The sequence below is a fragment of the Rhinichthys klamathensis genome, unplaced genomic scaffold (assembly GCF_029890125.1).
Source record: "Rhinichthys klamathensis goyatoka isolate OS25496 unplaced genomic scaffold, OSU_Roscu_1.1 h1tg000072l_1, whole genome shotgun sequence".
In the NCBI taxonomy this organism is placed as follows: Eukaryota; Metazoa; Chordata; class Actinopteri; order Cypriniformes; family Leuciscidae; genus Rhinichthys; species Rhinichthys klamathensis.
Genome location: NW_026606615.1, coordinates 1,372,569 through 1,444,657, shown reverse-complemented (window position 1 = coordinate 1,444,657; position 72,089 = coordinate 1,372,569). Strand labels below are relative to the sequence as shown.

General features: G+C 37.7%; 3 protein-coding genes and 2 long non-coding RNA genes across 5 annotated transcripts; 3 read left to right on the top strand and 2 right to left on the bottom strand.

The window, feature by feature from the left end:
* Positions 1-6,388: 6,388 nt before the first annotated feature.
* On the bottom strand, positions 6,389-7,279 carry LOC130085074 (uncharacterized). Its single transcript, XR_008807100.1, has 2 exons — positions 7,201-7,279; positions 6,389-6,605 (listed from the first exon to the last, which is right to left on the bottom strand). It is a non-coding gene; the product is annotated as an uncharacterized LOC130085074 (long non-coding RNA).
* A 6,524-nt stretch (positions 7,280-13,803) lies between these two features.
* Positions 13,804-21,933, top strand: LOC130085038 (E3 ubiquitin-protein ligase TRIM47-like). Its single transcript, XM_056250590.1, has 6 exons — positions 13,804-14,435; positions 14,686-14,781; positions 21,214-21,447; positions 21,536-21,686; positions 21,765-21,809; positions 21,902-21,933. The coding sequence occupies exons 1-6, from the start codon at positions 13,875-13,877 to the stop codon at positions 21,931-21,933; spliced, it is 1,119 nt and encodes a 372-aa protein (XP_056106565.1). The 5' UTR covers positions 13,804-13,874.
* Positions 21,934-27,541: 5,608 nt separating this feature from the next.
* Positions 27,542-30,105, top strand: LOC130085072 (E3 ubiquitin/ISG15 ligase TRIM25-like). Its single transcript, XM_056250634.1, has 5 exons — positions 27,542-28,297; positions 28,564-28,659; positions 29,006-29,239; positions 29,337-29,493; positions 29,888-30,105. The coding sequence occupies exons 1-5, from the start codon at positions 27,737-27,739 to the stop codon at positions 30,067-30,069; spliced, it is 1,230 nt and encodes a 409-aa protein (XP_056106609.1). The 5' UTR covers positions 27,542-27,736; the 3' UTR covers positions 30,070-30,105.
* Positions 30,106-32,836: 2,731 nt separating this feature from the next.
* Positions 32,837-35,964, bottom strand: marcksl1a (MARCKS-like 1a). Its single transcript, XM_056250632.1, has 2 exons — positions 35,674-35,964; positions 32,837-34,222 (listed from the first exon to the last, which is right to left on the bottom strand). Exons 1-2 carry the CDS (start codon positions 35,743-35,745, stop codon positions 33,626-33,628), a joined length of 669 nt encoding a protein of 222 aa, XP_056106607.1. The 5' UTR covers positions 35,746-35,964; the 3' UTR covers positions 32,837-33,625.
* A 6,322-nt stretch (positions 35,965-42,286) lies between these two features.
* LOC130085034 (uncharacterized) lies at positions 42,287-54,892 on the top strand. The gene is made up of 3 exons (XR_008807095.1): positions 42,287-42,367; positions 49,432-49,554; positions 54,803-54,892. It is a non-coding gene; the product is annotated as an uncharacterized LOC130085034 (long non-coding RNA).
* The last annotated feature ends 17,197 nt before the right edge of the window (positions 54,893-72,089 follow it).

Below are 72,089 nucleotides of genomic sequence, written 5' to 3'. Positions count from 1 at the left end.
TGCATAACTGAACATAATTATTTGACTTTTTTTTATTTTTTTATTAAAAACACTTCTTTTATTGGTCGGATGAAATATGCTAATTTTTGGAGACAGGAATTTTGGGTTTTCATGAGCTGTATGCCAAAATCATCAGTATTAAAACAATAAAAGACCTGAAATATTTCAGTTGGTGTGCAATGAATCTAAAATAACTGAAAGTTAAATTTTTATCATTACATTATGGAAAATAATAAACTTTATCACAATATGCTAATTTTTTGAGAAGGACCTGTATATGTCACATAATTTCCATTTTTGCCTTTGGAAAATTAAAAATATCTCCATAACAATTGGACTGTTTAGCTGTTTTTTCTTGCATATTTGGGTAAATCACGTTCAATAATTCCACTCAGACGTTCAAAACCCATAAAAATGCAGTAACTAACCTGACCCAGCAGAAGCTCAACACTCTCTCTGAGGACACACTAGTGAAGGCCAGTGTGATCACTAAACCATTTGAAGGGTAAAACACTTTTAGGTACTTTCATCCTAACAGATCTTAAACTGATAGTTCAACCAAAAATTAAAACTCTGTCATCATTTAGGCTACTCAGCCTCATGTTGTTCCAAACCTGAATGAGTTTCTTTCTTCTGCTGATGAAATGTGGAAGATATTTTAAAGAATGTTGGTAGCCAGAGGGTTGAAGGGTGGAACAACTTGAGGGTGAGTAAATTATGACAAAATTTTCATTTTTGGGTGAACTATCCCAAAGTGGACTTCCACTTAATTACCAGGAATATCAACGTTCAATTAATTTTAACAGTCATTACGAAATAAAACTCCACAATACTAGCATTACATCTGCAGGAGGCATCAGGTGTAGAAAAGACTAGTTATTAACTTGTACACCTTCTAGCAGTGTTGTGTAGGCCTACTCGAGACTCGGTCTCGAGACCATATTTTAATGCCAAAGACGCGAATAGGCGCATCATTCGCGCCGGGCGTTGCGAATGATGCGAATTGGGCGACGCGTTTGCCGCGAATGTCTTCCGCTCAAGTTGAAAAATTTGAACTCGACCGAATGTTCAAGCGTCTAACTAGACGCGATAGACGCGTATTTGACGCTCTATTCACGTTCGGTGTGAACACACCGTAACCATAGACTGTAAAAAAAGATGGACGACGCCCCTTCGCTCTTTTCCATTGGAGAGAACTGAAGCCGCCAGTGTCCCCAAATGGCGCTGACATATTGGAATTTGAGTTTGCGCAGTAGCGTTTTCGGGACCAGTCATGCGCAGTCGTGAGCAGGAAGTAAAGCCGCGAAATCAAGGCCCCGCCCTCACTCTCGCTGAATCAATCGCAAGCACACGCCCTGCACTTTTCTTAAGTGGCCTTGTCTGCTCCGTTCCTCTCCAATGATGTCTGCTGATTGCAGTACCTCGGTAAAATAAGGTAAATACAACTACTAACCACCTTGTCAACATTATGAAAAAAAGTCCGTTGGTGCTTCAGTGACTACTTCGCACAGAGAAACCTGTCAATCACAGCTATCAATCATGATGTCACAGCACCGTTTTTATAGCATCAAATAACTAACTAAAAACAAACTTATTTTAAAAACAAACACTTGAAATTACATCAACGTGATAGAAACTACAGTAAATGACAGAAACTATCTTTAGAAAAAAGATATGTGAAGTGTAATGGACCGGCCTCTGGGGGGCGATCGAGACGTTTTGGCTTCACTTTTGAGGGCTTGTGCGGCACGCTTGACCGTAACGTTCGCGGCGCGCAAATGCAGCAGGACCCAGGTCAGATGTGATGTGGCCTCTAGCTCAACTATGTATTGAAAATGTCTGCCTTATCATCCATAATTCAGTTTGCATATAAGAGCCACACAGAATTCGTGTGCAGTAATGTTATGTGTAAGAGCACTAACTGATTGTAATAATTGTAAGTCATAATTTTAATAAAACTACCTTTACACCGCTATGTGGCCTTTTTACCATTACAGTAGTGTTGTCACGGTACCAAAATTTCAGTATTCGGTACCAATACCAGTGAAAATCCACGGTTCTCGGTACCAATTTCGGTACCAAAAGCTTAATTTAGATAAAATTTACATATATTAAAGTGTATATCACAGTTACAAAGATGGAAACTGTAGTATTAAAAACCCTTTACAATAAGATTATATTTGTTAGATAACATTAGATAAAATTACCTAACAATAAACCATAGTTATATACTGTAGCAATTATTCTCCTTGGGGTTAATTTAAAAATATACTAATACATTTTTAAAATCAAAAGTTTTATCTGTTAACATTATTTAATGCACAATGAATGAAGTGAACAAACATGAACAATCAAGTGTTTGTATTAAATAACATTCACAAACATTAATTAATGTTGCAGAAATATATTGTTCACTCAATGTGTTGATGTTAACACATTAAGTAATGTTAATGAATGGTATCTTATTGTAGTGTTACCAAACTGTACTGTAACTGTAGCCTACTTTTATTTAATCCAAAACTGCCAAAAATGTCACTCTTGCCTGTCTTCAAAACTTGATAACCCTGTAGCTGATTTCTAATGCAAGGGCTAGAAATCAATTAATTATTTGCTGATACTTCCTCGTCATCACGGGGAGCGCAGTTTGCACAGCTTTCTCCTTCTCTCCACAAGCGCTCGCTCTCGCGTGTCTCCGCTATGCAACCATAAACAGTGACGCGCATGGAAAAACAAGCTCGCACGTCGCTTTATGAGCGCGCTTCCCGCGCGCCTACATTTGAAATTTGCACGCGCAAAAAACGTGCTATGTGAACGGCCCTTTATGGCAACGTGACATTAGCCTAATTCAACATATTTCCATATGTGGCTCTTTCCTCCTTTCTTGTCAACAAGTGGATTCAGAGCCAACGCATTAGCAGCGCCGCCGGTCGCCATGTCTCAGTGTTTTTATGAAGAGGACGCAACTCTGCACCTTTCGGACAGCGCATCAAGAACCGGATTAACCCGGTACTCGGTACCTAGAAAAGCTGGTACCGTAACCGTTAATTTTTTTTAGTACCGACTTGGTACCGAAGTACCGAGTTTTTTGACAACACTACATTACAGTGTATGATTCCACAGTATATTTGATTTACTGTTTGAGTATGGTGCCAATTTTATTGTTACCACCAAATATTTTACATATTCTTGAAGATATCTTTAGGTCTGGTTTCAGACCCAACCTTAGGTTATCCAACCTCTCTGGTCTCGGACTCGACTCTCTTTGGTCTCGACTCGGACTCGACCCTCTCTGGTCTCGATCTCGACTTGGACTCGACTCTCTTTGGTCTCGGTCTCAACTCGGACTCGACCCTCTATGGTCTCGGTCTCGACTCGGACTCGACCCTCTATGGTCTCGGTCTCGAATCGGACTCGACTCTCTTTGGTCTCGGTCTCAACTCGGACTCGACCCTCTATGGTCTCGGCCTCGACTCGGCCTCGACTCTCTTTGGTCTCAACACGGACTCGACCCTCTATGGTCTCGGACTCGACTCTCTTTGGTCTCGGTCTCGACTCGGACTCGACTCTCTTTGGTCTCGACACGGACTCGACCCTCTATGGTCTCGGACTCGACTCTCTTTGGTCTCGGTCTCGACTCGGACTCGACTCTCTTTGGTCTCGACACGGACTCGACCCTCTATGGTCTCGGACTCGACTCTCTTTGGTCTCGGCCTCGACTCTCTTTGGTCTCGACACGGACTCGACCCTCTATGGTCTCGGACTCGACTCTCTTTGGTCTCGGCCTCGACTCGGCCTCGACTCTCTTTGGTCTCGACACGGACTCGACCCTCTATGGTCTCGGACTCGACTATCTTTGGTCTCGGACTCGACTCTCTTTGGTCTCGGCCTCGACTCTCTTTGGTCTCGACACGGACTCGACCCTCTATGGTCTCGGACTCGACTCTCTTTGGTCTCGGCCTCGACTCGGCCTCGACTCTCTTTGGTCTCGACACGGACTCGACCCTCTATGGTCTCGGACTCGACTATCTTTGGTCTCGGTCTCGACTCGGACTCGACTCTCTTTGGTCTCGGTCTCGACTCAGACTCGACCCTCTATGGTCTCGGTCTCGAATCGGACTCGACTCTCTTTGGTCTCGGTCTCAACTCGGACTCGACCCTCTATGGTCTCGGCCTCGACTCTCTTTGGTCTCGACACGGACTCGACCCTCTATGGTCTCGGACTCGACTCTCTTTGGTCTCGGTCTCGACTCGGACTCGACTCTCTTTGGTCTCGGTCTCGACTCGGACTCGACCCTCTATGGTCTCGGTCTCGAATCGGACTCGACTCTCTTTGGTCTCGGTCTCAACTCGGACTCGACCCTCTATGGTCTCGGCCTCGACTCGGCCTCGACTCTCTTTGGTCTCGACACGGACTCGACCCTCTATGGTCTCGGACTCGACTCTCTTTGGTCTCGGTCTCGACTCGAACTCGACCCTCTATGGTCTCGGACTCGACTCTCTTTGGTCTCGGTCTCGACTCGGACTCGACCCTCTATGGTCTCGGACTCGACTCTCTTTGGTCTCGGTCTCGACTCGGACTCGACCCTCTATGGTCTCGGTCTCGACTCGGACTTGACTCTCTTTGGTCTCGGTGTCGACTCGGACTCGACCCTCTATGGTCTCGGGCTCGACTCGGACTCGAGTGAGCTGGTCTCGACCACAACACTGCCTTCTAGAAGTTCCAGCATCAGAAGTTTGTACCTGCTGCTTTTGGACTCTTTATGGAGTGTTTATTTGACTTACCCGAGCAGCTAACTGATAAAGAGAAGAAATCCTCATGGAATGAGCCATGGAGAAAATGCACCAATCTTGATCAAAACACTGATGAAAGCTTGGAAAAGATATGCTATCGTCATTTATAGTCAATTCTAACATTCTCATGTCATTCCAGACTTGTATGACTTGCGTTCTTCTGGAACTCAAGAGCTGATATTCTGAAGAATGCTGACAGAAAAAAGACATTATACACTAAAAAAAATAAAAGTTGCAACTTGGATGTTTGTCATTTAAACTTAAATTACATTAAACTAACTTAAAAAATGAGTTAATCTTGTATAACTTATTAAAAAAGTTCAAAATTGCTTGACTTATTTTAATATAAAAACATGTTGTCATAACACATTGATCATATATCTTTTTTGTTCCGTTCCCACTCGTCCTGGAAAACCTGGATAATTGATGACAAACTTTCCAGTCATGGAAAACAAATGGAAAATTAGAGAAAGTGTAAAATGTCCTGGAAAATCTTGTTGTTGTCCTGGAAAATTATTTTTTAAAAAGTTATTCGTTTTTTATTTAGGTGAGAACAAAGAGTTTTTCACTGGACAAAAACAATTACCGTTAGTTGCAGAAAGTACAATGTTCTAATAATTAATAATTTTGATGTGATTATAAGGTCAATAATATATTAATTGTGCACTGTATCCAGCTTCATTGAGTATAACAGGAGTTTTCACAACAGTGCTGAACTCTGTGAGCTAGCGCTGAAGTGATTGACAGCTGTAGTGATTAAAAAAGGAACGCTCTTTGTTTGCTATCTGCATATAACCCATTTGCAGTTTGAATAAAATTTTATTTTTCATTCTGCTATGTATATACACACTGCGAAGTTTTAGGAATGACTAACTTATTTAAATGCGGGATTGAATCCAAAATTTATTGATTGACATGGTGATAACCAGCATTGGATGGGACAAAAAATTCTGATGTCAAGAATAGATGTGTGCATTAAGTGTAAATGCTCGTCCACACGAAGATGCGTTTATACGTAAAAACTTTGTATCATCAGCGTTTCGATACAAACAGATCCGGAGTTACACTAATAGAAAGGCACTCTGCATCTGCTAGACTGTAGTGGATGGGTCTACAGTTAAAGGCTTGTTGTACTACTTTAATTTAGAGTGTGTGCTGTAGACTATTGAGAATATTGAGCTGAAGCTTGACTTCACAAAAATGTAATCGCAAATCAAATCGCAATCGTCATAGTAAAATTGAAAATGTCCTGAAAAAGACCTAGAAAATGGTCGCTGAAAAAGAGTGGGAACCCTTACAGAAGTATAAATGCATACAATATGAGGGAAATAATTTAATTCACCCAAAAATTAGTACACTATACCTTTAATAATGTGATGGCATGTAATACTTTGACATTTTTGTCTTTCAGTTTCTTCATGTGAACTAACATTCTTAACCCAGTAACATTCTTTTTTTTTTCGTCTGAAAGATCTTGAATGTCAGTCAGCTAAATGTGCATCACAATTCTTTGTTCAATTCAAAACATATTATTTGTGATAAGGTGTTTGATATTGTTTTTAATATAACATTTTTTAAAAATCAGAAAAACAACAAACACAAGGGGGGTCAAACTTTTATTTGGCCTAATCGTACAACATCTTATTAACACTTGGAAATGTTAGCAAAATAAAGAGTCAGAAAATGTATGTACAGAGACTTAACAGAACAAAAATATATATTTGATAAAAGCACTGGTTTAATTCCCCTTTGTCGTAAACTTTGAAATGTGTAGCTAGATCTGATTAAAACTGTAAAACATCATTAAAAACAGACTAAAGGGGGTCGCACACCGGACGAGAAGCGCAGCGCCGCGTCGCGCAGCGCCAGGTCTTTAAAATTCGAACACATTATTCTCTATGAGTGTACACACACCGGCGGCGCCATTCGGCGTCTGTCCGCGGCGCCCAGCTATGGCTCAGGACCTTGTTCAAAACCCTGCCGCGCCACAGAGCGCCATTTGCATAGTTTTATATTAAATTTACATTTATTTGTCTCAAATCGTCGTTAATGTACATGGCTTCACCCCGTGCTGTTTTCACTCGGGTTAGCTAAACGCTAGCTAAATAAATACTATTGTATTATGTGACATAGTTGCCTAGACAACGGATAACGTTACAACAAAATAACAGACTCAACGTGATAGACACTTTTACTTGATTAACGTTCAAACATCAGCTATTATTCAATGAACATAAAAAAATAAATAATTAATCAAGATAAAACACACATCGTGCAGCTCTTCTACCAGGAGTTGATTCAAAATTGTGCTCGCGCCATTAGAATGTGCGCGTCCGGTGTGCGATACCTGGAGTTGTCCTAGACGTGGCGCGGCGCGGCGCTGCGCTTCTCGTCCGGTGTGCGACCCACTTAAGACTAAAACCTATATTCACTCGCCCAGATCTTCCGACACCCTACAGTTTCAGGGCCAAAAATTGGAATGTATAGCTATTTAAACACTTTAAAAAGATTATTTTGTTTGTTTGTTTTTCTTCGTAGTTTTACATTGTCCTTTAACCTAGCCTGGATGCCAGCCCGAACCCCGCCCACAACATTTTTTGATCGGGAAGTTCGGTCTGGACTCGCTCCATTGAGGAGTAATTATGATCGGTTCAGAAATCGTCGGGCCAATCAAATTGCCAGGGCGGGCTTTATACGATGATGGACAGATGATCTGCAGGGACGTAATCATCACGTTATCAAAGAGCGCATGGGTTGAACTGGTTTCCCTCACAGATGACTGCCGCGGGAGAACTGAGATGTAAAGATTCCGCTATCGCGTCTGTTGTAAAAGAAATCGACAGCGCATACATTTTAAAAGACGAACATAGAACTGCAATCAAGGCATTTGTCGATCGGAAAGATGTGTTTGCCGTCCTTCCTATGGGATTCGGCAAAAGTTTAATTTATCAGCTGGCTCCGATGGTAACTAAGAAGATGGGACGCAATAAAAACCCTGTGGTCGTTGTGGTTTCTCCTTTGGTCGCACTCATAGAGGGCCAAGTAAAAGAAGCAACACTCGTTATTTTACTTCTTCCAGCGTGCGTGCATTTGAGTTTTGTAGTTGACAACTGTGCTATGCAAAGTAGTTGACTTACTGCGTTGCTCTGATTGGTTGTAGGTCTATCCAATTGAGTGCAGAGTTTTTTTTTTCCTGGTTCGGTTAAGACACGCCTCATAATCAAAGCCCTATGGAGCAGTATCAGACTCACATTTCTGACTAGAATATGAGTATGACGAAGTCAGGCTACCTTTAACCAACTCCTAAGAGGACAATTTGTCATTTCACTCATCAGCCCTGAAGAATCAAGGATCGGATGAAGTTTAAAAGAGAAAAATGACTGAAAAGTTTGTGAACAGGGAGCCACGCTCTTCCATCGGCTGCTTTTCCTCTGAGGCGGAAAATCCATCAGTCATCAATCCATCCACAGAGCATTACAGGCCCAATTCCCAACAACGCTCTTGACGTGCGGCACCATGGACTGACACGGGTCAGGAACACACCTGAATAGTGACTGTTATCAGCAAAGGTGGTAAAAGAACTTGGATTCTCTGTAGTATTGCTGTAACTATAAGATTGTGGCTGAAGTCTCATATATTCATGTATATTTATATATATATTTCAATCTCAAAGGGGGCGGGGTGCAACCATAGAAACCGAAAATTCTTGGGACAGCAGCATGTGTCAAAATTTTAATCTTAACCGTTATATTTCATCAGAAACGATCTTGAAACAGGGCTTTAAGTGTAAAATACCGAACTTGTCCTTTAAATAAAGAAGCCTAAAATAAATGACCAAATGAATGAAGCTTTGGTGAACGTAGGCTAATAATAATTATTTATATATATCGGCCTATATATATACATGCACATAAACACAAATTTTTTACATTTTTATTTTATGTAAGCTTGTATGACCCTTCAAAACATCTGGACATCATCATTCTTTCCTAAAGAAAAATAAAATGTCACATCACCAAAGTTCGAGATGGTCTTCTTCCAGGTCCTTGTAAGACTAGATTGTTACATTACATATTACATAGTATAATTCGTAACATGTCTTTAAATACTATTACTCAGGTGGGATTTGCAAACAAACCTTTACAATTTATTTTTCAGTCAGCAAGTTAAATGTATTTCTATAGCACATTTAAACCAACAAATGTTGCCTCAAAGCACTGAACAATAAATCCAAACATGTTTCAGATTACACACATTCACAAGGACAGTTCAAATTTACACTGTTGCCCATACAATACATGCTGCAGAGAAAAGGACTGTCTTCAGAAAAGACTTTTAGCCATTTAGTCCCTTACAAACAAATAATGAAACTTTTTCACTGCTTCCTATTCGATACAAAATGTAGTTAGAGAGACCAGGGGCCTAAACCATGTGGCTGGTTTCAGTAGTTTGTGCTGACTCTGGGTTTTAGACCCCATGAAAGTGGCTCTTCTTTTATTGGTGTTCATAGCCATAATAACTTGCGCTCCATGGCTAACCTACTCTAGGTTAGGTTATGTTCTGAGTAAAAGATCTCAAAGGGAAATTAGATCAATCAGTTTTGAGCACCATTTGTAGTTTCACTTCGAAAGTGGTGAGTTTTTATCTTCGAGTGACACTGTCACTCACATGAGATCCACCAATAGCAAACCACTACCATCCAATCAATTGCCCATGGACAAAATCAAGTTCCACAAAAAAAAAAAAAAAAATTGTTCTAGGCTATAATTATTTTTTCAAACTAAAACTCACTGGCGTTTGGTCATTAACTTTTACATGCATCATTTTGCAAACACATGAGGATAGTCTGCATGACAGACCCCCAAAATGTACTTTTCCTTTATAAAATCAGTAAATAGGCTACTTTTAGGGCATATAAGTAGATTGCACGGAGCTTCGTGACGCACTTCTGTTTTGAAATAGTTTGACATTTATTTTCGGTTATGTATTTTTTCAATAGGCTGTATCACCTTGTTGACTAAACGCCACCTAAAATGAGTGTTCGCAAGAAGATTTAAAACTCTGGAATTTTTTTTATTAGAGAGGCAGGAGAAGAGATATTCTTTCTGAGCCGATGTGAGAAAGCAGCGCCGGTTAAACATACGCGATTAATTCACCGCAATGGTTAAGTGTGTGAGACCTGATTCATATTCAAAGTAGTTGACTGTCATTCTCCTCTATGCTTCTCAACACGGTTTAGGATTGATTAATTATGGTTAAATTTTAAACACATAGGCCTACCGCACATTCATTCATTCAAATATTTTAAAAGACTGGAATTCCAGTCTGGAATACAAGTGCAGCGCACACAAGCAATCTCAAATGACAGGTATGAAATATGATCAGAAGGAGAAAAACACTTAATGAGAAGACGAGACTGATGCAGGTTAGTAGCCTAGTAAAAATAGTTTGGAAAGTTGGAAAGAAAATGTATTTATAGGAACATTTCAGCAGGTTCAAGATAATTCATGGTAACGCGCAGAGAACATGATTCGCTCTTTTAATCAATTGACAGCCATAGAATAATAATGTAATAAGAAACAGCTGAAAGCTGTTACCGGAACTGCCGAGTTGTTTCAAGTAGAAAGCGGCAGTAGTTGTGCAAGTAGTCCATGTTCGGGTTGTAAACTCATTCAAGTTTGAGCACTTCCTTCTTTTGCGAAAAACACGAATCACGCACTTATAATTCTGTTTAATTTCTGTTGCTCATTTGCGCTATTTTATTATCTCCAGTAACACGGTTGACAGTGGAATGACTGATACTGGGCCAAGAAAGAGGTAATAAAAGTGTGTTTGTTCTGATCCACGCACATGACATGCAAGGAAATAAAAGTAAATCGTGCGCACAATGCATGTCATGTGCAGGGCTACATTTTATATAGATTGAAAAAAAATCATGGTATTTTTCCACACTCTAGCGTTACCGCAGGAAGTTATGGCTGTATAGGTATGGAGTTAATATTGTGCCATAATTAAACAAACAAATCCAGCATTTTGCAAACAAACTCGATCTGCTTTTCACCTGTTCGCCGCTCATTTTCCACAGCTGTATAGGCAAAGGCAAGCACGCGTTTCAAATTAGTGCTAGTGATGTGTCGTTCATGAACGATTCGTTCATTTTGAACGAATCTTTAATATGACTCGGGACTACCGAGTTGTCTCAGAGAGTGATTCGTTCATTTTGTGTTGATCGCGCATGAGCATTGCGCAACATATGGTTTCTGAATCTGTACTGGAAATGATTAGTTCATCTCTCTCGAGTTCGGGTTCGGGACGGGTCCGAGTCTTTCGTTCTTCCTGTCAGTCCCATAGAGGCTATGCTGTCAGTACCGGAAAGAGTAATGATTAGTTCATCTTTCGAGTCTCGAGTTCGGGTTCGGCCGGGTCCGAGTCTTTCGTTCTTCCTGTCAGTCCCATAGAGGCTATGCTGTCAGTACCGGAAAGAGTAATGATTAGTTCATCTTCTGAGTCTTCGGGTTTGAGTCCTTCGTTCTTTTGTCACGTGACTTGTCACCGTATTGAATAGCCTACTAATTCACAACCTTTTTACAAACAAGCACGTAGTTAATGTATAATATAATAGTAGTTAATTAATGTATAATATATAATAAAACACACCACAGATGCACAAGAAACATTTAAAGAAACGGACAGGGACAATAATAAGATGGAACTGTTATTTTTCAGATAATGTTTATTTCACATATTTTGTATTTTAATTCCTAAATATAAAACAATATACATTCAGACGCAGTCAATAATACGAATCTAATATTGTATTTGATGCGAGATACCAGCGGTCACGTGACAAAAGAACGAAGGACTCAAACCCGAAGACTCGAAGAAAATGAACTAATCATTACTCTTTCCGGTACTGACAGCATAGTCTCTATGGGACTGACAGGAAGAACGAAAGACTCGGACCCGGCCGAACCCGAACTCGAGACTCGAAAGATGAACTAATCATTACTCTTTCCGGCCCTGCTGTATCACACACGGCACGGCCCAGCAGACAGATCAGAGTCAGACACTGACGAGTCGACAACTAACGTCTCGAGACACAAGAGGAGGAGAACAAACCTGATAAATATGAAGTTGCAAAGGAAAGAACGTCTCGGATGAGGAGGTGAGGTGAACTAACAGAATCAGACTGCAATAGCCTGAACTTAAAACCCAACAACTAATCAATTCATAAAAATTTCGGTTTCTTATAATTTGGCTTTGGCTGCATTACCCTATAATTTATTTTTATTCTTTTTACAAATGTAATCAACATTTTCGTAAGTTCTAGATGTGTTGGGATATTTAACATGCCATTTTAATTATATTATGCTGAAATGAACGAAATGACTCGAAAAAAGATTCGTTCATTTTGCTGAACGAGACTCAAAGATCCGAGTCAGTAAAATGATCCGAACTTCCCACTACTAATTAGTGCTTCTCCCGGAAGCGCTAAATTAATCCCCTAGTTTAGTGCCATCTACTGTTTTAGAAGAGGAAGTTGCTCAACTGCATTTGTGAGAAAATCTGCCCGCACACATTTTTGAGAAAATCGAGCTGAGAGATCTCATAAAAAGCCAAGTGTCTCGCAATCATAACAGACTGATATGCATTTGCATGCACTAGATTTGGTATTTGTTCAAAGATTATATGCAATTTGTAGGATGGTTTGTATTTATTTGTGAAATATTATGTAGGCTCATTTATTTATATTTGCAAAACACAATGCATGTGTGTTACTCCACTGCATTTTCACTCAAATTGACCGTTGTACTTGCACATTGCTTTCTGTTTGTTTGCGAGTCGAGTTTTCCTTTGCAAAGCAGATGAAGACAATGTTAGCATCTGTTAGATTTAATAGTAGGGTGAAAATGGTTAAATTTTAGTTTCTTTCCACTATTTTCGTCTTCCGGGTTTAAAATCTTCATCGCAGGCTGTGACGTGGCAGTGCACAGTATAGTGCGTTGATGACTCATCGGTGTCTCATAATTATTAATGAGTTTTCATATCCTATGAAAAGACACGTCTCTTAATTATTCATGACACCACGTGGATCTTTCCAGTGACAGACATGTCAAACTGTGATATCGCTTAGTAGATGAGAGAGGCAATCATGGGACGCACGCAAGTGTTTGTTTTCGTGGTGCAAAAGTCCAATTGGGTTGAATGTTTCCCCGCGATGCTGCCCGGGCTAGACTCTGGCTCTGGGCGGTTGGTTTTCCATCAACCACGGACACATCTAAACGTGTGTGCCGCAAACATTTTTGAGCTTCGAGAATTGGAGAATGGTGGACTTCGCCTTGTTAACAACCAATGCAGGTTGCATCTTGCGAGTGATGCGGCACCAAGTCCCGAGGACTTTTCTATCCCTTCAGAGGTGTGTGTGTGTGTGTGTGTGTGTGTGTGTGTGTGTCTAAAATGAGAAGTCATCCACCTCCACAGAGCCATCTTTATTATGGGGGTTCAGTGGGGAACGTAGATCTAGGCTATGCACGGAACTTTTTTTTTTTTAAGCGGAAAATTAATAATTTTCAAATATATGTATAGTGTCTATAAACAACTATATATTTTATAATGACATTATAATTATACATGCAGCCTACATTAATATGTTCTCAGTAGAATTACGATTTCTGTAGGCTTACTAGGCTAATATAGCAGGGCATTCAGTTACTTTTGAAAGGACAATAATAAAGTGTCGTATTTCATTAGACTTTAACTTTGCCAGCTATAAAAAAAAATCTAGCATTTCCTCACGTTTTACCACTGCTTTTAGTGACAGTCGATATGCATGGGATACTGGCGATGACAGTGATGGCCTTACCACACCCCTTCTCACAGCCATCCACGCCCATTTAAGTTGCATTTTTCAAAAAGATTGTGAGCTAGACTTGAGCTGAAAGAGGGGGTTTCATGACCCTTTAATTATGGCACAAAATTAACTCCATATTGTTTTAATTGTTGTGTTGTAGGTCTACACAAAATACCTTTTACCAATACTGGGAGAACCTGACAAACACGGCAGACAACTTGAAAGCACCAAAATGGCAGACTCTCTCTTTGATACTGAAAATCCTTTAAACTGTCCGATCTGTCTGAATCTGCTTAAGGATCCAGTGACTACATCTTGTGGGCACAGTTTCTGCATGGACTGTATTAAGAGCTGCTGGGACCAGGAGGATCATAGAGGCGTTTACAGCTGCCCTACATGCAGGATAACATTCAACCAAAGACCAGCACTCAGCAGAAGCACTGTACTGGCTGATATTTTAGGGGGAATGAAGCAGGAAGATCAAGCTGGACCTGGAGACGTGACGTGTGATGTTTGCAAAGGAATAAAAGTAAAAGCCATCCAGTCTTGTTTGGTTTGTATGGCTTCTTACTGCCCAACTCACATCCAACCTCATCATGAATCTGAAGCTTTTAAAAAGCACAAGCTGGTCAAAGCTTCCCCAAATCTACAGCAGCAGATCTGCCCTCACCATCATAAAGCACTGGAGGTTTACTGCTACAATGACAAGAAGTGTATTTGTGTAGTTTGTATGGGGAATCAGCACAGTGGACATAAGACAGTCTCAGCTGCAGCTGAAATGCCAAAAAAACAGGTAAGACCTCAAGTCTTTCAAGTCAAATTTAAACTATCTTCTATGATAAATAATTGAGATATAAGAATATCTTGTTTGTAAGAATATGTAGCAAATTAGTAAAAATTAGATGAAGGAAGCTATTTTTATTGCAAGAATGGAACAAAATCCTGCACAGATGCAAATATTTTGATTCCATTCAACAGCTGATTTTATTTTGTTATTTTAAGTTTCTTAACAGGATTCTTATTGATTGCAAATTCATTCACAGGAGCAACTGAAAATAATAAAGAAGTATTTAATTCAGAAAAACTACAACATGGGCAAGGAGGTTCAGAAGTTTAAGGAAGCTGTGGTCTCTCATAAGGTAGGACTAAAGCTAAATTTATACTTCTGGATCTAACTCACGCCGTAGCTACATCATAGGCTGTGTGTAGCACGCGTGGCCTACGGCGTACCCTGACGTGCACCTCTCCAAAAATGTAACGCGTCAATTCTAAGTGGACAGCAGGCGCTGTGATTGGTCTGCTAGAACCCCTCCCTCGGGTTTCACATGCTGCATGTGTAATTGTTGTGGTTGTGGATACAACAATTTTCTATCACTGAATAAGAGGCATGCATGTACAAACTGTCTTTAAAGATAACTTATTCCCTTGCAAGGAAAGGTCAGCAATCATACAGTCATACAGAGTGGCTGCAGAGTGCAACAATGAGAGGAGGGCATCCTTCCTTTATAGCCCTGACTCCCCCAAGGTTATTTCTCTGGGCTAAATGAAGATATGTCTCAGCCATAACTAACACTTAGACTTGTTTATCATATCCTACCCACAAGTGGAGGCCCTCGGTCATACATTAGTCTTTTTGTCAAGCCACGTATACAAAAGGTTCTACACATAATATACATTGATAAGGGTTAACAACAGTTATTTTCTCTATCAATGTAGCAGAGAAGCATGTGACTTCACATGTAATCCTCGTGCATTTTATTACCTTAAATCTAATTACCATACTTTTTCTAGGATTCGATTAACATAAGAAAATGCAAACAGAACATTAAATTTCTTCCACAACGTCAGCGCGGACAACGGCGCAGAAGTATAAATGAAAACCGACGCTTAGTCTACAGCGTAGAGGATCCGGAGTAGGTCCGACGCAGAAGTATAAATCAGCCTTAAAGGGATAGTTCGCCCGAAAATGAAAATAAACCCATGATTTATTGACCCTCAAACCATCCTAGGTGTATATGACATTATTCTTTCATTGACTAGATTATAAAGCTTGGAAGAGCCAGGACATATTTTTAATATAACTCCGATTGTATTTGTCTGAAAGAAGAATGTCGTATACACCTAGGATGGCTTCAGGGTGACTTAATCATGGGTTAATTTTCATTTTTGGGTGAACTATCCCTTTAAGGCGCCACATACTGGTGTGGCATATATACTACATCATTTTGAGTCGGTTTCAGTGGTTTCGTGTACGCAGTTATTTCTTGAGACGACGCTGTTTACGGAATCTTTGTTAGAACGAAAGGAAAAAAGATCAGATAGGGAAAGCTCTGGCTTTGTGGGGATGTGGCCTAAGTGTGATTTGACAACTATATATATATATAAGGGTTTGAAAAAGATGAGGCAAGTTCCTATAACAAATAAATAGTAACAATAGAGTTGCGCCGGTTGAATAAGAAGTTTAGGCCTTGTGCCACATGCCGCAGCTGTGCCTCGGATGGCCGAGTTTGAGCTCCGGCTCGCGGTCCTGTTCCTCTCACCTCTCCCATTGTTTCCTGTCTATATCTAGCCTGGGAAAACCCAGACAACTTCTGGCAAATTTAGATTTGCTCTGAAAGTTAGTCTGGCAAAGAGCTCATTCAAGCCTATTTCCAATCCGCCGAAATCGAGGCACCAATCAGAAACGTTGGGGCAGGCTTTACACGATGACGACAGCGCTGGGATTTTGAAGCAGATTTTGTAGCCTACATTACAAAGATGGATGCCGCCGTCGAACATCACTCGTTCCAATCAGCTATCGCGTCTGTTTTAAGCGATTTGAACGTTTCCTTTTTGTTAAAAACCGAGCAAAGAACAACACTCGGAGATGTTTTTCTGCCGCTCTGCATACGTCATCTCCTTCATCGGTCTGATTGGGTTTAGGTCTATCCGCGACGTCCGTTGGTGACGCCCCTCTGGAAATGATTTGTCTATGATGCTTTGCCAGACCATAACTCCGTTACAACTGAGAATGGTCTGGTTTTAACCACGCTAGTCTATATCTACTGTTCTAAAAAAAGTTGAAAAACTGTCAATAGGATAGAATTTGAAGATTTGTTTGTGTCTGTAACACTGTATTGGATAAAATAAAACCTTGATCACTTACTGAAACAAACAGCAACATTTCCATATACATGAAGTGCCACTGTATTCGCTTTGTAGGACCTATGAATGGCTTGCCTTATGATCCTGCCTATAAAGGATAAGGTTAACAAAGATTAATACATTCTATAACAAATGTATTGCTCTCTTAGTTAATGCATTAACTAATGTTAATTAAAGCTGCAAGCAGCATTTAGCGGTGTTCAAGCAGTTAAGCCCTTTTAGCACATAAGCATTAAAGACATTTAGCAAGCATTTAACCACTGACATAATAGATGGAAAACCGTTTACCATGATTTACCATGATACTAGCATGATTTACCATAGTTTTACCATGATTAACCATGTTCTAGTATGATTTACCATGAATCTAGCATGATTCACAATGTTCTAGTATGCTTTACATGATTTACCCTGTTGTAGCATAATTTACCATCGTTTACCATGATTTACCACGCTCTGGTATGATTTACCATGAATCTAGCATGATTCACCATAGTTTTACCATGATTTACCATGTTCTAGTATGATTTACCACGAATCTAGCATGATTCACCATAGTTTTACCATGATTTACCATGTTCTAGTATGATTTACCACGAATCTAGCATGATTCACCATAGTTTTACCATGATTTACCATGTTCTAGTATGATTTACCATGAATCTAGCATGATTCACAATGTTCTAGTATGCTTTACATGATTTACCCTGTTGTAGCATAATTTACCATCGTTTACCATGATTTACCACGCTCTGGTATGATTTACCATGAATCTAGCATGATTTACCATAGTTTTACCATGATATTCCATGTTGTAGTATGCTTTACATGATTTACCCTGTTCTAGCATGATTTACCATTGTTTACCATGATTTACTGCGTTCTAGTATGATTTACCATGCATCTAGCATGTGTCAGTACAAATAAAGTGTTACACTCTGACAAAATATGATTGTGTTATAATAGTAATTGTTATATAATGGATTTTATAGTAAGCATGGATAATGCAGTTAACATGGAAAAACTGGTTTGCTTTAGTACAGAATTGTTGAAACTCAAGGCTGTTAAAATGAAAGTGAGCCAATAAGTGGTCTTCTACTGCCCTCTGCTGGCCACTCTACTTATTAATAAAGTCTTTCACATGTGCTTTTGCATTCATATCTAGACACACACACACACACACACACACACACGCAAGTCATTATGAAAATATATGAAATGCTTATAGACCATTAAAATATATGTCTTTGCAAGCTATTAATCAGATTATTCAGGATTTATTCAGAAACATGGGACTACACACACACATTCTGTTGTAGATAAAGTGATTTGAACTTTGTCTCATTCAGGATTAACATTTGTCCGTGACACAATGCTTCAATAGATGAATTTTGACAAAATGTGAGTGTAAATGTTAAAATAGTGATTTATAGAATATTATTAGTTAGTAACATGACAAAATGACTATTTTAAACAGCAGGGGGCAGTAGAATACCACTTATTGGCTTAATATGCCATTATGTTATAATTTTCACCTTTTTAACTGTTATAGATGCATTATTTCTTATCTTATTTAGAGTCACATGTTCTGACTTGTTTTTAAGAAGATCTGAGCATTCATTGAAGAGATATAGGCTTTCTTGGTCAAGGCTACATATTGAAGTGACCCTATTATAGCCATCCAAATGAAGAAGTTATGCCTTTTCTGATAATTATTTATCTAGAGAGTCCAGAGAATTGTACTGCACTGATTTTGAACATTATGATATAAATATTATATGATCATAGATGGAACACACCATTTACAGCCAATACAGGCAATTTACCATGAGAAATACATGGTTTTAAAGCTTTTCAACAGTTATAGCGCCACCTATTGTCCGATCTCCATAAAACTTTGCATGCATGTTCATAATGTTATGTCACATATGCTCACCAATTTTTGTGAAGTTCTGAGTTTTTATTAATGATTTATAGGCTTTTGAGTGTGTTTTGACACGCCCCTTTTTATAAATGATCCTGTTATAATGAACTAGGGCTGCAACGATTAGTCGACGTTGTCGACAACGTTGACAATAAAATTTTTTCGAAAAATATCTTTGTTGTCGAGTAGTCGTTTGATCTCACGTGACCTAATGTAAGGGCCTGCAATCCCGCGATTTGACCGCTACGGCGCTGCAGCGCTAGAGTGTAGTGCAGCCCTTACAAATGCTATTGCGGTAGAAGAGAAAACAGCGCGAATTATGACCAAGGGGGTAATCCATCGACCGGAAGTTGAAGCCGGCCGGGTACCGCCATCTTGTAGCAGAACTTCACTTGCGTTAGCATTTCCATTGACTACCATTCATTTTGGCGTCACTTTGACAGCGAATAACTTTACATCTGAGGCGTTTAAAGACTCCATTTGTCCATTATTTATTTATAAAGAAACACGACAATGTATAAATGGCTCCATTGCCTTCTATGTTACATTATGGCCCCGTAGAAACAGTTTTAGTAAAAATAGGCTAACGATTGCGTCATAACCACTCGACTCTCTGTCGCGCTGTACAGAAATTACCGTACAGACAGGAGGAGAAGCTCGCAGGCAATCGGGGGGACGTCCCGTCAAGAGAGAAGCCCATAGATAATGAGTCCATAAAAGCAACGGAATACTTACTCCTGCTCACTCACGATAAAGGACTCTTTGCTCAAGTTCCCCGTCTCTGCAAGATTAACGTTGGCAATTTTCACGCACAGCTACTAGAAGAGTAACGTCTGTCAGACAGGTTGCTCACGTCATCAAGCTTAGTTTGAGTCGGTCTGAGTCTGCGCGTCAGGAACGGAAGTTCTCAAAAATCGCTAAAAGTGGGCTTCAACTGTCTCAACTGAGTTCCAATGAGATCGCTCTGTCCATTTCTTTTACTGTCTATGATTATGACAGTGCAAACGAATCCGAACTAGCAAGGTTTAGGTTTGGGAAAGTTTCACAAAACTTCAAATCAAGAATGCTGTCGTGTGCAATTTTCACGGGAGCACAACATGCATGTTGGAGTGCAAGAGGAAACATCCCGGCAAAAGAGGAGCCGGTGAGAAGTGTCTTCTCCAGCTGGAGCTTACTAACCAGCGGTAAATCTCTCTTTATTAGAGAATGCAATACTACTACTAATAATAGTAATAATATTATCAATAGTAATATAATTACAGTAATGTGATGACTTATTTTGTATAGAATAAAGCTTGATCGAGCTTAGGAGTCAGGGCTGTTTTTTATTATTGTAACACTATTAGTATATTAGGTATTATTATAGTCTTATCACTTGCCTGTATTTTGTTCAATAATCATAAAGACTTACAAAACGAGATGTTATATCCTTCCTATGACATAGGAAGAATATCATGGCAGTTACTTTATCATACTATAAATTAAAAGGTGAATGAGAACGTCTCTGTCAGCTCAATTGTCATGTAAAAAAAGATTGTAATTTTATAATTATAATAATTGTTTGCAGATTAATATTTTACCATTCTTTGTGTCCTGAAGTAAATGTCCCTTTTTCTGTTTCAGTTCTAAGAAAAGCAGTGGGCCTATTAAACAATGCTTAGAGAGCATTTGTGTGTGATTTGAGTTGGACCGAAATCTGAAAACTTAAAGAGAATGACCTGTTTAGTTGGCTCAAAGTTCATTAAAACAACTATTTCAAAAGCTGAAGTGATTTTCTTTTTTTATATTATAGTTAGAATATGTATAACTCAATGTTTTAACTAATTGGAAAAGCTGAATAATCGTTCCAAACTTACTGATTAGTCTGCGAAATAATCGACGATTAGTCGATTAATCGTTCTAATAATCGTTAGATTAATCGATTATCAAAATAATCGTTTGTTGCAGCCCTATAATGAACCAAATGGCAAAGTTCAACTTTTTTTCAATAATTATTGATCTAGAGTCCAGAGAATTGTCCTAGACTGGTCTGGTTCCGATCAGGCAAAAAACAGGGACTAGTTCGCAAAAGTAGGTTTTGGACAAAATTGGCCATAACAAATGTTTGTTTGCTCAAATCGAGAATCCGAGATATGCATCTTGTCCGTCTCTAGGTCAAACGGTCTAGGAGCTATGAGCAATTTAGTACTTTTGGTTGCTGTAGCGCCACCTATGGGCCAATCGGGGTCATGCTCTGATAGGTTCTCCCCAAACTGAGGCCCTACCACCTGGCCAGGTTTCAAGTCTCTAGGCCTTATGGTTTGGGCTGCACGATGCGTTTTTAGGGTTTTGTTTTGTTTTGTTTTCAAATAGCAATTACAATAGGTTTTCAGCACTTCGTGCTTGAACACCTAACTAATGGGACCTTGGCGAGGTGTTCTATTTTTACAAATGTTTTGCATGTATAATGTTTCCTGGTACAATGTGTCAGAAGTTTGACCAAGTGTTGTGTGTGTTGTGACAGCGCTCTGCACAGGCAGCAGTGGAGAACAGTGACCGAATCTTCACCGAGATCATCCGCTCCATTCAGAACATGCGAGCCGAGGTGAGAGAGAAGATCAGAGCTCAGGAGAACAAGGAAGTGCGAGATGCAGAGAGTCACATACAGAGACTGCGCCAGGAGATCGTTAAACTACTAAAGCAGAATAGTAAACTGGAGCCCCTTTTACATACTGAGGATCACGTTTATTTCTTCCAGGTGGTGAAAAAAATATTTAGAGAATGGTTATTTTTAATGAAATTCGGCACTGTTGATTTTGTAACACTTTTTTTTCTTACAATTGCAGAATTACCCTTTCTCTTCTGGAATTTTACAATACAATTCATTCAAAGATGTTCATAACCTGACATTTGAGAAATTAGAACAATCTCTCTCAGAGCTGAAAAGCCAACTGGATGAAGTCTGTGAAGAGCACATGGGCAGAATATTTAACAAAGGTGAAATAACACCGTCTTCATACATTTATTCTGAGAAATCTCACAATGTAAGTCAATAATGTGTGTCTGTCTTTGTAGTGGATGATGTTCAAATGTTCGATGAAACTGAAAGGTCCCAGAGCAGTAAGTACCTTTTTCTATAGAAAAAAAAAAGAGACTGAACGTGATTCAACACAGTGACGTTCTTTTTTTGTTCTCTGTTTCATGTGTCATAGAACGGAAGAGAGGCTCTTGGAAGAGCGGGTAAAAGTCACATTTTGATTTTTCTTGCAAAAACTTTCTGAGTCCTTACACATGAAAATCCTTACATATAGGCCCTTTAATATTATATTTTAGGCAATTTATTCTCGTATTATTTGGTTCTTGTTGTTTTTGTTGTGGCAAAAGGTTTCAATAAACACTACTTAGAAAACTATGAAGGTATATTTGGTGCAATACTTCTGAACGCCTGTGACAGTGGAATGTGTAGTTGTAGAGAATAGCCACACATGTGTATCAGTAAATTTGAAGTCACAGAGAGAAATGTTTTAAGAGTTGCAAACTTGTAGACTTTTTTTTATCTTCCACAAACACACCTTTTTTTGAAATAACCCATTAAACCTGCTGAGAAACGAGGAGTGAACCTCTGAGTGAACTAGAATGAGCAGTTGCACACGCATGCCCGGGAAACTCATGAATATTAATGTAGGCTCCGCCCACTGCCTCTACAGATGCACAAGTCAGTTTTGCTCCACATTTAACGAGATATATGGTGCAAAAGGGAGAGCGCGCGAAACTTGTCACTTGAAAGCGAAAAACAGTGTTTGAGATTCGTCGCAGCTGTAGTTATGTACTTGTGTTTGTGCTAGAAAAATATACAAGATATTTGTGAGAAAATATTCTACAAGTGTGCAACTCTCATTGGATGAATTCACATACTGATTTGCAGATGAGCAGGGACGGACTGGGACTAAAAAACGGCCCTGGACTTTGACCAGGCCCGGCCCAAAGCAATCGGCCCGCGGAAACTCGACAACAACAACAATAACGCCTGCCGCCTGGCATGAGTGTCACAAGACTTTAATTGTGGCTCATAATACTATACCTAGCTAACAGCAAATTATACAATCTATTCCATGCTGTCTTAAAATGAATTTATTACTTAATAATCTTAATTAATTTATGCAGTAATTAATCTTAGCTACTGCACAAATAATAATACCACATCTAAATGAAAATAGGCTACACCATTACAAATGTAACTTCTGTATTCAAAATCTTCAAAGTTTGTAAGCATTAACTGTAACGTTACCAACATTTTTAAAAGTAAAAGCACAACATATTTCTTAATATTAGCTACTGCATGTGGCATTTTACAGCTAAAATGTTGAAGTTTAGCTGTTTTAACTACTGTAATCATTAAAAATGTAGCAAGCTGAATATCACTTCCTAACATCATCCCTAGCAAGTAACTTGCAAAGTAATTTCTGATTAAGTCGGTTCGTGAGTATTAGAGATAAAAGCCCGCCCGCACTTGATTGGTTGGGTCCTTACATGCGCTTCGTGAGGCACACGCGCACACTAGCACACACACGCAAGGTCTCTAGCTCGCTCCCTCTCTCTGCCGTGCGCGCGCTACGCATGCGCACTCTTATTCGCTCTAGATTCCGAGAGATTTTAACTAATTTGCGGGCATCAGTGAGCCGCTATAAATATGCGGGAGACTCCCGGAACTTCCGGGAGACTTGGGATGTCTGTGACTGCGTGTGTGGCGGGTGGTGGGCCGGTGGGCCGGCCCGCCGGCCGTCCTGGAGTACCGGCCGTTCTGTGATTCTCCAGATCACACAGATGGCCAGTCCGCCCCTGCAGATGAGCAAAATTTCTCTGTGACTTCACATGTTTTGATGCAGGTGTTTAAATGCGTTTTGCACCATATTCACTGCAGCAACTGTAGCAAAAATGTGAGCGTACAAGTTTCTTAATTTGTGATTTGTAGAATAGGATTTGTGCGCCTGCAATGAAGAATTTGAGAAGGTGTAACTGTTGTGTTGTGTTTGTGGAAGATAAAAAAAGTCTACAAGTTTGCAACTCTTAAAACATTTCTCTCTGTGACTTCAAATTTACTGATACACATGTGTGGCTATTCTCTACAACTACAAATTCCACTGTCACAGGCGTTCAGAAGTATTGCACCAAATATACCTTCATAGTAAACAGGCTCACATTATACTTGTTTTTAGCACTTAATTGTCATGTGATTTGAGCTCTTTCCATGTTTCATTTTTTAAATCTAGCTCACCACTCAGAGATGGAAGTAGGGATGAAAGTACAGATTTGGTAAGTGTATTTATTAAGTTAAAAAAATTAGAAATAAAACATTATTTTTTAAAAATGTGAGTTTTGATTGAAATGGCTGAGATGTTTATCAAATAAATACAGCCTAAAATAAATTGCCAACTAATAAAGCCTTGGTGAAATCATTTTTTTCAAAAACACAAATATTGCAGATCCCAAACTTTTGGACAGTAGTGATTGTGCACATTTGCTCTTTAGTTGATTTAGCAATATTCTAATTTCTCATGTAAGCTTGCTCAGTAAAATGTGAACTTTGATTGCAGGGACAGCTGTGATGATTACATTTATGGATCGATGGAGACAGTTCCACATATAATTTGAAAACATCTGAACGTCATCATTCTTTTTCGTAGAGTATACAATAAAAGGTTGCAAGACACCAAAATTGGAGATGAACCTCATATGGGTAGATCACATTTACATATTACCGGTATATATTGTAATTAGTAATATGGCTTTAAAAACTGGATTTTTAAACAACTGTGCCTTAGATAAAAAAAAAAAAATTCACAGTCAGTTAAATTTAACACCGTTGAACACATAGTTCCATAAGCTACAGAGAAAAGACCTAATCTTCCAAAACATTCGAATTGACCAATGACTTGTTTGGCGGAGCCGCACAAAATATTGTCAAATTCTAGCACTAGGTGGTGCTCTAACAGAAATGTTCACTAACTCCAATCATCAAATGGTTGCAGAATTATAAGTTCAGTGTTCTATTTCTTTGTCATCAATATGTTAATGGATCCTTTTGTTTCAAAGATAATCTGTACAAAAATTGTGTAAATGTAAAAAAATAAATTAAATGCTTTCAACTGATTATAATGAAATGTATTATATTTGTGTTGTCTTCAAATGTAGTGATAGTCAGACATGAGGTGGCATTACTACAAGGGAATATATATTTTACCATAAGGGTTAAAATATAGATTGAAATACTGATTCTCCTAATGTTGTACAAGGCAAATCTACAGGACTGGGCAGTTCAGTCTGTGGAGTTTAACTGATAGTCAATCACAACTCCAAGGTTTCTTGCTGTCCTGGAAGGAGTTATGGTTGACAAACCTAGCTGAATAGAGAAGTTGATGAAGTGTTGGGTTGGTCGAGACCACAAGTAGTTCTGTCTTCGCAAGGTTGAGTTGAATGTGGTGGTCCTTCATCCAGCAAGAAATGTCTGTCAGGCAGGCCGAGGTGGGAGCATCTGCTGCCAGCATGCAGCTGCCATTGCATCATCTGGTTGAAATGAGAGGTAGAGATGTGTGTCATCAGCAGAGCTGTGATAGGAAAAAACTTGTTTCTGAATGACAGATCCTAGAGATGACTGACATGTGGAGAAGAGAAGTGGTCCGAGCACTGAGCCCTGAGGCACCCCAGTAGCTAGATGTTGCGACATAGACACCTCGGCCCTCGAAGACACCCTGAAGGACATACCTGAGAGGGAAGACTTGAACCATTGGAGTGTGGTACCTGAGATGCCCTTTGCCTTGAGGATTGACTGGAGGATATGGTGGTTAACTGTGTCAAAAGCTGCAGATAGATCCAGCAAGATGAGTACTGGGGACTTGGAAGCTGCTCTTGCCAGTCTCCGAGAAGGGAGGGAAACATGAAAGGAGGTATTGGGAAATTTCACCTGTAGTAAGTCAGTCTGGTCAGTAGAAACATACTACAACCTTTGGAACATGAAAAAAAAAAAAAAAAAAAACGGTGAATTACAGTAATTAAAAAAAGTTTACTGTACTACAGGTGAAATTGTGGCAATACCTCTGTTAATGTATGTAACTGTAAACAATATATTTAAGAAATTACTGTAATTCCAAGAAAGTTTTTTTTTTCATGTTCCAAAGATTGTAGTATGTTCCTAGTGACCAGCCTGACTTACTACAGGTGAAATTGTGCCAATACCTCCGTTGATGTATATCACGCAGTGTCACTCACCACCACCTGTGAAATGCCAGCCTCTGTAAGCCTGTCTGTCTCTCTCTACTGCAACGAACTAGGTGAATTTAACTACTAAATTTAAAAACGCATCACGTAATGTGCCCAGAGGTAATAAAAGTGTGTTTGTGTGCATAGGTGAAAAAAAATCAAATAAATGGTATTTTCCCATACTCTAACTCAGCAGAGGCAAGTTAAGTTATATGGCAGCATTGTTTTGTGCATATGCTGTCTGTGTAGGAGGCTAGATCTAGGGAATATTGTTCCTATAGTGTAAAAAAAGGAAGAAGGTGACTGTGACCTGTTATCACACAGTTCTGACTTTTTTCCTATCTGCTGTTACTTTATATATCAATTCTGAGAAAAATAAAAATTTATGAGAAACTTTATAAAAACTTGCAGGTGGTATAGGCTACCGTTCTGAACTTGGTTATAGCAAGCCCTTTTGTGAATGTTTCTGTTTTAATGTTTCTTATTTTTAAATGTATTTGTAGATGTATAGTGAAATCTTCAGAAAATGTTTAGTTAGTGCAGGAAATTATTTTTTTACCATTATAAATTTCATTTGGTCATGTTTGCACAGAGCCTCATTCTGATTTAAAAGATTCCAAACTCCTGTTATTCTACAATGAATCTTCTTCTGGGCTTGAAAGCACTAAAATTACATCCTGGCATTTGAGAATGTAGATAAATCTGTATGCACCTGAAGATACAACTGGACGAACTCTGAAGAGCACATGGGCAGAATGTCACAGACGAGTGAGATAACAACGTCATGAACTATTCTGTTTTTTAAAAGTACTAAATTTGTACCCAACTTTTCATTTGTATCAAATCTGCTGAGTGGCCTGATACAATGTACTAACAGCAAGCAACACAAAATTACAGTATGTTGTCCCAACTTGATCTTAAATTGTTTTTTAAATCGCGCAAACAGTTTTAGATCAGGCATACTACTGGGGTCCTAAGCTGGGACTCATCACTTCATATGAACACTCCACCACACCGACGTTAGCATTAGCCGTTACGCTTTTTTGGCTAAAGGTGGCAGGTTTGTCATCTAGTGGCTTTGGAGGAAACGAGGAGGGGTATTTTTTTTAGGGAATTGGAACGTTGTGTTCGGGTTGTTGCCAGTAGTTCCTTCACAAGGCAGAATTGGGCACCCCCTTTAAGAGCAGCGCACTATTTTTTCTGTTCAGTTTGAGCACTTCCTTTTGCAAAAAACACGTTTCTCATTTGCGTTATTTTATTATCTCCGGTAAAACGGTTGACAGTGAAGTGACTGATACTAACTGGGCCAAAAAAAGAGGTAATAATTAAGGTGTATTTTGTGTGTATATGTTAAAAAATGAAAGGTGTTTTTTCCACACTCTACCTTAGTAATTTGTTGTATTGTTTTAATTGTTGTGTTAGGTCTACAGAAAATACCCTTTACCAATACTGGGAGAACCTGACAAACACGGCAGACAACACTGCATACAAAACGCGGGATCTCAACTTGTTTGTCAAGCTCTTGTGTTAGAGTGTTTTGAGAATTGAGCAGCAGGTTTATAGTAAGTTACGGCAAATGTGTTTTTTGAATTTTAAATTTATATAGTGCTTGTCGGGATGGTATGGTGCAGATAGTGACATTTCTGAAACTTAATAAACCTCCTGGAGCAGGAAATAGCGATTCATTATTTTTTACTTTCATTTTCATTTCATTCCCATTCTGATTTTAAAAAAATCCAAACTCCTGTTATTCTACAGTGAATTTTCCACTGGGTTTGAAAGCACCAAAAATGGCAGACTCTCTCTTTGATACTCAAAATCCTTTAAACTGTCCGATCTGTCTGAATCTGCTTAAAGATCCAGTGACTACATCTTGTGGGCACAGTTTCTGCATGGACTGTATTAAGAGCTGCTGGGACCAGGAGGATCATAGAGGCGTTTACAGCTGCCCTACATGCAGGACAGCATTCAACCAAAGACCAGCTCTCAGCAGAAGCACTGTACTGGCTGATATTTTAGAGGGAATGAAGCAGGAAGATCCAGCTGGACCTGGAGATGTGGCGTGTGATGTTTGCAAAGGAATAAAAGTAAAAGCCATCCAGTCTTGTTTGGTTTGTATGGCTTCTTACTGCCAAGCTCATGTTCGACCTCATTATGAGTCTAAAGCTTTTAAAATACACAAGCTGGTCAAAGCTTCCCCAAATCTACAGCATCAGATCTGCCCTCACCATCATAAAGCACTGGAGGTTTACTGCTACAATGACCAGAAGTGTATTTGTGTAGTTTGTATGGGGAATCAGCACAGTGGACATAAAACAGTCTCAGCTGCAGCTGAAATGGCAAAAAAGCAGGTACAGTAAGATGTGTCTCTCTCTCTCTCTCTCTCTCTCTCTCTCTCTCTCTCTCTCTCTCTCTCTCTCTCTCTCTCTCTCTCTCTCTCTCTCTCTCTCTCTCTCTCTCTCTCTCTTTCTATATATATATATATATGTGTGTGTGTATGTGTATATATATACATCATGTGCAAAAACAAAATAATGAACAGCAGATTCATGTACAAATATAAATAAACTGATTCTATAAAGAACGGGATTCTTATTGATTGTGAATTCATCCTCAGGAGAAACTGAAAATAAAAAAGAGGGATTTCATTCAGCAAACCACTGACATAGACAAGGAGATTCAGCAGTCTCCGAAAAATTTGGACTTTCATAAGGTATGCTCATTAAACCTGGATACTGCTGTGATGCATACCTGGAGGAATATTTTAGAAATTTGCATAAATGTATGTACACTGCACAGTTATGTTTGTATCATGGGATCAGGGTGGATATTATTAAATGGCCATCAAGATGCAGTCAGATGATGTCATACCAGCAGGGGCTGAAGCTAACCAGCAAAACCTTGACCTCGTGACACAAACAAGCAGCAATGTTTTCTGTCTTTACACTTTTTAGGACAACCAATGAATGGCTTACCTTATAGTTTACTCTGCATACTGTATATGATCTGTCGTGTCAATGTGTCAGAAGTTTGACCAAGTGTTGTGTGTGTTGTGACAGCGCTCTGCACAGGTAGCAGTGGAGAACATTGACCGAATCTTCACCGAGATCCTCCGCTCCATTCAGAACATACAAGCCGAGGTGAGAGAGAAGATCAGAGCTCAGGAGAACAAGGAAGTGCGAGATGCAGAGAGTCACATACAGAGACTGCACCAGGAGATCGTCAAACTACAGAAGGAGAATAGTAAACTGGAGCCACTTTTACATACTGAGGATCACGTTTATTTCTTCCAGGTAAAGAAAATATAGTATTTTGAATTAAATCTTGACAGTGTTTTTGATTCAGTGTTGATTCTTATTTTAAAGTTATTGTATTTTCGTCCAATTGCAGAATTATGCTTCCTGTTCTAAGTTCAATCCGCGCACAGCCTCACCCAGGAAGATTAATGACGTCCTGACATTTGAGAATGTAGAGAAATCTGTATCCCGCCTGAAGATACAACTGGACAAACTCTGTGAAGAGCACATGGGCAGAATATCAAAGACAGGTGAGATAATAATGTCAAGATCTATTGTGCTTTTTAAAAGTACTAAATTTGTTTCATCTCTATCAAATCTGCCGAGTGTCCTGAGACAATGTATTACAATAAGCAACCAAAAAGTACAAGTACAGTGTGTTCTCTCAACTTAATCTATAAATAAATCTATCTATATAATGGACCAGTTTGAGATGGAGTGCTTATTGGCAGCTAAATTCACCACAACATTGGAGACAGAGACTATATAATGTCCTGTTATACAGATATAAATGGGAGAAATCACATTGCTGTGGGAATGTTGACTATGAACTGTTCCTCAAATGTTGTATAACATTGTCATGCATCTGACTGAACTCATGACCGAATTCCCACATAAGTGAATATTGTATATCTGTCTTCATAGTTGCTGATGTCCACATATTTAAAAACAGGTTCCAGAGCAGTAAGTACACTTTTCTATCAGAAAAAACAAACACACATTTTTTTATACTATATGCCATAGGTCGGTCTTGTTTCAAAAACCAATACTTATCAAGGAATTCAAAGATGCTCACATTATACTTCGCAAATAACAGTCATGTTTGAGTTCTTTATACTCACTGAAACATGCATGTTTTTTTTTGTTTTTTGTTTTTATCGAGATTGCGATCTGTTGCTGGAGGAGATGGATTCGTAAGTGAATTTATGAATTTCACACTTATCATACTTGCTAATCTTTTTTTTTTTTTTAAGTGATTGCAGTGGCTGAGATATTTATTAATCATAGATATTTCCTGACATCATGTATTATCACTTACAGTAGAGCTCGTCTAAGACATGTTCACTATAACACACAGCCTGAATTGTTTTATTGCTTTAATAAAACAGCAATAAGAGAAAAGACACAAATATTAAATAAATAATATTTTAATAATAGCAATTCTTCCACCAAGTAATGTAGTTAATTAGCATAATTGCATGCTGAAAATTAGTACATTCATATAATATTAAATTGTTATGTGTTTGTGTTTAATTAACCCTTGAATGTGAAACATCCAATTTTACAGCTTTTAGTGTTTAAAAAATCAGTTCACATCTGTGCATATTTTCTGTATTTAGCAACTACTATTTTATATGTAATAACTTTTATTTCTAAAAAATATGATTGTTTGAATATAATATGACCTTGATTGCAGTGACTCGGATTTGGAGTCGGATTTGGATTCGGATTGGGAATGATTGACTGCATCTACCAAAGGACATTGTTGCTGAATGGGTAGATTACTTACATTAGCATAATACTTAAATGGCTATAAAGCTATTGCTCAGTTACTCAGTAAATCTTTTTTGTGATAATTATGGAAAACATTTGAACAGAACAATGGATTTTTTGGAATGGCTCATTGACTAATTAACCTGTATGTTTGGAGGTGCCTTACAAAATATTGTCAAATTCCAGCACTAGGTGGTGCTATAACAGAAATGTTCTCATAAGTCTGCAACCATTTGATGATGGAAGTTGAAATCCAGCCTGCTATTTCTTTGTCATACATGTGTTAACATTGACTTATTTGTCCAGAGATCATCTGTACAAATCAACAAAAAATGAAATGCTCAAATTTCAACTGTTAGGCTATTTCAATAGTAAGTAGATAAAAATGATATTATAATTATATTTAAGTTGCGTATAACAGAAATATAATTATAAGATAATATAAATTTATCATGTTTGTTTTTGTGTCTGCAAATTTTGTAACAATCAGCCATAATGTGGTGCTATAATAAAGGAATGTATATATTTTTTTACTTTAACTCAGGAACTATTGAAAAATTTCCATCTTTCCCTTTGGAAAATAAAAATATCACAGTAACAATCGGACTATTTAGCTGTTTTTTCTTGCATATTTGAATGAACTTGGGTAAATCATGTTCAATAATTCCACTCAAATGTTAAAAAGCCATAAAAATGCAGTAACTAACCTGACCCAGCAGAAGCTCAACACTCTCTCTGAGGACACACTAGTGAAGGCCAGTGTGAACACAAAACCATTTGAACTCCATTCACTGCTGTATTTAGTGCTAATAAAATGCAATTCAAGATAAAGAACAAGCTACTCCATATTCACAGATTTAGAGAAAGTGATATATTTAATGTTTGTTGTGTTGGTGTCGTAATCTGCACGTAAGGGTAAAACTCTTTCAGGTACTTTCATCCTACGGGATCTTAAACTGATAGTTCAACCAAAAATGAAAATACTGTCATCATTTACCCAGCCTCATGTTGTTCCAAACCTGAATGAGTTTCTTTCTTCTGTTGAAGATATGTGGAAGATATTTTAAAGAAGGTTGGTAACCAGACAGTTCAGGTTTGGAACAACTTGAGGGTGAGTAAATGATGACATAATTTTCATTTTTGGGTGAACTATCCCTTTAAATGGGACAAACTTCCACTTAGGAATATCAACATTCAGTTCATTTTAACAGTCATTACGGAAAAAAACTTCACAATACTAATAGTATTACATCTGCAGGAAGCATCAGGTGTAGAAAAGACTGATGAGTTATTAACTTTACACCTTCTAGAGCCTTCAGCATCAGAAGTTTGTACCTGCTGCTTTTGGACTCTTTATGGAGTGTTTATTTGACTTACCCGAGCAGCTAACTGATAAAGAGAAGAAATCCTGATGGAATGAGCCATGGAGAAAATGCACCAATCTTGATCAAAACACTGATGAAAGCTTGGAAAAGATATGCTATCGTCATTTATAGTCAATTCTAACATTCTCATGTCATTCCAGACTTGTATGACTTGCGTTCTTCTGGAACTCAAGAGCTGATATTCTGAAGAATGCTGGACTTCATCGACTTGGACAGAAAAAAACAGACTTTATACACACACAAAAAAAAAACTTGGATGTTTAAGTTATTTAAACTTAAGTTACATTAAACTAACTTTAAAAACGAGTTAATCTTGTATGACTTATTAAAAAAGTTCAAAATTGCTTGACTTATTTTAATGTTAAAGCAATGTAAAAACATTTAGTCATAACTCATTGATCATATAATTTGTTTAAAATCTTTTAAGTATAAATGCATACAATATGAGGGAAATCGTTTAATTCGCCCAAAAATTGGTAAATGATACCTTTAATAATGTGATGGCATGTAATACTTGGACATTGTGAATTAACATTCTTAACCCATAACATTTTTTTTTTTTTTTCGTCTGAAAGATCTTGAATGTCAGTCAGCTAAATGTGCATCACAATTCTTTGCTCAATTCAAAACATGTTCTTTGTGATAATGAAGGTGTTTGATATTGTTTTTAATATTTAAAAAAAAAAATCATTTCAGAAAAACAAACAAACACAAGGGGGGTCAAACATTTATTTGGCCTAATCGTACAACATCTTATTAACACTTGGAAATGTTAGCAAAATAAAGAGTCAGAAAATGTATGTACAGAGACTTAACAGAACAAAAATATATATTTGATAAAAGCAGTGGTTTAATTCCCCTTTGTCGTAAACTTTGAAATGTGTAGCTAGATCTGATTAAAACTGTAAAACATCATTAAAAACAGACTAAGACTAAAACCTATATTCACTCGCCCAGATCTTCCGACACCCTACAGTTTCAGGGCTAAAAATTGGAATGTAGAGCTATTTAAACACTTTAAAAAGATTTTTTTTTGTTTGTTTTTTTCGTAGTTTTACATTGTCCTTTAACCAACTCCTAAGAGGACAATTTGTCATTTCACTCATCAGCCCTGAAGAATCAAGGATCGGATGAAGTTTAAAAGAGAAAAATGACTGAAAAGTTTGTGAACAGGGAGCCACGCTCTTCCATCGGCTGCTTTTCCTCTGAGGCGGAAAATCCATCAGTCATCAATCCATCCACAGAGCATTACAGGCCCAATTCCCAACAACGCTCTTGACGTGCGGCACCATGGACTGACACGGGTCAGGAACACACCACTGAATAGTGACTGTTATCAGCAAAGGTGGTAAAAGAACTTGGATTCTCTGTAGTATTGCTGTAACTGTAAGATTGTGGCTCAAGTCTCATATATTTATATATATTTATATATATATTTCAATCTCAAAAAAAAAAAAAAAAAAGGATAAAGATAAACAGTCTAGGTTGCCACAGTGAAGTGAGGTCACTCTTCTGTAGCCGGCTCCGGGTCCGAGGTTGTGGTGGGCGTGGTCTCTTCAGCAGGGGCGGGGCTATCGTCAGATTTTGTAGCCTCCTCTGTGGGCGCGGCTTCTGTTTCCTGGGCGGGCTCTTCTGCTTTAGGCTCCTCCTCTGCTTTAGGCTCCGCCTCTGGCTTTGGCTCCGCCTCCACCTCAGGTACCGTTGTCTCATTGGTCACCTCCTCCGCTGGCTCCTCCTCTTTGGTCTCCGTAGCAGCCTGGCCGTTCTCCTCGGGTTTGTCTTCGGTTGTGGGCGTGGCCACGGTCGCGGTCTCTGCTGCCTCCTCGCTTCCCTTTTTGTTCTTCTTCAGGGAAATGCCTTTGAATTTGAAGGAGTTTTTCAGTGAGAATTTCTTCTTCTTCTTGGTTTCCTTTGCAGCTTCCCCGTCGGATTTGGTGGCGTCTCCCTCGGTAGCAGGCGCGGCTTCAATGCCGTCTCCCGCCTCCGTTTTTTCGACCTCCTCCTCCTTGGAAACTTCCGCGGTTCCGTTTCCATCTGCGGCCACGGCTTCTCCATCTGGCTTGGTGGAAACGTCGCCGTTGGTTTTCACATGGCCATTTTCCTGAAGAGATAAGCAGAAACAGGGTAGATAAGCCAAATGCATCTTGGCACACACACAGAGACAGAAAAAAACAAAGGGGTTATGCTGGCAAATGCTTGTTTTTATAGTTATAGTAAATGTTAAATGCTTGCTTTATAGTATAGTTTATAGCACAATATTTTTCAAGCATTTAATTAAACCTGTAGTGATACCACTCATTTTTATTTTGATCCAAAACCAAGTACTTTCAAAGCATAGCTTATAGTGTGTGTGTGTGTATAGGCCATATATATATATATATATACTGCTATTGTTATTTATCAATAAATAATACAGTCACTAGTTTAAAACACTTCAATATAGAATTAGACCTCGCAATACAACAATATCAGAAGAATCTGCCATCACAAACCCCTAAAATAGGCTACCTCAAATAGATATTTATTACAGCGTGTTAGTGAATACCTAGAAAATACTGTTTTTCAGGCAGAAAAGAATGTGAGGACTGCTGCATTACATTACATTAAAAACCGAAGCAACACCCAGTTTAACCCAAAAGCAGAAGTATATCGTGTAATTACAGACTGCGTGCACTAGGGGCAGTGTTGTTCCACTAAATATCATCCACAGCTCAGAAAACCAGCCACTGCCAGACAGAACAAAGAAAAGGGAGACAACAACCTAAGATGGCATTTAAAACAATATCTGGCTGTAAAACACCTCCTTTTTTCTTGCATTTACTGGAAATCGGACAACTAGCCATTCAGGTGATGTATCAACCGAGCACTATAGCCCTGAGATATGGTCACTATCTCGTTTCAAGTATTGGGGTCTTTAAATCACATGCATAAAGATGCATGTGAAATAATACATTTAGTTAATAAATAAAGAGAGAGCTCTCTCATTACATATGGAGGGGGAAGGGTGCATATGCATTAAGGGGGATGGGTAGAATGAGTATTAATGAAGTACCAGAGGAATGGTCCATGCATTCACACACACACATGCATTGCATTGTTTGCAGATCAGCAGAAGCGCTCTGCATCATTTGCATGCAGCTCTGCAACCTTTTGTTCTCAATTCGGGTTTCTGCCCGTTTCAGCGCCACACGACCACAGAGTCTGCCTGATAACTCTAAAACAACTCAAATATGGGCTCAGAAAAAAACGATCCATAAAAACAAATCAAAGAGAGAGAGAGAGAGTTTAAATCCAGATTTTCTACCCTAAACTCACAAAATTACAAAAGCCATCTACACAAAATCTTCTTTCGGAACTGAGATGATAGCGTATTGTTGCCATAACCAATTGGATTTTCAAAAAAATGACCACAAATTCCAATATTAATTTGTTAAAAACTAATTGTTAGATAAATGGGATCAATAAAAAGGGGAAAATCATTGATAAGATGCCATTCAAATGTATCAGAAAGCTGGTAGTTCAGTCATAAAAGTGCTTGGAATAGATCCTCACCTGACCATTGGCTTTATCAGCCACGGCTTTTCCGTCCACTGTAGCTTCACCTTTAGTCAACTGAGCACCCATCCTCCTTTGTGTCTTCTTCAAAGAGATAAAAATGAAAATAAAGGCAGAAAAAAACCACTGAGGCTCCTTAAATTCAAACCCACTCAGTAGAGACGGCGAGCGAGCGCTTAGATTCCTGGTGTGTGTTTTAAACTGCTGTGCTCAGCAGACAGAAGTACAGGCTGCTTTCTGGTAGTAAATCCACACGGCTCTGCGGGGAGAGCAAACTAAGAGTTTCACAGCTACAAGTGTGAGTATTTGTCTGTGTGACTCCACCCAGAAGCTACGCTGCCCAATCTGCACCAGAGGGCTGGAGCTTCATCTGCCCCATTCAAACACACTCCTGTAGACTGCTGGAGCTTCAGCTTTACTCCACCGGATGGATCCACTACTGTGATTAGGAGCTTTATTGGGCAATTTATAATTATTTGAACAGTATACAGTATTCACAGCCTCATCATATGTCTAAAAGATAATGAGATATAAAACACACTTTTAAACATGTAAACTCACAGTATTAAATGAAGCGAACATAGGAATGAATTTTTAAATATTTTATTACTTTGGTATATTTGCTGCATTAACTTACATGAAAAATAGGCAATTTATTAGTATTCTAGATGTTTCTTTATTTTTACTTTATCTGATTTTTTTGATCATTTTGTTTGAATCGTTAATGAATTTATCAGTTTTTCCTTTCTTTCTATTATATTTTCATCCTACAGAAAAGCCAGTCCTGTGATGGCATCACCGTACAGGAAGTGACATCATATTGGAGGGAAAACAACAGCACCAACATCAGTGAGTATTAGCAATGGAATGAATGGATTCTGTGATGTTCTCTTAGTTGGTTTGCAAAAACGCGCCATCCTGTAAAATGAAAGTACATTTGGTTTGATAATATCAGCATTTCAAAAGATAGTAGATCTCGTCCCTCACTGAGGAATGGCTAATGTTAGCTCTTCCGTTCTGTTCCTTTTCTTGCCGTTGTGTAAATAATCAAGCTGTACTGTAGTTTGACCAGAGCATATTTTTGAATGTCTACTCTATACTTTTATAGAAATGATTTTTTTAAACATATCAGGAGTGTGAGCCATATATTTTTTATGGTTTATTCATTCACACCTCCACCAGGTTAGGGCCCATATTTGTGTGATATTATTATGACCTCACACGTGTGATTTGAGAAACCCTTTCCAGTGAACACTATAGATAAGTGCATGGCAGCTTTTGTTTTGACTCCTGCAGTTGTGTAGCAACAGATACAAATATATAGACATCAGATCTTTTATTGATGGTCAGTAAAATAGATTACATTTGAGAATCATGTTTCCGACAAAGTGAGCGAAGCCTAGAACCCACAAACCTTTTGCATTTGAAGCTTATGTAAATAGGAATAAAACAGTAAACTGCCACTACTGTATCATATTTGATACGCAAAGACCTCTAAATTATCAACATGATCTAAACATGAAAAACCGGTTGTACACAATCATGCCTTCTGTGTCTGATTGATACTTGATACTTTTTTAGCAAGTAAAAGGCCTTTTTGTCTAATTCTAGAAATTCTTTTTGCTGTGAAAGTAAATGTGAGAATAACTTTTATATAATCAGAAAGAGCTTTATTGCCAATATGCTTACACATACAATGAATTTGAATAAAAGTGATGAAAAATAAATATATACAAAATACACAATATTTAATATATATTGTATTGTATAATATATAATATATTGTATTGTATAATATTTAATAAATATTGTAATATATTAAAACAATATTTCAATATATTACTAATATTTCAAGATGAACATTTACTGGACTGAAGCAACTTGATTATCATTTTTTTTTAATGTAATGTTAAAATGTATCAAATATGATCCATCAGGCTTTAAAGGAATGTTTATTCGTTCATCTCTCAATCATCATTGTATTGCATTATACGTTTTGCCCCCAAAATAAAAACTACAGAGTTTTGATAATAAAAATAAGCATTTAAATATCGTATTAATTAGATATAGAAATGGGAGATATGACAACTGATATTTATATGCATTTTATGTATCAATAAAGATCTCATTGATTTACATTACAAGCAATCAGAATTTCATCTTACTTTTTAGCCATATAAATATCAGAAACTACACCAGATTGCATATTTTTGCTCAATTTGGGCCTCCTGGAGAGTGAGCTCCATACTCTCACTATATCATACTAAATGAGCCATAAACACCGGATATATCAAATATGACACCTAACAGAAAACACTAAGTACTGTACTTCTACTGTAAATGCTTTATTATGCATGCGCTTTTTTTTTTTTGTCTGAGGGAAACAAAATAATTTTCTGTGCTAATTGATATTGTGGCCCAAACGCTCAAGTCAGTCTGAACCCAGAACAGAAGTGCTGGAATGCCACATGGTTTTGATGCCCCACCCACCGCAGTGATGATGACACTCAGCGCCCCTGACCCCCCGCCTCCGGTATGAGTGGAATGTGTTCGCCACCCAAAGATCCCTGCTGTCATTCAGCACAACACCGTCTGCACGCAGGGAAATGAGCCCCCGGGGCTGCTGGGTAATTCACCCCCACGTCCTGGTGGGTCGACAGGGAAACTGAGGGGGTGGAGGTGCAACAAAATCCTCAAGAAAGAGCAGCATGTTCCTGAAAATTACATTGAAATTTTGTAGAAAAAGACATGAACTTACATGGAACATTTAAACACTACGACATTTGGGTGTTGAGAAATTTGACCCATCTAGTCACAGTGAGACAATGAGAAGGAAGTTCGAAATATACACTACTGTTCAAAAGTTTGTGACAGTAGTGATAGATTTATTTCTGGCTGAACTAATACAGTTTTGTAACTAAATCTATTCTTTAATTTTAGACATGGCAAATGTGGACAGATTCTTCCCACTCAAGCATGACTACAAGAAGCTGTGTGTGTGTGTGTGGACTTTTCTTAAGAAAAGAGTTGGAATTAGAATAGATGGATGGAGGGGGAGGGACAGACACTTTAGAGAGAGAAATGGAGTGTGTGTGTCCACAAAGATGGCGATATCCGAAATCCTTGTCCTTCTTCGAAAACCGCTTATAAATTAGATGGAGTTTTTTGAAAATGTATAAATGCAGAAAGTTTTCTGTGATGGTTAGGTTTAGGGGCTAGAAGAGACAGTTTGTATAGTATAAAAAACATTGTCTATGGAAAGTCCCCATATAACATGGAAACCCAGTGTGTGCGTGTGTGTGAGAGAGCAAGAGAGAGAGAGAAACAGCTGTAGTATAGATGTGTGTGTGAGCTGTAGTGTTAGTGGGTCAGTGTGCCAACTGCAGTCTAATCATCTACATCTACTCTCTATCACAAACACTTCACTCAAATTCTTTAAGTAATATGCAAAGGGATCCAAAAATTCTGAGGCAACTGTAGATGAGTAGACTGCAGTTGGCACACTGAACCACAGCACATTTTGACATATACTTTTATATATATATATATATATATATATATGGGAGATTTTACGCCTGATGGCCAATCTTCTCTGATTGCACATTCCATAAGAGCAGTGTGTGAAGGTTCAATTAGCAGAGCAATAGCACAACTGTACAGCTGTACTCTGATATGTCTCTCGTTGTGTTGTGTGTATTGCAGAGTTCAAACTCGCTGGCTCATCTGTGACCAGGACAGCAAATCTTTGTGGTGTATCGAGAGCTATGGTATCAGGGTAATGTCTGCATACCACCATCCAACAGGAGTAACTGTCGCCGCAAGAGGAATCTGTCTGAAAGGGATGTCTGGGGACTAACCCGGATTGTATCCAAAAAAAGACCACAGCTGCCCGACTCCCAGCAGAATTAAACGCGCACCTCAACTCTCCTGTTTCCACCAAAACTGTTCATCAGGAGCTCCACAGAGGTAATATTCACGGCCGGGCTGCTATAGCCAATCCTTTGGTCACTCGTGCCAATGCCAAATGACGTTTTCATTGGTGACAACAGTGCAAATCTTGGGATGTGGTCAATGTGAAACATATATTGTTCTCTAAAGAGTCCACCTTCACTGTCTTTCCACATCCGTGTGAGTTTCGTGCGGAGAAACCCCATCCAGAATGAAGCACGGGTGGATCAGTGATGGTTTTTGGGCTGAAATATCATGGCAACTAGGGAACTACTGTGTATGATGTGTGCATTACTGCCAAGGTAATGGTGCTTCTAATGGTTCAAACATTGTACTCTGAAGAAGGTGCCATGTATCAGCCAATGTATCACCAATACTTGTGACAGAATGGTTTGATGAACATGAAAGTGAAGTTGAACATCTCCCATAGCTTGTACAGTCACCAGATCTGAAACGTTTTGAGCCACATTGGAGTGTGAAGGAGCGAGTCGGAAAACATTTTCCTCCACCAGCATCACATCGTGACCTGGCCACTGTTCTGGAGAGGAACGGCTCTACATCCCTCTGGCCACACTAAAGGCCTTGTATCTGCCATTCCCAAGATGAATTGATGCTGTATTGGCTGCAAAAGTATATTACATTGTGTGTTTTTAACTTCAATGATACCTTCACCGGAGCTGCATGAACAGAACCCCAGTGCTCATGTTCTTCAGCATGATGTGAGATGATCACTTATTTATTTTATTAATCACCCTGAGATCTGCAGAAACAGTTAAATGTTGGGTGGAGTCACATTTGGTTGAATATATAACGATTTTGAATGTTGCTTTTCACATGTAGATCATGTCTGATGATGTTCTCTTACAGTTACGCCTACAGCAAAACTGAAAGTGTGTGTTTGTGTGAGTTTTGCAGACTGACAGCCAAAAGCGCAACTGCTTTACAGTCACACCCCCCTCGGCCATAACAGCACGATAATCTCTCACTTCTCTCTCTCTCTCTCTCTCTCTCTCTCTCTCTCTCTCTCTCTCTCTCTCTCTCTCTCTCTCTCTCTCAGTCAATTTAAAGTTCTTTAGGTTGTGTTTACATATAATATTGGCACAATAAAGCAAATACTAACCAGAAAAGGAAATATACAATATATTCTGACCGTCTGACTGATGTAAAGTTACCAATTATAGTTTGTTTTGTTTTTTTGTGAGCCGTTTAAGAATGGGTTTAGATAACAATAATAGACCAGCATTCGCACACTATTGTCGAGACATGAATTTACAGAAAACTGAAAAAAATGTGTAGACTTTTTGTGACCAGAATTTCTATATGAGTAGCATCTTCCATTAGCTGGACAAATAGATATAGTCCCGTCCTCAAACACCCACTATTGAGCCAATGCTTCTGTGTCAGTCTGGTCAATTTTCAGGGTCAGTCTTTAAATGGATTATTTTTAGTTTTCTCTGTGTTTTAGATAAGATTCGTTTCAGTTTTAAACCATTTGAAGTGTGTGTGTGGAGACAGTGTCTTTTGAATCCGTTATTGGGTTTCTGTACTGTTGTTTTAGAGAGAGAGAGAGAGAGAGAGCTTACAAACAACCTTTCTCTTAAACACACACACACACTGTCAGAAAACCTCTGTCGAGAGGGAAGCGCTCGCTCTTTCCCAGACTTCTTCATCTCATTATCATTCTGTTCCAGTTTCACGTTTTCACTGATCTTCTGCTGCTGTCAGGTTGCCATAGCGCTGCGTTTCTGTTAGCGTGTACGACGGCGTGACCCATTTTTCACCCCCCCATCATCCCTCGCCCTCAATAACCCCTCTTTCCCCTCCTCCATCACAGAAACCCTCCACAGGCCTGCTTTCCTCATTCACCACTTGGACTCGCTTTTCTTTTCACCAAATGCCTGAGATCTTACATTTGCTACTTATTCAGTTCTTTAGTTTTTTTTTAATTAATGTTGATATTGTTTGAGTAAAAATGATCTCTTAAATAGCTCTTTTGACACAAAATTGAAAACGAGTTCAATCTCATTATCTCCATTGAGAAATAGATTTTAAACATATAAACCTTTCAATACAGACCTACGTGAGATTGTTAGGATCTCTGTGCAATTTCAATTTTTTTTTTTTTTTTTTTATGTTTTAAATGTGAATTCAAGGTTCAGCAATTGAAAAACAACACTCTAAGTCTCATAAGAGATGGACCATACTGATAATCATATGTTTGCAAATATCTTATGAATATTTTTACAATCAAATGTTCACTTGGGATCAATGACAGTAGTTTTATTGAATCATCATTTATATTTTGTTTGCTACATTTTTGGAAAAATACAATAAGTACGCATAATTTCTTGTCTTGTAAATCCATCATTTTCAGGTTTTCAAATGTTTTAATTACAATCAGAGTTTATAATTTCATCTCAAAGCTGGTTGGTTTGGTTCATGCAGTTTGGTTGAAGAATTATTTTAATTGTTATGGAGAAAATGAACGGGACACATGAATAATGACTTTGGCTTGTGGTTTTAGAAATCTTGAAGTATAATGCACAAGTCGTATTAACCACTTTTATGATGCCTATATTTTGTTTTGCTTCCTTTTAGGAGCTTGAAAGTCTCCATCCTTTGCAACTCCATGTCTGACTCCATCCTTTGCAATTTTATGGGAAAGAGCAACCAGCAGAATTATTTCAAATCCTAAGGATAAGACAGAAGATATAAAGTCATGCAGGTTTCGAATGGCATGATGGTGAGTAAATGACAGCTTTTTTAAATATTAATTTGGGTGAATTTTGATGTCATGTTGACCTTGTACTTAAGAAGCTTGTTTCTGCCACAGAATAAAAAAAAAATAAAAAAAGTCATTTATATCTCACAACTTTTTTTTCCGCAATTGCGAGTTTCTGTCGCAATTCTGACTTTATAATTTGCAATTGCGAGTTTGTGTCATACCTCTGATAAAAAAGTGAGAAAAAGTGAGAATTATTATGTGATATAAACTTGCAATCGCAAGAAAAAAAGTCAGAATCGCAAGATATAAACTCACAATTTATATGCGAGTTTATGTGAGGTATTGTGAGATATTAACTTGCAATTGCAAACAAAAGTCATAATCGGGAGATATAAACTCCGCAAATATGAGAAAAAAGTCAGAATTGTAAAATATAAACTCGCAATTGTGAAAAAGTCACAAGTACCTTTTTATTTTTTTTCTGTGGGGGAAACAAGCCAAAGAGTTTGTACTGTAAAGTATCAAATCAGTCTTGTAGAAACACAGGCGTGTATGTGTGTGTGTGTGTGTGTGTGTGTTTAATAATCTGATTATGATTTCATTTCATAAGACATTCACGCATATGAACCAAAATAAGAGCCGACATGATTTATAAATCAGGAGCGTAATCACAGGATTTACAAGACTGGATTACACACACACACACACACACAGTATGGAGTGTCTGGCTAGACACATCTGGTGCTGTTTGTCTTTATGGCTGAAAAAGTTTCAATGCAGGAAGTAAAAGACTTCTGAGTTTTAACAGGGCAACACGTCCTCTTAAACACACACACACACACACGCACACACACACACACATATATTGAGGATGTAGCAAAATAATACAAGACAGACTCCAAAGCTAGAAGGACTGCATCTAAAAACATTTACAACACATACCGGTACGAAGGCAGTTTCAGCATCTGGCAGTGTTCAGTAAGGAGTTAATGCTGGGAAACCCAGAACTGTTAAACAGAGGTCAAGTCTGTTTACTCTTTTCTTGAAAATCTAGACATCCCTCGTATGTGTCCAGCTTTCAACATATCCTGCGTGAGTTAGTGCGCTCGAGTTAAGCTGTTAAAATCACGTGAAGAATGTGAGGTTTTGGAGATTAGCTATCTGAGACATGAAATGCTGAATGTGATGTGACTGATAGTGGAGCAATACATGAACTCTTAACACAACCAAAATATACTTGACCGAGGTTATTCAATCAGACCTCACCTGGGTATTAACAGTTACGCACAGGTGAGATCTCTGAGAATGTGATAAGAGTCACTGATAGAGGAAAACATGTGAAGATTGGGATGCTTTAAGTGCCCTTCATTTTAATGAATGTGCACTTGTAGTGTACTTCGAATCTTAAAAGTCTATTTTTTAATATACGTGCAGATAATATACTAATGAAATCTCTAAGTACACTTAAAGCTGCAGTCCGTAGCTTTTTTTGGGTTAAAAATTATCCAAAATACATATTTGAGAAAATACATAACCAGCCAGTGTTCAAAACTCTCTGCTTGCCGTAGCTCAATTTAAAGCGGTAAGCTTGTAATAATGTTTTTAATTCCAGTGGTACTGGTTGATTTCCGCGGGAGATTCGAGCATGTCTTTGCGTCATTACGTCACATCTGTACACACACATCTGTGCACACACATCTGTACACATAAAGAAGAGTCTCGGCTAGTAGGCTATGAGTGTGAGGATGCTAGAGGTGGAGATTTATAGCCTTTTCTCACAGCACTTGATATAATTAAACTTATCAATTTGATGGCGGATCCAGAAAGTTTCAAACGACAATCACCAGTGACAACTAGAGACTCACCCGCTGTAAAATGAAAAAGACTTCGTTCGGACTTCGGAGTGGCTACAGAAGAAGAGACTGCAACCGGACCCATGCGAAAACAAGGATACATATCGGAAGGACATTACATGATGTAGTCACGCAATGCTGACGTTGTTAACATTAACAATCTGAGAACAAAGTATAATTTGCACGGTTTTGCGTGATATGATAACTTATAAGCGATTGTTAGATTTAATCAGCGCGATTTACTGCAATGTCAGAACCAGAACAAAAGTGAATGTTTCTTACATTGTTCAGATGACATTTTCCGGTGAAACTTCTTATCTTGGTCTGGTGGTCATACTTCCAAAAAGAATAATCTGTGATTCTGAATGCCAGTATCCACACCGGCGGTGACTGACAGCTGCACACTCTCCTCAAACACTGTGTTCATCCGCGCTGTGCCGTGTCGAGGGTGTTGAACTACAACCCACGTAAAGTTGATAATTCCGCGAATGACTGCATTTGCAGATTTCGAACAGAGATGGCGACAAAGAGGAAAAACGCCGGACTGCAGCTTTAAGTGCACATTATAATAGTCATTTTTAAATTTTACTTTAAAGTACATTGTAAATCATTGTTTTAATAATCTTATTTTACTTTAAAGTACATTGTAAATCATTGTTTTAATAATCTTTTTTTCATGCTTTAAAGTACACTTCTGATGCATTGATACTAAAGCACCTCTAAGGTACTTGATTATAATTTAAACTTAAAGTATATTTTAGTTAAGTTAGTAAACGTTTGTCATTGAGAGCTTTTTGTCTTTTTTTTTTTTGCTCCCTTGTTAATGCAGGGTTTTCATTTTATGGAAAAGAGGAATTTTTTTCCCAAATATGTCATTTTGAAATTAACAGAGTAAATTATGACTCATTTTTGACTCATAACTGTTCATTAAACCCTGTGTTATTCCAAGTGTACCTTTGTTAAAGGGGTCATATAATGCCATTTTTGTACAAGCTAGTATGATTCTTTAGGGTCTAAATTAAAAGTTTGTAATATACTTTAATTACAAATTCTCATTAGTATTGCAAGAAAACACTTATTTTACCTGGTCAAAAACAGCTCTGTTTTCAGCACGCCGTTTCAGTGCATATGCCTTTAAATGATAATGAGCTTTGCTCACCCCGCCTCTCTGTTCTGTGTACACCGTTTGTAACACAATAACACAATAACCATAACGCGTTGTTCAGTATAAACGTGGGATTATGAATTATATTGAGAACATCATACATAGAAAACATGCCGTAATGTACCCTAAGTGTAAACCTTAGACGCATTCATTGTGAAGCGTGCAGCTAGCGATTTGCAAAGATTAATATAAATATTAATATAAAGTTTAATAAAACGTTACACTCACTTCAGTTGTTCTAGAGGTTCAGCAGGAACACGAATATCTGCTCATACTGACCCTCGTTTATAAAGCAGTCTGGTGTGAGAAATGATTCGCGCAAACATGAGAGCATTGACGTTGCTCGTGGGGAATATTCCCTTCGAAAACAAACTCAGCCACTGCGTCTTCAGCGGTTCGGATTTAGGAACATTAAAATGACTGCTGTGTTCGTTATTACACCCAAGAGCAGAACACCACAATCGCTTAGACGCCATTCTGCTCATAGACAGTGCTCCAGCATATCAACAATGACCGCGCCGGTCCGCGCAGACTATGATTGACAGCTCGCTCACGAGCGAGGGCGGGTCTGTGTTGATATGCTGCTGTCAATCAACAATCGTGGGAGGGGCTTCCGAGCGTGTGACGTCACTAGGTCGAACGGCTTGATTTGAGGCAGGGGAAAACATAAGGAGATTATAACAAAAACACTGGATGGATTTTTATCATTTTATGATGGTTGTGTACAGGCACTGCCAACACACATTTCAGTACAATCAACTTGAAAAGTGCATGTACCATTATATGACCCCTTTAAGTGTTCTGCAAATCCCTTTAGATACAAGCATTAGTTTAAAAAAAAATACAGATTTTGTTTTTTAACTTTGTTTTCAGTTAGTTGTGTAATATTATGCAAATCTGTGTCAAGAAATGTCATAAATTGCTCAGTCAGCTGGCACACTGGGGCATTACAGTAACAGACAATGGTGGGAGTTTCCCATGAGCCCTGCTTCCCAAACGTTAATCAAATGTGTGGTGAATCACACTGCTGAATCAGCTTTACACTCAGACAGAAACTGATTCAGTCAGAGATTCACAGACGCTTTCCTCCAAGAAATATCTGTCAACTTTCAATCCGTTTATCCTCCCATCCTTCCTCCAGGCCACAGGAAGTGGTTCCCCCAGCATGAGCAAGACACTGGCATCTCATCCTACAGGAAACAGGAAGTGACCTCGAATGCCTGAGGGAGGATGACATATCCTCAGCGTTTAGCATTTAATTTCCATTCGAATTCCAGCTCATGAACTGGAAGGAAGCCAGTTCTTAAATTCTGCAGATCGCTGAGCGTTTATTTACATGTGAATGTGTGTGTGATTTCTGGTTGCCTCAGGAATGTCTTATCACATTGGTATCAGTGTGTCGTTGGAAGAACAGACATGTTCAAACATGAATCTGTCATATCTGAATCACTGCAGACTTGACGTCTGACATGCATTATTCACAGACGCTCTTAATGGATGTTTTCACACGAATATGGTTTGATCTGAGCGATTTATTGCTGAACAATAATTCAGGAGGAGAAGACACTGATTTACTGTCTTATTGAAGTATTATAGGACCCAGTTAAAGGGGAACGCTCTCACAACTTTAGCTAACGTTCTCTCATATGAACAAAAGTTCTTCCAGTAATGTTAATAGGACCTTCGTTCAAAGTTATCTGGTCTTTAATAATCTTATCAAAACATTAGCACAAAAACATTTATGGATTTTAAAAAAAATAATAATAATTTTGCTCCTCGTTTCAGAACGTTCGGAGAACATTCAAAAGTAACGTTTCTATAATGTTTAAAGAATGATGAAATGGAATGTGCCCTTAACGTTCACATAACCAAGAAAAAACGTTTTAAACATTTGAGAAACTGGACATTTGGAACGTTCTGAGAACATTCAGAAATAATGTTGTCATAATGTAATGGGAACGTTAGCAAACAGTTTTTAGAGCATATTTTTGTCAGCTGGGTAGTGATGGTGATAGTATAGTAGGATAGACTGCTTTTATACCAATTGTATATTTCAGCCAGTCAGAATTTAGACAAAAGCCATAAGTAGAAGTGATTTTACCGGTAAAGGTTAAGGGTTGCTGTCAGTCATGATGTGATCTTTCTGATTTATTTTTTATATAAATGGGCAGCAATGGCAGTATTATATAAGATACCAATGATCTATAAATATTTGTCTATTATCAATATTCATCATGAACAATTCATTTGCCAGTGTAATTGCCAAAGTGTATTATAGCTGAAGGTTTTGTAGCAATGTGCTACAATATGTATATTTACATATTTAAAAATTAAATGTAAATAATAATAAAAAGTAATAAAATAATAAAAAGTATTATATATATATATATATATTATATATAAATAGTTTATATATATAAATTGATTTACTTTGGGTGCATTTATCCATGATTATTAAATGTAATAAAATAAAATTTTGGGGGAATGTTTTGTGAAGATTTAGAGAAAATGGTTTTCCGATTATTGATTAATAAAATGCAACCTTTTCCATCGTAGTGCTTTTAATGTTTTTTTTATGAAATCAGTAAGGCACACAAAAATGCATTAGGTTTTTACCGTGATTAAAATGCCACTTCACGTCATGACCTATAACAGCCCTTAACCATGGTAAATCATGGTGTTCATGTGGAGTTTAACTGTGTCTGGTGTTGACTGACCTTCAGGAGAGATCAGAGGATGCTTTTACACAGAACCAGACTAGGTCCAGGAAATGGCCACCACACACACACACACACACACACACACACACACACTGTAAATGAGTGTGTGGTCTTATAAGAGCAGAAGGGAAACGTGCTGGGTGTGTGTGTGACGCAGATGGCGGTGGGTGTTTGGGGTGTTTCAGTCTTGAGGTGGGGTGATGATGACAGAGATGTGGTGGGATTTATTAGGTTGAGAGTCATTCAGGAAATGATGTAGTGAAATCTGACTGGTCTGAAATCAGGAACGCTGCTCTGGTGGCACGTCGACGTCAACATGACATCAAACTTCACCCAGTTCACAGACATATATATGAACCATTCATCATTCCATGTTATCCAAAGGAAAAACTCTTGGTTTTCATAATCTTTCCTAGTAATATAATAACTTGTTGCACCTCTGAAAAGGTCACTTTCAATAGCCAGATAGCTAGTTTGGCATTGTTTTAAGGTTACAGCAATCACAGAGAATTTTAACTAAATATACAATTGCAATTTAGTTACAGCAAAAAAAAGAAGCATTTGTGTGCAACCATAAATTTAAATACAATATTTTTACGATGATGCAAACGTGACTAGTGTGCGGGTTTATATATATATATATATATATATATATATATATATATATATATATATATATATATATATATATATATATATATATTATACAGTATATACTATAAATCAAATTAAAATTGTTTTCTTTAATTTAAATGAAATTGAGATCAAATAAAATATGAATATTATGTGAAAATGTTGCCTTGGCATAACTAACTGAAATGAAATAAGTTGAAGTACTAAAATTACTCAAACTACAACTGAAAAATAAATAAATAAAAGCTAAATAGAAATATTAAAAAACTAAAACTATTGAAAATGACAAAAGCACGTTACTTGAATTTAAATTAAAATGAAAACTAAAAATATACAAATAAAGCTAATCAAAAATATTAATAAATACTATAATAATATATAAATAGCACTGCTATAACATGTTAATTCTTCTTTTTCAGATATAGCCATACCCTAAAACCACAAAAGGATCTCATCCCACACCTTTTTTTTTTTTAGATGGTTTTATTCTGAAATACGTCACATTAAGGAAGTGAAATTATATTCGAATGCGGTTTCATGTTGCTCAAACACACAGATGGATGTTTAGATAGTGCCATGGGGACACACTGTTTACACCTCAGGGAAATCAACCTGCTAAATATTCCTTTTTGCATATTTTAAGCTGGGTTAGATAATGAATGTATTTTATCACTGAAAGAATGACCCACTTCAGCTTTAATGTTTCTGCAGGAAACTGAAGCCACATTGACCAGATCTCCGGGATTCAGTGTGTTTTATCTGACGGTGACACTGTTATCAGAGCTGCGAGTCAGATCACGACACCACACAAACCTCGAGACCCAGAGGTCAAAGGTTAGATACTTCACAACCCTTACAAAGGCCGGATCAACTTATTTTGTTGATGCTACAGGGTTTGTACATTTTTTTTTCTCTCACACTAACATGGGCAGCCTAGTTTCTCCCTGTGGTCTCTTGATCTCTCATTCTTTCTCTTTCTATCTCCTTTGTTCATTCCACACATGCCAGTGTAAATGACAGATGTGGATAAGAGATGTGTGTGTGTTTGTGCTCATCCTCCTTAAGATGAAAGATCAGGGTCATCATTCCCAGACCCGCAGGAGCCTCACCGACCACATACAAACCTCAGGTGTTTGACCGTCACAATTCTGCTCGTCTGTGGGACGTTTTACACACTCAGTGTTTAATCACTTCATCACTAACCCTAATATGAGCAGTAGAAATTAGGGTTGCCATGTCCACATAACAAAACTATCAATGGCTGATTAAAAATAGCCCAAAAGTAGCCCAGTGACCATCCCAAAACTCAAAATATGCCACCCCCATACTTTAAATACATATTTTACAGTCACTGTTATGAAAACGTCTATACCGTAGTGATCATAAACAAGGGTCAGGGGCTCCCTACCAGTGCCCCTCCTTCACAAAACTTTACATCTAACAGTTTTATCATTGGTAGAATATAAAATATCTCAATACAAGCATTTTTCACAAGCAGCGGGAAACCTTGGCAAACCTGGAAGTAAGTAAATGTGATATTTTGACTTCGATTCTAAAGCAGAAGTATTCAAAGCAAAGTTTAGACGTTGTTTGCTTTAGTTGTAAATGTCCTTGTCATATTTCACTGCCCAGGACAAAACCATCCACAGCTAACAGGATATCCTCTCCTGACAGGAAGTGACACGGCACACACACGACTATGAAACAGGAAATGCACCCTGTGTATGCTCATTCACTGATTCATAATAGTCAAACACTGAAAACATGGGCAGGGCAATCGCTACAAGCAATCTATTATTTAATATATAATAGTTTATATTTGAATATTTTTGATCGTGACGAGAAAGAATGAATCTGTGAATAATTTATTTGAACCAACAACTGATTCATTGAACTGGACCGTTTGAAATGAATCAGACCAAATCGGATATCTATTTTTGCTACTGAAGTTTAAAGATATTTAAACACCCGTCTTCACTCTCTCAAGTCTGTAATAGTCTATAGCAAACTTAAAGAACATTAAATCAAAACATAAAAAAACATTAAATGTTGCGAATTGAACTTATACACAAAATTGGGATATGGCTTAAAACAATAGCAAATAAAGCAGCGTTTCCATCCCATGTGATCATCAGCGTCAGATGAAACACAATAAACGCTGTCATGTTCTCTTGCGTTCGGATGCTGGTGTTTGTGAACGCAATCCTGAGACGCTTCTGGGAGAGAATTAAACCAAATCATTCTGACGACAGACTTTGACTCAGGCATTTCAAAACCATTAAACCAACATGCCGAGATGCTGTGATGTGATTGGTCCGCTGGTTAGTCCAGTCATCCAATCACATCCTCTGATATCCCAAAATGCGCATAAAAACAGGTTGATGGAAATAAGCTAATGTTCATTAAATTAATATCAAAATACAGTAAACATTCAATATATCACTGTCCTATAAAACACACACACACTTGGTGACACACTGACACACTTGGAATGCAAAGGAAGCCAGCAGACAGTTGATAACCTGGATATCAGGAGATAACCCTGTCTTTGAGGAGAAGGAATGCACACATTCTGATAGCGAGAAGAGCCACGTCATGTGACGCATGATACATTTTCCACAGAATCAGATGGGAAATGACAGGGGTGCTGAGTTTTGTTTCAACATGCCTCACGTTTACAAAATTGCTCAACACAGTGAGTGTGTGTGTCATTTCTACTTGCTTAGATAGAGCATTTTAAATAACTCGGAATAGTTTTGAAGTGTGTACAGAACACTTACCGCTCATCTCAACACATAATTAGAGATTCGGGATTGCTAAGGCCTGCATCACCATTGCTCATAACCTCAACACTGTCAGATTGTGTCATGAAGCTCGTCCCGGACCGTTTGTGCGAATGTGCTGGTACTTTACTAAGTTTTCGAGCTTGTGATTTCTATTTGGTGGCTGATAAAATGCCATAGACTTACATAGAAGTACTAAACACACAGAAACTGCGTTGGTCTCTCTTCTGACCCAAACCTCTGACCTCTGCTGGATAAGGATGCGTTTCCTTATTTCTCCCTGGGACAGGAAAAGGCTTTTGCTGCGGAAACAGTCCCTGCTAAGAGGAAATGATCTCACTGCACCTGTGTGAGGAGGATGAGGACACACACACACACACACACACACACACTTCCCATGCAGCTGTGCAGTTGGATTTTAACAGGAAATAAAGGAGACGTCAGGCTTTTTTCCCAGACCTTCTTTCCTTATTCCCCAAAAACTCTTCAAACATGTTTGCCACAATTGCCAGTAATAATTAAAAATATTATTTTGTAATCATATAAATGTTATTTTATTAAGAATCATTTAATAATTGTTATGCACACCAACATAACAATACATAGTATCATATAATAATATTTACAGGTACATCTATCTATCTATCTATCTATCTATAAATTACAGGAACGTCTGTCTGTCTGTGTGTCTGTCTGTTAATCGAATATCCCTCGAACCGTTAGTCCGATGGATTTCAAACTTGACAGGTGACTTGCTACGTGCACGAGTAAGTGCAGTGCCGAGTTTGACGTTGTTCGGATTAGAAATGCAAAATATATCGTTAAATATATATGTAAAAGAAGCACACGTTGAAGTTGTGGTTTAAAAATAAACATTCTGACATTAGAGAGGGTTTGGTTTAAAATGTGTGGTTTAAAAATAAACATTCTGTCAGCTAAACATTAAGTCAGCTACACTGTTTACTTCTGAAGTAAAAAAGTAGCGATTCTTTTCGAGAAATGTAGCGATTTTTTTCAAGGTTGTTATACATTTATTACAATGTAATTATATGTTTATTACAATGTAATTATACATTGTTTACAATGTAATTATACATTTATTACAATGTAATTATACATTGGTTACAATGTAATTATACATTGGTTACAATGTAATTATACGTTTATTACAATGTAATTATACGTTTATTACAGTGTTATACATTTAATACAATGTAATTATACATTTATTACAGTGTTATACATTTGTTACATCATTATTATTATACATTTGTTACATTATTTTTTGTTACATGATTTTTTTTGAAAAAGTAGTGATTCTTTTTGGAAAAAGTAGCGATTCTTTTTGAAAAAGTAGTGTAAAAAAATTTAATTATACATTTGTTACAGTCTTATTATAAATTTATTACAATGTAATTATACGTTTTCTACGATGTAAATATACATTTATTACGGTGTTATACATTTATTACAGTGTTATTATACATTTGTTACATTATTATTATACATTTGTTACATTATTATTTTGTTACGTGATTCTTTTTGAAAAAAGTAGTGGGAAAAATCTAATTATACATTTGTTACAGTGTTATTATACATTTATTACAATGTAATTATACGTTTATTACAATGTAACTATACATTTATTACAACGTAATTATACATTACGGTGTTGTTATACGTTTATTACAATGTAATTATACATTTATTACAGTGTTATACATTTGTTACATTATTATTTTGTTACATTATTCTTTTTGAAAAAGTAGCGATTCTTTTTGAAAAAGTAGCGATTCTTTTTTTAAAAAAGTATCGATTCTTTTTTAAAAAAGTAGCGATTCTTTTTTAAAAAGTAGCGATTCTTTTTGGAAAAAGTAGCGATTCTTTTTTGAAAAAGTTGCGATTCTTTTTGAAAAAGTTGCGATTCTTTTTGAAAAAGTAGCGATTCTTTTTGAAAAAAGTAGTGTAAAAAAATGTAATATACATTATTACAGTCTTATTATACATTTATTACAATGTAATTATACATTTATTACAATGTAATTATACTTTATTACAGTGTTATTATACATTTTTTACATTATTATTATACATTACAGTGTTATTTTGTTACATTATTCTTTTTGAAAAAGTAGCAATTCTTTTTGAAAAAAGTAGAGATTGTTTTTGAAAAAGTAGTGTAAAAAAGTAATTATACATTTGTTAGTCTTATTATACATTTATTACAATATAAATATACGTTTATTACAATGTAATTATAGATTAGTGTTATTATATGTTTATTACAATGTATATTACAATGTATTATTACAATGACAATGACAATTGACAATGACAATGACAATGACAATTTATTTGTATAGCACTATTAAAAACAACAGCTGTTGACCAATGTGCTTTCCACATAGAATCACAAATCAATACGGAACTTTATATTTAAGAAACATGTAGGCACATATAAATACACAGTTTTTAATCAAAAGCTTTTGAAAATAAATATATGTTATACGTTTATTACAATGTAACTATACATAGTTTTTCATAGTTCTATACATAGTTTTTCATAGTTCTTAGTCTCTTAGTTTTTAAACTATGTATAGAACTATGAAAAAGTAGCTATTCATTTTTGAAAAAGTAGCCATTCACTTTTGAAAAAGTAGCGATTCTTTTTTTTGAAAAAGTAGCGATTCACTTTTGAAAAAGTAGCGATTCTTTTCGAAAAAGTAGCGATTCATTTTTGAAAAAGTAGCGATTCATTTTTGAAAAATTAGCAATTCATTTTTGAAAAAGTAGCGATTCATTTAAAAAAAAGTAGCGATTCATTTTTGAAAAAGTAGCGATTTAACTGCATTTGTAAGTCAGCTACACTGTTTAATTCTGAATATTATATTTTATTCTAGTGCGCTTAACGTTAGCGTTTTCTCAGAGATTAGGCTCCTGTGTAATAGTAGCCTAGGCTATTAAGAAACTCAAACATACCAAAACAACAATTACTGAAAACACACAAAAACTGATTTTGCACGGGCATGGCACTAGTTTATTTTAATGTGAGATTTTAATACTTGAAAAATGTTATGTTATTTAAATATTTGATCAGATCAAATCTAATACCATAAATGCCTTACCATAACATTTAAGATGTTATAAAGTGAACATGATATAAGAATTTACACTATTTACTGTCTTACTGCACCTTTCTTGTTTTATTGTGAATGATACATCATTTCAAACAATAATAACAATTGTTTTTAGCATTTCATCAAAATATAATAACTTTGAAATTCCACTTTCCTTTACAGGTGCCGTCACCAATCCACCATTCAAACATCAATTCTGAGAAACAAAATTAAGTTCCAGCCTACATTTTTTCTCAGTAAGTATCATGTTTCCCTCATGCATTTTCATGTTTCAATCATAAAACTTATACTACAGTACAGACAAAAACAAATGTAATTTCTACATTGAACAAGTTAGTTCAGGCAAGAATAAAAAAAAAGGTAAATTTTATATTAGTACTCGATTCAAGCTTGAACTAATAAGTATATTTTACTTGGAATTGTTTGCTATGTTTACAATGATTTTTTGAGTTTCAAAGTTATAAAATGAAGTAAAACCTACTCAACTTTCTGATACTGGTGATCTCATCATGCACTAGGGCATGAATAATTAATAAGGTTGCATTTTTCACTTTTATTTCACAGTTTTATCTTTGCTTTTGTGGCTAAGTCAATTTTATTTAAGTAAAATAGGTTGCAAATGCTTATTAATTGCTGATCATCTCATTTAATCAATCATTCAGATAATCAAAAATGCTACTGTAAAAATATCTTTCAAAGTTTGTACGTTTTAGAAGATAATACCATTTCAGTCTTTCTACTTCAAAATGTCACTTTTAATTCACTGTATACTTGCCGTTTCTTTGAAAAACAATAGGATTCATTGCTCTGTAATTGTTGTGAAATTTACTAGTAATGTCTGTGTAATTACCAGTATTACACATGCAAACCAGTCCATTCTTCTATTTCAGAGCACATGCATAAGTCATAATTGGCACATAATCGAGTGATTCATCTGCAGTAGATCTTGTGATGTGTTCAACTGAAATACTGAAATGCCAGTAGTTGTGACAGTATTGGCTGGTATCAGAAGGATCTCCGCAAGTTGTTAAATTTGAATGACATGAAGAGGAATTTACTAAATTGCAATTCAAAGAAATTCAACAGTCACAAAAGAAAGGAATTTCATAACCAAAACGATGCAGATTACATTTCTTTCTCTCAGATGAATAGACATTCTTCTAAATTCATCAAAGCAATTAACAGTCATCAAACCAGCTCATGTTTTTCAATTTATGAAAAATCAGTCATGCGGAATCAAAATGTGAATCTACCAATTATATATTAATGTTACTTTGTCTTCATTTTGAAGACTTTGGGGTAAATGTTATTTTAAATTAAACGTGATTGACATAAAAATATTGTTATTTTATTTTTTCATATTTTATGATTTCCAAGTGAATGCGTGTTCATGCTAGCCGACCAAGATGTCAGAAGAGAAATGCAATCTAATAAAAATAAAATTATTATTTTGCCTAGTGTTTGTGTGCTATGAATATAATTTTAATAGAGGATTCTGCCTTAGGAGATAGAGCTGCCTATGTAGACTGCAGAAAAAGTAACGCACTAGTTTTTTATCTGCTGTCATGTCAAGTAATGATAGTGTGTAACAGGTTTGGGAGTGGATCCAGATATTTATCATGGCAGGCAAATAAATCATAATCAGGAGATAGAGGACAACAGAAACACTGTCTATTCGGTCACGGTTTCAGCTTATGAATGCTTCTGACTTTCTTCCCCAGAATTGCATGATATAAACTCACAATTCTGACTTTTTTCTCGCAATTGCAACTTTATATCATACAATTCTGAGAAAAAAGTCAGTCTTCCTGTATGTTTACGTGGTCTTTGGAACCAAATGTAGAATTTCAACTCTAAATTCTAATTGGAGGATTTATGTTCTTGGAAGAAACGTTTATCAACTTTTAAAAAAGTTATTTTATACACATACTGTATCCTTTAACAGGGTGGACATTGGTTTATGAGTGGCATTTTTAGGTCTTAATAGCCCAAGCCTCAACCAATATACATTTTTGTATTATTATTATCGTTTACAAATGGGAGATTGAAAGATTTCTATTGGCATTATTTTGAAGGAATGATACAGCGTTTGAATTCATTAATCTCAACACAATCAGGTAACTCTCTCACACAGGAATATGATCTTGAAAAAAATCCTCAGCAATGGCCATAGGCCACTTTCATTATTATAATGTATGGCTTTAATAACTGCAGCACAGAGCTGGACACTGGCCTCGTTCCAAACACACTATTACTGTGATGATCGTATTCCTCATGTTTCAGGTCCTGTAGTTTCAGAGTAGCATTGTTACAGAATCACCTGCAAAAATGCAGTGATTGAATATACAGTAGTACATAGTGTGCACGCATTTTTTTTTTTCAGTCCGGTACCATGTTAGATCAAGGTCAATTACTGTTATTAATGGAATAATTCACTTCTGACAATAAAATGGTTCATTGAAAGTAATTTCTATAGTCCCCCTGTGGTGAAAATCAAGCTTTTAATGTTATTTATATGTCTATGTGGTGTTTTTAATATGCTTTAAGACAAACCATGTGTAAATTCATAAGTCGACGACACCATTGTTGAGTATTTTCTCCTTAAAACTGCAGTGAACCAAAGACAGTCTCAAAAACACGGTTTGAAATCGCTGGTGTTTCTGACGTCACAAACGACCTTGTAACCAATCAGATCAAGTTGTGAATGTTAACCAGTGGATCTCTGAGCTGGTGTGAGTGAGTGGAGGCGGGGCTCATTTGCATATTAATAGAACCACGTATACTAAATGAGGCAAGGGTGTAGAGTTACTTACAAGCTATTTTACGGCAAGAAGGATTTTTTTCCCCAAGGAAAAAAACATATTCAGATGAATACAATTGGAGTTATATTAAAAAATGTCCTGGCTCTTCCAAGCTTTACAATGGGAGTGAATGGGTGTATGTCTTTGGAAGTCCATCAAAGTACATCTATTCATGATAAAAGTGCTCCTCTGAGGGTTAATAAAGGCCTTCTGAAGCGAAGAGATGCGTTCGTGTAAGAAAAATATCCACATTTAAAACTTTATTGACTAATATAACTAGCCTCCGGCAGGCGGCCTACGCATCGATTTACGGCAAAAGAGTAACACTTGACCCGACACACAACGTAATGACGAAAGCATACACCTAGGATGACTTCAGGGTGAGTAAATCATGGGCTAATTTTCATTTTTGGGTGAACTATCCCTTTAATTGATGGGACTCAGGCATTTAAAATCATCTAAACTGCAAATTCTCAGTATAATTTAAAGAACATTATCAATCCTTTAGAGGGATTTAACATTTCAACTTTTAACATAAACTATTTGATACAATAATGAAGGTCATATTTAGTTTAGCTATAGTGTGAAATAACTCCAGATATTGTTTCTCTTTACACTTGATAAGTTAATACTTTTTAAAGAAAGTTCAGTAAAACTTTACTTAAAGCCTTTATAATGCATTATAAAGGTTTTTTTTAATGCAGTATTTTTTAACTTATAATGCATTGTATGGTCTCATTATTAACATTGTAATACTTTATCTATTCATTGAACACGCCTTTAGAAAGTATAATGCATTAAAACACATGACAAACAACCAATAGAATCTGCAAATATTATAATGCATTTTACTTTTGGTTACAATTATTTATGAAACACATAATGCACTATAATGTACATTGTGAATACATTTATAATGCATTATACATTAGGACTTTAAGTAAAGTGTTACTGAAAATTTTACTTTGACTTTTTTAAACAATTGAATAAGTCATTGTTTAGTTATTGGAGTTATTGCATGTCAAAAAAATATTACCTTATTGGAAAAATACATGCCATAGAGGGCTAATAAAGCAATCAAAAATGAAAGGCTTTTGTGATTTTGCGTGTGTGCGTCTTTTTGAGGCAGATGAAAGATTTATTTTATCATCATTTTACATACATGAGTTCAAAAACTCAACCTAACAACAATAAATTTCTTCCCGCAAAATGTATGACAGGGTTATGGCGAGTTTCAGCATCCCAGAAACATTTGTCTTAGAAGGGCTGGAGATCTTATCAGACTTTAATTCAACACTTGGCCCTAAATACTTCATTATACGAAACGATTCAGACCAATCCATCTGATATTTCACTTTGTGTTCATAAGAGCCCAACAGCTGTGAACTCATTCCTAATGAAAAAGGGTAAGGCTTGTTTATGCAATGATAAGGAACTCGACAGATGAGTGAAATGCTCATTACTACGTGCTAAAGAATGTCTCGCACACATACTGAATTATTTACTGTTGTACTTTCTGTTTAAAACCTCCCGTTGAACGATTCAAGCCTAAGAAAACATGACTCTGTTCCGCCGCCTAATCAGGCAGCATGACATGGAGCCTTAGCAAAGGGAATCCCAGAATGCATTGTGCCAAGCACATATTGATGGCCAATGTTGTCAGGAAAAATGTTGACTGAAAATTAAAGGAAAATATTATTTAATAGACGAACACGTGGCTAAATGGGACTACAGAGGTTGTTGGGGACATGTAACATCATCATGCTGAACATGTAAACTCATCCGTAACACTTTATTTCAATGGTCCACTTTAGACATTGTACTAACTAGAAGTAAGTTTGCAACTAGCAGTCATTAGAGTATTAGTAGACTCTGCTTAATATCTGCTAACTCTTTATTCTGATGCTCTCCAAAAGACAATTGGCAAGTTCATGTCACTTTATTCTACTAACCCGAACTCTAACAGTCTACTTATACTCTATTAAGAGTTAGCTGACATGTAGTTGCAAATTAATGAGAGTTAGCTGACATGTATTTGCAAAGTTATTTATAGTTAAAAGAATGTCTAAAGTGGACTATTAAAATAAAGTCATAAATCATATCGAAATTTGAATCAGAAATCGGTCAAAAGTCATAAAATAAACTCATACTCATAGTCCACTATAACAGCCTTGTCATGTTTATACTCGCTCTACCAAACTATTCTAACTCCAACTTTACTGCAGATTTTAAATAAAGATTGAAAGATTGTTGGAAACTTATAGTGCTGGAGACGGTGACACTGATGTAGTTCATTTATAGCCTAACTTTAGCTTTTTACTTCTGCCAATTGTAAAGGCTTCAAAATTCATAACAGTTTGTGAAAATTATCTTGATGAACAAAATGTGTAGGAAAATCCTTTTGGCTTTTTGTTGAGCGAACCAGAATGATGTGAACTCCAGGTGGCCTATTTGTGTACTCTATTTGTGTATTTGTGTACTCTATTTGTGTACTCTATTTGTGTTCTCTATTTGTGTACTCTATTTGTGTTCTCTATTTGTGTATTCTATTTGTGTATTTGTGTACTCTATTTGTGTATTTGTGTACTCTTGTGTACTCTATTTGTGTACTCTATTTGTGTTCTCTATTTGTGTACTCTATTTGTGTATTTGTGTTCTCTTTTTGTGTTCTCTATTTGTGTATTTGTGTACTCTATTTGTGTACTCTATTTGTGTATTCTATTTGTGTACTCTATTTGTGTACTCTATTTGTGTTCTCTATTTCTGTACTCTATTTCTGTACTCTATTTGTGTACTCTATTTGTGTACTCTATTTGTGTTCTCTATTTGTGTACTCTATTTGTGTACTCTATTTGTGTTCTCTATTTGTGTTCTCTATTTGTGTTCTCTATTTGTGTTCTCTATTTGTGTTCTCTATTTGTGTACTCTATTTGTGTACTCTATTTGTGTTCTCTATTTGTGTACTCTATTTGTGTACTCTATTTGTGTACTCTATTCGTGTACTCTATTCGTGTTCTCTATTCCTGTACTCTATTCGTGTACTCTATTTGTGTTCTCTATTTGTGTTCTCTATTTGTGTTCTCTATTTGTGTACTCTATTTGTGTACTCTATTTGTGTTCTCTATTTGTGTACTCTATTTGTGTACTCTATTTGTGTACTCTATTTGTGTACTCTATTTGTGTACTCTATTTGTGTTCTCTATTTGTGTTCTCTATTTGTGTTCTCTATTTGTGTTCTCTATTTGTGTACTCTATTTGTGTTCTCTATTTGTGTACTCTATTTGTGTACTCTATTTGTGTTCTCTATTTGTGTTCTCTATTTGTGTACTCTATTTGTGTACTCTATTTGTGTACTCTATTTGTGTTCTCTATTTGTGTACTCTATTTGTGTTCTCTATTTGTGTTCTCTATTTGTGTTCTCTATTTGTGTACTCTATTTGTGTACTCTATTTGTGTTGCAGCCTATGTCAAGTGTTCTAAAACATTCACTCAGGAACCCGTAAAGTTCCATTTTTGTCAGGATTCTGCCTTTAAAGTTCCAAAATTAGGTTTCAGAACTGTTAACTGAATAAAAATAACAAAGGTAATTGTGACTTTTTATCCCACAATTAAAAAAAAATCTCTCGCAATTGTGAATTTACATCCTGCAATTCAGAATTTCACTCAGATTTGAGTGATATAAAGTCGGAATTGCGAGAAAAAAGTCAGAACTGTGAGTTATAAAGTCAGAATTGCAAGATAAAAACTCGCAATTGCGAGAAAAAAGCTTGAATTGTGAGAAAAAAGTCAGAATTGCGATATACACTCACCTAAAGGATTATTAGGAACACCATACTAATACTGTGTTTGACCCCCTTTCGCCTTCAGAACTGCCTTAATTCTACGTGGCATTGATTCAACAAGGTGCTGAAAGCATTCTTTAGAAATGTTGGCCCATATTGATAGGATAGCATCTTGCAGTTGATGGAGATTTGTGGGATGCACATCCAGGGCACGAAGCTCCCATTCCACCACATCCCAAAGATGCTCTATTGGGTTGAGATCTGGTGACTGTGGGGGCCATTTTAGTACAGTGAACTCATTGTCATGTTCAAGAAACCAATTTGAAATGATTCGAGCTTTGTGACATGGTGCATTATCCTGCTGGAAGTAGCCATCAGAGGATGGGTACATGGTGGCCATAAAGGGATGGACATGGTCAGAAACAATGCTCAGGTAGGCCGTGGCATTTAAACGATGCCCAATTGGCACTAAGGGGCCTAAAGTGTGCCAAGAAAACATCCCCCACACCATTACACCACCACCACCAGGCTGCACAGTGGTAACAAGGCATGATGGATCCATGTTCTCATTCTGTTTACGCCAAATTCTGACTCTACCATCTGAATGTCTCAACAGAAATCGAGACTCATCAGACCAGGCAACATTTTGCTGAGCTCTTGTAAATTGTAGCCTCTTTTTCCCATTTGTAGTGGAGATGAGTGGTACCCGGTGGGGTCTTCTGCTGTTGTAGCCCATCCGCCTCAAGGTTGTGCGTGTTGTGGCTTCACAAATGCTTTGCTGCATACCTCGGTTGTAACGAGTGGTTATTTCAGTCAAAGTTGCTCTTCTATCAGCTTGAATCAGTCGGCCCATTCTCCTCTGACCTCTAGCATCAACAAGGCATTTTCGCCCACAGGACTGCCGCATACTGGATGTTTTTCCCTTTTCACACCATTCTTTGTAAACCTTAGAAATAGTTGTGTGTGAAAATCCCAGTAACTGAGCAGATTGTGAAATACTCAGACCGGCCCGTCTGGCACCAACAACCATGCCACGCTCAAAATTGCTTAAATCACCTTTCTTTCCCATTCTGACATTCAGTTTGGAGTTCAGGAGATTGTCTTGACCAGGACCACACCCCTAAATGCATTGAAGCAACTGCCATGTGATTGGTTGATTAGATAATTGCATTAATGAGAAATTGAACAGGTGTTCCTAATAATCCTTTAGGTGAGTGTATATTCGCAATTGCAAGAAAAAAATTCGGAATTGTCAGATAGAAAGGCGCAATTATCTTTAATAGTTTTATTCCATGGCGGAAACAAGCTTCCATAGTAATTTCATCACTACTGTGTTTTTGTCATTTTTTAAAGCAGTCGGCATAGAGAATGTTTTGAAATATACTGTCAAAGGAACTGTTTATGAACTTTACACCCTTAAAACCCTCATGCTGTGAATGCTTTCTGTGGAATACAAAAGGAGACATTTTTCTTAGGAATGTACATTCTTCTCACGTTTAAACAGTGACCGTTCACACTTTCAGTTGCTGTCAAACAAGTACCGAAAACTCCACGAAAGAGCCATAAAAGTAGTTCCCGGAGCCTGACAGGACGTGCTCACTATGAAGAGTTGCTGCATGTAAAAGTGGAGCATGTACATCTGTAAGATCTGTCATAACAACACGGAGCATTTTCCACTACAGTTCACTTCCAGACCCTAGATGGACGCAGAGAGAAAGATAGTGGCCTTCGAACGTTCCTCCGGTGATTTAGTTTCATTTTTACTCGACCTGCACGTCAGCACTGAAGTCTACAAAGACTCGTGGCTGTTCGGGAAAGACATCGATGCCGCCGTCTTCAGAATAATGCAAATATCTCAGGTGTGGTTCGCCAAGTTTTAATGGTGACATTATTAATGGTGAAAATTACAGTACTAATATTTACGTCTTAAAGGTTTTATTTTGGCAAGCTGCAAGCGTGTATAGGTCGAATGCATGGATTTGTGACCAGGATAAGATGCAATATGAACGTTATAACAGAGGAGCTGCTACCACACATGCTCATGAAGGAGATATTCCACTGTTTTCGAGAGTGTAAAATGAGTTAGGACTCTCTGGCTGTGGATATTGATATAGTGACTGGAGACGTGCAGTGTGTTTACACTGAAAAGAGTGAAGGGCTGGTCAGGCTGAAGGTTTCTTGCAGATTCCCTGACTGACGTCACAGACGACTGTTGACTGCATTCCAGCTGTGCGGTGCTTTTCTCTCTCTCTGTCTCTCTCTCTGTCTCTCTCTCTCTCTCTCTCTGGCAGCTGTGAGATCTGGCAGCGTGCCGCCTCGCAGACACACACTCTGGGTGGAACAGATGCAGAGAAGAAGAAAAAAACAGGAAAGAGAGGCAGAGCGTGCGATAGAGAGGTGTAAAACAAACGGCTGCTATTGAAGACAGCATCCTAACGTAAGAGTCGATCTCCGTCAGAGAGTAATCAAAGAGTGGGCGTCCTCTAAAGAAGTGTTCACCCAGAAGAAAAACTATTTACTCGCCCTAATGTCATTCCACACCTGCACGCGGTTTTCTTTTTCTGTGGAATATATTATTGAAGAATATACATATAAATGTTTATTTTAATTTTTTTATACAGTGACAGTTCATTCACTTGTTGTTCATCAGGGAGCACAAACTCACTAAGAAGCATTTATTTTAATACTTTCTCATTTGTATTTATTTATTTTAAAAGCCACATAAGAAAAAAACGATGGAAGGCCATTTCCGCCACATGCTTCGGAAAATAATAATTATGACATAAAGTCGAAAGTATAAGATAAAAAACATGATATATTATGGTATAAAAAATCTCATAATTTTGATAAGAAAAAATGCGTTGGTAAATCATGCATTTGAGATAAAAATGAGTCATTAGTCACATTGAAAGTCAACATTATGACATAAAAGTCTTATTTATGGAATGAACATTTCAAATTATGACATACATACAAATTTTAAATCACGTCAAAGCATTTTAAACTGATATAAAATGTCAAAATTATGAGATAAAAAGTTTAAATTAAGACATCAGAAATGATCATTATGAGACAGAAAGTCTTTTATTTATGAAATAAACATACTAATTTATAATTGAGATGAAAAGTCAAAAGTATGAGATTTAAAAGTCGAAATTATGAAAAAAAATTAATAATGAAATGAGAAGTCAAAATAATGGCAATCACCAGTTGAAAGTCATAATTATTACATCATAATTTTGCCATAAAGTCATATTTGTGACATAAAACTTAAGTCATAATTATGACATCCTAAGTCATAATTATGACATTTAAGTTGTAGCTATGACATAAAAAGTCAAAATTATGAGACACTTTTTATATCATAATACATCATGTTTTTTAGGGATGCACTGAAATCCGAAACCGAATATTCTGGAAGCACTTGGCCGAAAATTCCATTTCTTATATATATATATTTTTTTGTATAATTGTATTATTATTAGACTTTTTAAATTAAATTCAATAATTTTACTGAATCTGAATAAAAAAAAATACAAGCCAAAAAAATAACCACACTTTTGTTTAAAGTAACACAAAAATTGGAAAGAAAATTTTAAATTAAAATATTAAATATCAATATATTATTCTTCATTCAGTTCTATTTGTTCTATCTAATCAGTTCTATTCTAAGCTATTATTACCAGAGCATGTGAGCAGAAAGCAGGGTGGATCAATCGCCCCCTATACTCTTAAATAGGGCGTTATTTGACGGGACAGACATTTGTCGTGGAGTCCGAAACCATAGTGGACGTTATCGAGTGCACTCATTCAATCCAACGGCTGTCCGAATACGCACGCTCTTTTTCATTCACTCCTTCAAGTGAACAGTATTAGTGGACTAATGTAGTGAATAGTGATTGAGGGTTTAGGGGCGATTTCGGATTCAGCCGCAGAACATGCGACGCCTGAACCTGACCGCTGAACACGGAGGGGTGGGCCGGCATACTTTCACCATTTTTTTTCTTTCGGCCAAAAAACGAAAATGCCATTTCTGGCCGATACGTTTCGGCGGCCGTTTTGTTCTTTTTTTTCCAAAGAATGTGGCAGAAATGGCCTTTCTTCCATAGTTTGTAATATATCATAAGCAGGACCCATAAATGCCTCCTTTGTGGAGCGTGTGCGTGACTATTTTTGGTGCCTTTTTCCTGCCTTCCAGACTGACTGTAACATGAACAACTGTAATTATATGGTGTGCTGTGAAGAAGCCGTTCATCAATTGTACGGCGTTACTTAAAGAATATGTGCTTTCAGTGAACAAGTCAGTGTTTTCCGTCTGAACGAGTGTGAATGAACTGAACAACTGTCTTTATGAACAAACTGAGCGGACAGGGTGTGTTGTTCGTGAATGAGGAGGAAATAACACAATAGATCCTCTATGAAGCTGTTTTCCGCAGGAGATCTCTCTTTCTTCATGCTCTGAGTGACTCGAGGATGTGGGCTATATTGAGGTGTATTGACTGTGGATGTGTGTGTATCCCACTGGAAGGTTCGGATGACCACTTACTGTCTGACTGTAGGCGGTTAAAGCTGATGCATTGTGGGATACAGAACCAATACTACCCACATGGGGTCCATCCATTTGACATGGAAGTAGAAAAGAGAGGACCCTAGAGATCGTGTGTGTGTGTGTGTGTGTGTGTGTGTGTGTGTGTGTGTGAACTTTATTTATGGCTAAAGGAGGCTGTAGAGCGGCAGTGATGATCTTGTATCTCATGATGAATCTCGTATTGATCTGCAGGAAGAATAATGGCCCATTATAATACTGATACTCACCCAGTGCTGCGGTGTGAATGATGAGGAATACACACTGAGTGGATGCTGACCGACTCTGTCCTTTTCACTGTAGAGTCACTGTAAAGAGAAATGGATTTAGTGACAGGCATTATTTAGCTGTAATGTATAAACTCTTCTTGGCGGATCGACCGTGAGTGGCGATAACAAGTGATGTGTGCTTCTGTTATGTTTTTAAAGTCATTTTAATTACTTAAAGGGATACTCCACTTTTTTTGGAAATAGGCTCATTTTACAACTCCCCCAGAGTTAAACTGTTGAGTTTTACCGTTTTTGAATCCATTCAGCCGATCTCCGGTTCTGGCGGTACCACTTTTAGCATAGCTTAGCATACATCATTGAAGTGGACAAGACCATTAGCATTTCAAAAAAAAAATGACCAAAGAGTTTCGATATTTTTCCTATTTAAAACTTGACTCTTCTGTAGTTACATCGTGCGCTAAGACCGACGGAAAATGTAAAGTTGCGATTTTCTAGGCTGATATGGCTAGGAACTATACTCTCATTCCTGCGTAATAATCAAGAAACTTCACTGCCGTACCATGAGAGCAGCAGGCGTAATGATATGACGCAGCAACTCAAAACACACTTTATCTTTATTTGCTCTAGATGTTCAGACAGCAGTGTGTGTGTGTGAGTCTCTCTGGACATTAGAGCAGTCAGTGGTGCGTGTTGCACCAGGAGGAGGCAGATGGTCCAATACACACTCTACACGCACAGGTAATGACATCAGGTACACTGTCTGCTCACAGGCGACTATTCCCTGCTCAAAATAAGCATGGTTTGATTGATCGGATGACGAAACGTTTGGGTCACCTGTATTAAATGCTGTGCAAAGTTCACTGGAAGCGGATGTTAGATGTAAACCAGTGCTCATGTGCTTTATATCACACCATAGCGAAGTCTAAGCGGTCAGAAAGATGAGGAATAACAGGGATTGTTTAATTCTCAGGCTGCATGAAATAATGGACAAATAATCCTGTCAGTGGTGAAACTAGTTTCCATGCGGTGAGGGACTGGGATCGCCTCGTCAAGAATTCTCCATCCACACACACACACGCGCGCACACACACACACACACACACACACAGATCTGGCACAGAGCGAGTTGGGCTGTGTGTTGAGTGATTTACTACAGCAGTGCATTTCTGTTAAAGTGCAGAGGGATTTGAGTAGCGCCGGGGGAAGTAGAAGGAATCATGAAGTCTGAAGACAAACATGAGAAGAGCATCAAAGAGAGAGAGAGAGAGAGAGAGAGAGAGAGAAGACGACAAGCTGTTACTGTACTCACTGAACACTGCAGTGACAGTATACTAGATACCCCTGTGTTACTGTACTCGCTGAACACTGCAGTGACAGTATACTAGATACCCCTGTGTTACTGTACTCACTGAACACTGCAGTGACAGTATACTAGAGACCCCTGTGTTACTATACTCACTGAACACTGCAGTGACAGTATACTAGAGACCCCTGTGTTACTGTACTCGCTGAACACTGCAGTGACAGTATACTAGATACCCCTGTGTTACTGTACTCACTGAACACTGCAGTGACAGTATACTAGATACCCCTGTGTTACTGTACTCACTGAACACTGCAGTGACAGTATACTAGATACCCCTGTGTTACTGTACTCGCTGAACACCGCAGTGACAGTATACTAGATACCCCTGTGTTACTGTACTCGCTGAACACTGCAGTGACAGTATACTAGATACCCCTGTGTTACTGTACTCACTGAACACTGCAGTGACAGTATACTAGATACCCCTGTGTTACTGTACTCACTGAACACTGCAGTGACAGTATACTAGATACCCCTGTGTTACTGTACTCACTGAACACTGCAGTGACAGTATACTAGATACCCCTGTGTTACTGTACTCGCTGAACACTGCAGTGACAGTATACTAGATACCCCTGTGTTACTGTACTCGCTGAACACTGCAGTGACAGTATACTAGATACCCCTGTGTTACTGTACTCACTGAACACTGCAGTGACAGTATACTAGAGACCCCTGTGTTACTATACTCACTGAACACTGCAGTGACAGTATACTAGAGACCCCTGTGTTACTGTACTCGCTGAACACTGCAGTGACAGTATACTAGATACCCCTGTGTTACTGTACTCACTGAACACTGCAGTGACAGTATACTAGATACCCCTGTGTTACTGTACTCACTGAACACTGCAGTGACAGTATACTAGATACCCCTGTGTTACTGTACTCGCTGAACACCGCAGTGACAGTATACTAGATACCCCTGTGTTACTGTACTCGCTGAACACCGCAGTGACAGTATACTAGATACCCCTGTGTTACTGTACTCGCTGAACACTGCAGTGACAGTATACTAGATACCCCTGTGTTACTGTACTCGCTGAACACTGCAGTGACAGTATACTAGATACCCCTGTGTTACTGTACTCACTGAACACTGCAGTGACAGTATACTAGAGACCCCTGTGTTACTGTACTCGCTGAACACTGCAGTGACAGTATACTAGAGACCCCTGTGTTACTGTACTCGCTGAACACTGCAGTGACAGTATACTAGATACCCCTGTGTTACTGTACTCGCTGAACACTGCAGTGACAGTATACTAGATACCCCTGTGTTACTATACTCACTGAACACTGCAGTGACAGTATACTAGATACCCCTGTGTTACTGTACTCGCTGAACACTGCAGTGACAGTATACTAGATACCCCTGTGTTACTGTACTCGCTGAACACTGCAGTGACAGTATACTAGATACCCCTGTGTTACTGTACTCACTGAACACTGCAGTGACAGTATACTAGATACCCCTGTGTTACTGTACTCACTGAACACCGCAGTGACAGTATACTAGATACCCCTGTGTTACTGTACTCACTGAACACTGCAGTGACAGTATACTAGATACCCCTGTGTTACTGTACTCACTGAACACTGCAGTGACAGTATACTAGATACCCCTGTGTTACTGTACTCACTGAACACCGCAGTGACAGTTTACTAGATACCCCTGTGTTACTGTACTCACTGAACACCGCAGTGACAGTATACTAGATACCCCTGTTACTGTACTCACTGAACACTGCAGTGACAGTATACTAGATACCCCTGTGTTACTGTACTCGCTGAACACTGCAGTGACAGTATACTAGATACCCCTGTGTTACTGTACTCGCTGAACACTGCAGTGACAGTATACTAGATACCCCTGTGTTACTGTACTCACTGAACACTGCAGTGACAGTATACTAGATACCCCTGTGTTACTGTACTCGCTGAACACTGCAGTGACAGTATACTAGATACCCCTGTGTTACTGTACTCGCTGAACACTGCAGTGACAGTAAACTAGAGACCCCTGTGTTACTGTACTCGCTGAACACTGCAGTGACAGTATACTAGATACCCGTGTTACTGTACTCGCTGAACACTGCAGTGACAGTATACTAAAGACCCCTGTGTTACTGTACTCACTGAACACTGCAGTGACAGTATACTAGATACCCCTGTGTTACTGTACTCACTGAACACTGCAGTGACAGTATACTAGATACCCCTGTGTTACTATACTCGCTGAACACTGCAGTGACAGTATACTAGATACCCCTGTGTTACTGTACTCGCTGAACACTGCAGTGACAGTATACTAGATACCCCTGTGTTACTGTATTCACTGAACACTGCAGTGACAGTATACTAGATACCCCTGTGTTACTGTACTCGCTGAACACTGCAGTGACAGTATACTAAATACCCCTGTGTTACTGTACTCACTGAACACTGCAGTGACAGTATACTAGATACCCCTGTTACTGTACTCGCTGAACACTGCAGTGACAGTATACTAGATACCCCTGTGTTACTATACTCACTGAACACTGCAGTGACAGTATACTAGATACCCCTGTGTTACTGTGCTCGCTGAACACTCCAGTGACAGTATACTAGATACCCCTGTGTTACTGTACTCGCTGAACACTCCAGTGACAGTATACTAGATACCCCTGTGTTACTATACTCATTGAACACTGCAGTGACAGTATACTAGATACCCCTGTGTTACTATACTCACTGAACACTGCAGTGACAGTATACTAGATACCCCTGTGTTACTGTACTCGCTGAACACTGCAGTGACAGTATACTAGATACCCCTGTGTTACTGTAATCGCTGAACACTGCAGTGACAGTATACTAGAGACCCCTGTGTTACTGTACTCGCTGAACACTGCAGTGACAGTATACTAGAGACCCCTGTTACTGTACTCGCTGAACACTGCAGTGACAGTATACTAGATACCCCTGTGTTACTATACTCATTGAACACTGCAGTGACAGTATACTAGATACCCCTGTGTTACTGTACTCACTGAACACCGCAGTGACAGTATACTAGATACCCCTGTGTTACTATACTCACTGAACACTGCAGTGACAGTATACTAGATACCCCTGTGTTACTGTACTCACTGAACACTGCAGTGACAGTATACTAGAGACCCCTGTGTGACTGTACTCGCTGAACACTGCAGTGACAGTATACTAGAGACCCCTGTGTTACTATACTCACTGAACACTGCAGTGACAGTATACTAGATACCCCTGTGTTACTGTACTCGCTGAACACTGCAGTGACAGTATACTAGAGACCCCTGTGTTACTATACTCACTGAACACTGCAGTGACAGTATACTAGATACCCCTGTGTTACTGTACTCGCTGAACACTGCAGTGACAGTATACTAGATACCCCTGTGTTACTGTACTCGCTGAACACTGCAGTGACAGTATACTAGATACCCCTGTGTTACTGTACTCACTGAACACTGCAGTGACAGTATACTAGATACCCCTGTGTTACTGTACTCACTGAACACTGCAGTGACAGTATACTAGATACCCCTGTGTTACTGTACTCACTGAACACTGCAGTGACAGTATACTAGATACCCCTGTGTTACTGTACTCGCTGAACACTGCAGTGACAGTATACTAGATACCCCTGTGTTACTGTACTTACTGAACACTGCAGTGACAGTATACTAGATACCCCTGTGTTACTGTACTCACTGAACACTGCAGTGACAGTATACTAGAGACCCCTGTGTTACTGTACTCACTGAACACTGCAGTGACAGTATACTAGAGACCCCTGTGTTACTGTACTCACTGAACACTGCAGTGACAGTATACTAGAGACCCCTGTGTTACTGTACTCGCTGAACACTGCAGTGACAGTATACTAGAGACCCCTGTGTTACTGTACTTACTGAACACTGCAGTGACAGTATACTAGAGACCCCTGTGTTACTGTACTCACTGAACACTGCAGTGACAGTATACTAGAGACCCCTGTGTTACTGTACTCACTGAACACTGCAGTGACAGTATACTAGAGACCCCTGTGAGAAAGAAGCACACGTTAGCATCATTTTAAAATAAAGAATATACTTAACTGCAAACTGATTGTAATATTTACACTTCATTGCATATTATTTTTTGTTTAGTTGAAGTGAGCCACTTATGTAGATACACTTAAGTGCATCTTTATGTAATTTAATGATTACTTCTATTATCTGTTGAAATATGGTTAAAGTTCTTGCTGAATGTTATGACAAGCTTAAGGTAAACCAGTATAGGCCTATACTTTAATGTAATTTCTATTGAAACTTGCATGTCATGCATTTAAATATATTTGTAATTACATGATGGAGATGCAATTCAGAAGAACATTTAAAATATATTTACTTAATAAAAATGAATATTGAATAACACACTTCAATTAAAATTATAATCAAGTACTTCAAATGCTTTAGTTAGTTCATCAACAACAAAATAAGCGTACTTTTTTTAAAGCATGATAAAAGATTATTAAAACATTTCAAATGTATTTTAAGGTACAACTTTTGATTTGACTTTACAAAGAGCACTTTTTAAAAGTGTGCTTAAGTGTGTTAAGAAACTATTGTAAAAGTGTGCTCTTTTTAAAGAGATAGTTTGGAACAACTTAAGGGTGAGTA

Excerpts from the sequence above, each read along its gene's own strand:
- marcksl1a (XM_056250632.1), bottom strand. The coding sequence starts at position 35,745 with ATGGGTGCTCAGTTGACTAAAGGTGAAGCTACAGTGGACGGAAAAGCC. Across the intron at positions 34,223-35,673 it reads CTGATAAAGCCAATGGTCAG|GAAAATGGCCATGTGAAAAC; the intron begins GTGAGGATCTAT and ends TTATCTCTTCAG.
- LOC130085038 (XM_056250590.1), top strand. The coding sequence starts at position 13,875 with ATGGCAGACTCTCTCTTTGATACTGAAAATCCTTTAAACTGTCCGATC. Across the intron at positions 14,782-21,213 it reads AAGCTGTGGTCTCTCATAAG|CGCTCTGCACAGGCAGCAGT; the intron begins GTAGGACTAAAG and ends GTGTTGTGACAG. Across the intron at positions 21,448-21,535 it reads ATCACGTTTATTTCTTCCAG|AATTACCCTTTCTCTTCTGG; the intron begins GTGGTGAAAAAA and ends TTACAATTGCAG.
- LOC130085072 (XM_056250634.1), top strand. The coding sequence starts at position 27,737 with ATGGCAGACTCTCTCTTTGATACTCAAAATCCTTTAAACTGTCCGATC. Across the intron at positions 28,298-28,563 it reads CTGAAATGGCAAAAAAGCAG|GAGAAACTGAAAATAAAAAA; the intron begins GTACAGTAAGAT and ends ATTCATCCTCAG. Across the intron at positions 29,494-29,887 it reads GGGCAGAATATCAAAGACAG|TTGCTGATGTCCACATATTT; the intron begins GTGAGATAATAA and ends CTGTCTTCATAG.